The 65,561-nt window shown below is 35.7% G+C and overlaps 5 protein-coding genes and 2 non-coding genes across 8 annotated transcripts; 3 read left to right on the forward strand and 4 right to left on the reverse strand.

The window, feature by feature from the left end:
* Nucleotides 1–3,602: 3,602 nt before the first annotated feature.
* Nucleotides 3,603–6,877, reverse strand: MES15 (methyl esterase 15). The gene is made up of 5 exons (XM_089609990.1): nucleotides 6,284–6,877; nucleotides 4,810–5,037; nucleotides 4,490–4,633; nucleotides 4,125–4,256; nucleotides 3,603–4,029 (listed from the first exon to the last, which is right to left on the reverse strand). The coding sequence occupies exons 1-5, from the start codon at nucleotides 6,707–6,709 to the stop codon at nucleotides 3,751–3,753; spliced, it is 1,209 nt and encodes a 402-aa protein (XP_089466116.1). The 5' UTR covers nucleotides 6,710–6,877; the 3' UTR covers nucleotides 3,603–3,750.
* Nucleotides 6,878–8,863: 1,986 nt separating this feature from the next.
* LOC149402820 (RNA helicase family protein) lies at nucleotides 8,864–15,472 on the reverse strand. Of its 2 annotated transcripts, XM_089609796.1 has the most exons (14): nucleotides 15,316–15,472; nucleotides 15,120–15,220; nucleotides 14,979–15,025; nucleotides 14,811–14,891; nucleotides 14,472–14,688; nucleotides 13,720–14,137; nucleotides 13,221–13,424; nucleotides 12,413–12,573; nucleotides 11,738–11,923; nucleotides 11,357–11,585; nucleotides 11,075–11,274; nucleotides 10,865–10,999; nucleotides 10,548–10,753; nucleotides 8,864–9,555 (listed from the first exon to the last, which is right to left on the reverse strand). In XM_089609796.1, the coding sequence occupies exons 2-13, from the start codon at nucleotides 15,194–15,196 to the stop codon at nucleotides 10,570–10,572; spliced, it is 2,139 nt and encodes a 712-aa protein (XP_089465922.1). In that variant the 5' UTR covers nucleotides 15,197–15,220; nucleotides 15,316–15,472; the 3' UTR covers nucleotides 8,864–9,555; nucleotides 10,548–10,569. The 2 variants fall into 2 exon arrangements, with proteins under 2 accessions (XP_089465922.1, XP_089465923.1); XM_089609797.1 differs by lacking the exons at nucleotides 14,811–14,891; nucleotides 14,979–15,025; nucleotides 15,120–15,220; nucleotides 15,316–15,472 and having other exon boundaries at nucleotides 14,466–14,681.
* Nucleotides 15,473–17,092: 1,620 nt separating this feature from the next.
* Nucleotides 17,093–23,016, reverse strand: CDC48B (cell division cycle 48B). The gene is made up of 14 exons (XM_089608541.1): nucleotides 23,008–23,016; nucleotides 22,215–22,290; nucleotides 21,656–21,825; nucleotides 21,543–21,587; nucleotides 21,400–21,455; nucleotides 21,155–21,304; nucleotides 20,924–21,022; nucleotides 20,515–20,614; nucleotides 20,124–20,408; nucleotides 19,243–19,412; nucleotides 18,702–18,830; nucleotides 18,444–18,531; nucleotides 18,263–18,340; nucleotides 17,093–17,607 (listed from the first exon to the last, which is right to left on the reverse strand). Exons 1-14 carry the CDS (start codon nucleotides 23,014–23,016, stop codon nucleotides 17,299–17,301), a joined length of 1,764 nt encoding a protein of 587 aa, XP_089464667.1. The 3' UTR covers nucleotides 17,093–17,298.
* On the reverse strand, nucleotides 22,955–28,594 carry LOC149402822 (Asparagine synthase family protein). Its single transcript, XM_089609903.1, has 14 exons — nucleotides 28,224–28,594; nucleotides 27,839–28,124; nucleotides 27,613–27,758; nucleotides 27,353–27,488; nucleotides 26,857–27,135; nucleotides 26,266–26,351; nucleotides 25,805–25,913; nucleotides 25,621–25,726; nucleotides 25,207–25,300; nucleotides 24,191–24,387; nucleotides 23,951–24,050; nucleotides 23,756–23,872; nucleotides 23,553–23,609; nucleotides 22,955–23,428 (listed from the first exon to the last, which is right to left on the reverse strand). Exons 1-14 carry the CDS (start codon nucleotides 28,314–28,316, stop codon nucleotides 23,333–23,335), a joined length of 1,902 nt encoding a protein of 633 aa, XP_089466029.1. The 5' UTR covers nucleotides 28,317–28,594; the 3' UTR covers nucleotides 22,955–23,332.
* On the forward strand, nucleotides 28,464–28,535 carry TRNAT-CGU (transfer RNA threonine (anticodon CGU)). Its single transcript has one exon. It is a non-coding gene; the product is annotated as a tRNA-Thr (tRNA).
* Nucleotides 28,595–28,686: 92 nt separating the features above from the next.
* Nucleotides 28,687–28,758, forward strand: TRNAT-CGU (transfer RNA threonine (anticodon CGU)). The gene has a single exon. It is a non-coding gene; the product is annotated as a tRNA-Thr (tRNA).
* An 8,087-nt stretch (nucleotides 28,759–36,845) lies between these two features.
* On the forward strand, nucleotides 36,846–40,397 carry LOC149402825 (Nuclear transport factor 2 (NTF2) family protein with RNA binding (RRM-RBD-RNP motifs) domain-containing protein). The gene is made up of 9 exons (XM_089609737.1): nucleotides 36,846–36,920; nucleotides 37,526–37,710; nucleotides 37,991–38,222; nucleotides 38,359–38,948; nucleotides 39,049–39,289; nucleotides 39,427–39,548; nucleotides 39,643–39,708; nucleotides 39,873–39,924; nucleotides 40,029–40,397. The coding sequence occupies exons 2-9, from the start codon at nucleotides 37,528–37,530 to the stop codon at nucleotides 40,172–40,174; spliced, it is 1,632 nt and encodes a 543-aa protein (XP_089465863.1). The 5' UTR covers nucleotides 36,846–36,920; nucleotides 37,526–37,527; the 3' UTR covers nucleotides 40,175–40,397.
* Nucleotides 40,398–65,561: the final 25,164 nt, after the last annotated feature.

Raw genomic sequence — 65,561 nt, forward strand, 5'->3', positions numbered from 1 at the left:
CCATCCTGTTTCAATGCAAGAATGGCGATCAACGACTAATATCCGAGGTATATTACATTCCAAAACTGAAAATTAATATCATAAGTCTCGGTCAGATGATAGAATAAGACAATACGATCACTTTAGCCGGCGTGTTCTTGAAGATGTTCGACCGAAATGGTGTCCTGTTGATGAAGGTGGAGAAATCGCCAAATCGGTTATACAAGATTTCCCTCAAGACGAGTCAGCCTGTTTCTCTATTAACATCGCTAGCAGATCCAGCTTGGTTATGGCATGCGAGACTTGGGCACGTAAACTTTTATGCACTCAAGATGATGAGGGAGAAGGAGATGGCCGAGGGGCTGCCCAGGATCACACACCCCAACCAAGTGTATGAAAGTTGCTTGGTCTCAAAGCAAACAAGGCTTCCATTTCCTGCCCAAGCCAACTTCCGAGCCGAGCATCCTCTATAGCTTGTGCACGCAGATCTGTGTGGTCCGATCACCCCGCCATCACTCGCTGGTAACAAGTATTTCCTCTTACTTGTTGATGATTATAGTCGTTGGATGTGGGTGTACATGCTCAGAGAAAAAGGAGAAGCCTTTGAAGCATTTAAGAAGTTCAAGAAGCTCGTGGAAAACAAGTCGAATTACAAGTTGAAGACTTTGCGAACTGATCGAGGTGGCGAGTTCACATCCCAAAAGTTCGGGGAGTTCTGCATAGAAGAGGGAGTCGAGCGTCACCTCACGGGCACCGTACACACCTCAACAAAACAGTGTGGTAGAGAGGAGAAATCGCACCGTGATGGCAACTACGAGAAGTTTGCTCAAGAGCATGCAAGTCCCGGAGAACCTCTGGGGAGAGGCGGTATGACATGCAGTTTATCTCTTGAACCGTTTGCCGACAAAGGTGCTAGGAGATTGTACCCCTTACCAAGCATGGACCGGCAAGCGACCTCATTTGGAGCACTTGAGAGTGTTCGGGTGTACCGCACCTGTGAAGATTGCGGGACCACATCTCAAGAAGCTCAATGATCGAAGTCAAGCAATGGTGTACCTCGGTGTCGAAGACGGAAGCAAGGCGCACAGGTTTCTTGATCCAGCTCGTGGAAAAATCCATGTGAGTAGAGACGCCGTGTTCGAGGAGGAGAAGAAGTGGGAGTGGTGCAACGACAACGATAAGCTCGTACAAAATTCCGTGGAGTTCGGAATCCTACGAGATGACGACGTAGTGGATTCGGAAAACGGAGTAACTCCACCAGCGAGTCCGAACTCTCCTCGACAATAAGAGAGCTCGGACGGGTCCACAAGCGAAGATGTCCCCAAGAAACTCCGTTCCCTCGCCAATGTCTATGTAGAGGCACCACTAAGAGAGATGGATCTCAACGAATTATTGTTGCTCACCGCCGACGAGCCAACAACATATCACGAGGCAGCAACCGAGGAGGCCTGGAACGAGGCCATGAAGAAAGAGCTCGAGTCCATCGAGAAGAACAAGACATGGGAGCTCACCGACTTGCCTGCCGGTCATAAGACCATCGGATTGAAGTGGGTGTTCAAGTTGAAAAGAGACAGCAAATGCAATATCCTCAAGCACAAGGCAAGACTGGTGGCGAAAGGGTACGTGCAGAAGCAAGGAGTTGACTTCGAGGAAACCTTTGCACCAGTGGCGAGACTCGACACCATCAGGCTAATTCTTGCCCTCGCAGCTCATCGTGGATGGAAGATTCATCACTTGGACGTCAAATCGGCGTTCCTCAATGGTGATATCGAAGAAGAAGTCTACGTCTCCCAACCTGAAGGCTTCATCATCAAGAATAAGGAGCACAAGGTGTACAAACTGTCCAAAGCGCTCTACGGACTGCGCCAAGCACCAAGGGCGTGGAACACTTACCTCAACAAGAAACAAGAGAACGATGAGTCTCAGCTTCGTGAAGTGTGCTCAAGAGCAGGTTGTGTGCACGAGGAACCATGAAGCAGAGGTGCTCATCGTTGGTGTATACGTCGACGACTTGATCGTGACGGGATCAAGCATTGAGGGCGTTGAGGGGTTCAAGAAGCAGATGATGAAGGAGTTCGAGATTAGTGATCTCGGGTTGCTCTCATACTACCTCGGTATCGAGGTGGACCAGAAGGAAGACCGTATCACGGTGAAGCAAACGACTTATGCGAAGAAGGTGTTGAAGCAGTTTGCGATGGCGGATTGCAACCCGAGCAAATATCCAATGGAAGCAAAATTACAGCTCGGAAAGGATGCGGAAGGAATCTTTGTGAATCCCACTGAGTATAGGCGTATCATCGGGTGTCTCAGGTACTTGACCCACACTCGACCTGATATCTCATATGCAGTTGGCATCGTGAGTCGTTACATGGAGCAGCCTACTACTCTACACCAACAGGCAGTGAAGAGTTCGTAAGCACCGGAGAGCAATGTGCAGACATTCTCACCAAGGCTCTAGCAAGAGTCAAATTCGTGGAGATGAGAGAGCTGCTCGGCGTAATAAACCTCGAACCAAAACAAGTTTAGGGGGAGATTGTGAGTTTAAACTTTATTTGCTCTCATTAATTGGTAGAATTTTTAGTGGCTTCGGTTACATAGACGTATTAGAGCAATTACAAGGTGTTATTAGGTCTTTATGTTGGCTGTTTTTTTCTTTGAGTTTATTGTCTTTTATTGTCCATTATGGGCATTAGTGATTTGTTTAAAGCCTACGGTTTTGGGCTGATTCATCTTCTCTTGTTTTCCTATAAATAGAGTTGTTTGGAAAGGTTTGTAATCATCACTTACATTTGTATTTGTATTTTCCTCTTCAACGTAATATAGAAAATTGCCCCAAAAGTCATTGTTTCCAGATTTCTACTTCCTTATTTCATAGTTGTTCCTACAAAGATCCTTAATTGAGACCAACACATATGTCCTTCTCCATTGAACCAGAGCTCCAACGATACCGGAAAGAAATTCCTATACTCGCTACTCGTCCGATGCCGGAAATAAATTATTCGACTCACTGCTCGTCCAAGAAGACGAAATCGGCACCGTGAGTGAAGAAGAGAGTGGCTGAGATGGTTCTGGACCTGGTGGCGATGACAGGAGACTCTTTGTTGGTCGAGAATTTTGGTTCATGTTCTGTTTGTTTTCGATTTTTTTTTTTTTTTACTTTTTTTTTCCTTTATAATGTTTATTACTTATTTTATGCCTTTCTTTCCTTGGTTTTTTTTTATTATTATTAAACATTTTATTTAAAATCATATCATAATAGGATTTTGACATATGTAACTCTGCTAATAATTAACGGCAAAGTAGTAACAGTGGAAGTTTATTTTGAAGATTGTTGAGGTCACCGACAATTAATTTTGGGTCATTTGTTACATGATTAGCATGATTAGTGACACTTTTTTGTGTGTGATTACTGGATATTAGCATAAGAAACACGAACACATTTAATACTCATTTCTCCCCTTTTAAAAACTTGATTAGGAGACAATTAGCTTGATGTCAATGTTTACCTGCTAAAAGATATAATTGTAAATCACTAGATAAGTAAAATTCTTATACATTGTTAGCATGTATTAATTAAATTTTGAACTCTCAATACTTTTTAAGTAAAATAACATTCATAGATATATTAAAAAGAGATGTATTTCACTTTTTCAAATTCTATACACAATTATTGATACAAATAAATCCTACTAAAAATTTAAGCTCTTTAGCTTAACAAAGATGTTTGATGTGCGTCTTCACACTTGAAAAATGGAGTCTTTCTTTATTGTTTTACTTGGATGAAATTTGTGCAATCTCTAAAAAAATCTTGTGCAAAGCTTGAGGCCTTGAGAAAAAAGGCGAGTGGTCCGAGCCCTTAAGTCGAAAGACACGCTCGGGAGGGTCCGATTCGATCATTGTGTCCTGTAGCGCTGCATTCACCGCTCGATCATCTTGGGTTACCACGTAGAAGCGACGAACCGAGCCGTAGTTTGAGTCCGATAGAGAGAGCTTTTCCATAACCGGCGCAAAAGGCATAGACCTCATTGATAGTGACGCCAATGCAACATCCTACACACACACACACACACACACACAAAAAGAGTTAAAAAAAAAAAAATTAAAATTATAGGTCTAGAACTCAATAGTGAAAATAACGACGATACCTTTGAAGGGCTTTGGTTAAAGAAGAGATCTTTGACCATTTCTTTTTTATGATCAATGGCTGTTGGAGGTTGATCTTTTCCATTGGCATACACAAATGTCTGTGCTTGATGCATCATATCATTTTTCCCTATCTGCAATATCCCTTTGTTATTCATTTATTTTTGCTAAAAGAAAGTTTTCTTACATCTATGATTAGGTACTAAACCAAAAAGATCAACCAAAGAATTATTTGTTTTGGGGAAGGGCTTTCATGTCATTATTATCAACCAATTGCTGATTAGTTGTCCATAATTTAATTCGTCCCCCGTTTTTTTTTTTTTTCATTAGTAGTTGAATATGAAATAATTGCAGCGAATAATCGAACCTGTCTCGAAAACAAATCGAGCGTGCTCTGCCCGGTGGCCAACATTGGTGCGGCCACAAAAATGGCTCTTGAGATTCTTGATGGAAATAATTCCATGACATATGATATACAAGCACCCCCAAAATCATGTCCAACCAAAATAACCTGCAAAATAATTAAAGAAGACAGATTTTTTTTTTAGCTGAATTTATGAGATATTATTTACCTAACAAATTCCAAGCTTTTGTTAATTAAGCAAATTACTTGCATTTTGTTGGTTATGAATACAAAATTCAATTAAAAATCCATAATCTGATTGATTATATATTTATCATCTTAACCTTATTTCCATGGTCTAATTTGTCGAAGATATCAGTCAGTGGCTTCACATATTGTGCGAGATTTTTGACGGAATTTGAATCAGAGACAGTCAAGTCAACCGCGTCGACTTTGAAGCCGGCTTCTTCCAATAGTGTCATTGACTTGTACCAACACCAAGCTCCAAATCCACCTCCATGAACTAGCACAAAATGATTTGTTTCTAGTCCCTCAATCTTGCTCTTCATACCCTATATTTAATCAATTTGTAAAACAAAATTAATGAGTAAGATCATATTGTACTAATGTAACATTTCCAATTCAAGCTGTATCATTAAAAGGAGAAAAGAAAATTGAAATAAGCTTAAAGGAATAGCATTTTCTTTACTTTTTTTCTTTTCTCCTTGATCTCTTTTTGGGGAATTAAGTCTTGTTTTGAAAAATATAGTTGAATGTTGATTATTGAATCCAACATATTTTTATTTAATGTGGACTGAATCCTCTTATTATAATGTATTTATAGCAATGATATCTCTATAGCTTTAATGCACGCGCTTGGATATATTTTATATTGTCATACTGATGAAAAAAATTAATAAGAATAATAATGAGATCATAACAAATGTTTTTTTTTTCGCATAGAAAACCAAAAAGAAGTGGTTTCTCAGTTAGAATAGTTCAGTTCTTATATTAAAAATAAATAAATAAAAATCGGGGCTACAGCTTACAATACAGCCAATACAACTAATATATGTGTATATATATATATATATATGAAGAAATTGAGAGTAGTTGGGTTGAAGTATACATTTCGCGACGATTCAAAGGAAGATATATAAATACACGCGCACACACTCTAACAATATAATCATAGATATATAAATAAATATATAAATGGATCATATATAAATACACACACACATATATTATTTATGTATCAAACTAGATTTATGAAACAGCTATTGAATAAAAAACCAGAACGTCACATGACTCAAACTCTAACAATATAATCATAGATATATAAATACACACACACACACACACATATATATATATATATATATATATATATATATATATGTATATGTATATGTATTTATTACTACCAATTCTTTCAATTTACAATTTTTCAGCTTTCAAAAAAAAAAAAAAAAAAACAAATTAATCAATGCAAAAAAAACACACACACACACACACGCACACATTATCAAACAAGTAACTAGAATTTCGATTAAAAAAAATAACTAAAATAATTCTATACTTTCTTTTTCATTAATTTATAATTACAAATTGTATCTTACATGTTTAAGAATAAAAGTTCTGATTGTAATCTGTGTTTATATATCCGATATAAATCATAATAAACTAATAAGGTCAGATTGTAAATATTCAAATAAAATTATTTATAAAATCTCCGATAAAACATAATTATAATAATATAAAGAAAGAAAGAGAGAAAAAAAAAAAAAAAAAAAAAAAAAAAAAAAAAAGGAGTACCTGAGAATCGACGAGCTCTTGAGGCCGAACGACACTTTCCGATCCGAACCTCGGCCGAGTGCTGGAACTCCTCGTGAATCCCGGAATCTTCGCCGGCGCCGGAGACGGATAGACGACGGAGGCCGATCGGCTCATCACAAACGCCGCCGCGTCGCCGCCGGTCCTCTGGTACTCCCGGAACATCATCGCCGCGGCCATAGCCTGGTTTCGCAGAGCAAGCTCGTCGTCGTTTTCGTGCCTCTGATCTCTCTGTTTCTTCTTCTTCTTCGTCGCCGTCGTCGACGATCGCGGCGGAGAAGAGGAAGAAGAGTCGATCGACGATCGAGACTTGTTGTTCGTCTTCGAGAGCAGTCTCGGAAGATCGCTAATGCTGTTCTTGTTGAATTGCTTGTGAGAAGAAGAGAAACAGCCCTGAGAGTTTCCCATGTATTTCTGTGAAAGGTTTTGTCCTTTTTTTTCTTTTTCTTTTATTTTCTTCGTCTGAAGAAGAATTTAAGAGTTTTGGTATTGGTTAAATTACTAAACTGACTATATATAGACAGAGAGCTCGGCTCTATGAATGAAATGAACAAATCTCTATTGAATAGTATATGTCTACTATTTAAATTGAGAGTTTATGTGTCAAAGAGGATATTATTAATAGATGCCTATTAGTATGTGCTGGTGCGGATATGTATAATGATGATTATAAAGTGTTGTTGTAAATTGTGTTGTAGTTAAAGCGATTATTAACTTCAATTTAGGCTTGTAACATTGTTGTTGCTATGTGGTGAAATGGATTTCTATGGGGTATTAGTTGGAAAATAGTATTATGATGTGATTGAGTTTGAATTGTGTTATATGATATTCAAATTTAAGAGTTTTACATGTGTGATTATATAGATTAGTATTTTAAAAGAATTGCGTCATTTAACCTATGTTATTTTTTTCATGATATTGATTATTGTGTCCAACAAAATGTCAATGAGACTTTTATTATGTTGAAATCACCCGAATTATGGTGTCAAATATATATATATATATATATATATATATATATATATATATATATATATATATATATATATAATTTCAGAGTTTCATGAAAAGCAATGCCCGCAGAGTTAGAACTTGTAGGCAAGAGAGAAATTTGATTAATATTTTTTTTTTTAATTTCCAAGGGGCGTGTAAGAAAAATAAATTCAGGAGGGTAAATATGAAAGCATTATATAATTTAGGCTAAAATGTAAAATTTTGGGGTAAAAGTTATAAATTTATAAGGGGTGTGTAAGAACAAAAAATATTCAGGAGGGGCAAAAATAAAAATAAAAGTTAAATAATTTAGAGCTAAAAATATAGAATATTAGGATAAATATTTATTTTTAAAAAATTTAGAGGTGAGAATTTAATTTTTAAAATTTCAGGGAATATTGGTCTAATCTGGACCTAAGCCTCCGTCATTGACTGTAAAGTCCCTTTTAAGCTTCTTTCTTTTTTTTTTCTTTTCTTTTTTTGAAGGGGTTTTAAGCTTTGTTTAGAAAGGTGATTTTTTGTTGTTTTATTTTTGTAGTTATTAAGCGTTATATTCATTTTTATGAATAGATACAGAAAAAATAAGATTTTTTTATGCACATTCATTTTTAGTGTAATAAATTGAATAATGAGTAGTAGATAAATAAAATTTAATTTGATGTCTATATTATTTACGAGTCTAATTAATGTTTCTAGAGGTTTAGGTCGAAAATTGTATGAGACTATGAGTGGCCAAATCAGGAAGTAATTAATATCCACACATTGCAACAGTTGTGTATTAATTATATGATTTATGAGAGTCGGCAATGTCTCCAATTTAATGGGCCATCATAGCACATTTTTTTAGATTTCCTAATTATGAGAGTTAGGTTTGGTGGGCATGAAAAGTAAGACTTTCAAGGAATTAAATATACGCAGCCGTTTCGGAATCTCTTCTTTAAGGAAAAAAGAATTAACAAATCCGCTTAAATTAATTGCATTTAATAGGTGAAGTACATATATTAGTTAAAGCCATATTAGTTCAGACTTCAGAGTTAAGACGATACAAGGGACCGGTAGATTTATATATTTCGGTTGAAGAAGAGATTTCTATCTCATTAGAAGACGATTTATTTTGTAGTTAGGCTTTTTGTTTCTTTTTAATATTTTTTTTGTTTTATCCATTAAGTTCAGGAACTTTAGTTTTCAAACAAATTATTGGTTTATCTAGTTTTAAAAAGACGGAATTACTTGCACTTTGGACTAGTAGTAGTCACTAAATTATTCATTTTTGTGCTATGTTTCTTTAACATTTCGAGTTTTAGACATTTAACCCATGCCCTTTAGTTGTCAATAAATATATTAAAATTAATGATAGAGACGAGTACGAATGTATATTTACTCTCAGTACACCTTATCTATTTATAAACATTTGCCAAGAAATTAGGTTAAATTGAAATATAAGTTCATAGGTCACTGTTTGATCATTTTTAAAAAAAATTATGAATTACCGATGCAAAGAAGGCCAATTATGAGCTCAATGGTTTTAAAAATAAAAATAAAAATAAAAAATAAAAAACAAAACAAAACTAAAAGCTAAAATGTGATGACAACCACTTTTCTAAAAAAAAAAGCTTACAATGAAACACGAAGTTCGACAGAGTCCATGTGCAACTAGACTGCCTTTCTTAAAGAAAAACAAACTCAAAGAAATGTCGTGATTTTATTTTATTTATTTATCATATTGATTTAATCAGAAAACTTCGTAGATGCTGCTCCGAGTACTACACGATCCTAGAAGAGCCACATGTTTACGAGTCTTCTCTTTTACTCACGCTGACACAAGTCAACGCACAAAAGTCAAAGAGCTGGTGAAGCATAGCAATTTTCTTTCCTCACCTAGAATCAGAAAGAACCTGTCACAATTTGACATAAATGTTTGACACACTGTTCGAATCTAATAAATCCAAATTGCTCTTCCCTTTAAGTTAATTATCAAAATTGTGTGTATTTGTAGTACGGTCTTAATCCTCACATGTTTCAGTATCTCCCTAAGTAAGAATAACTTTCCACTCGATTTGCTCTTCTGTTGGAAGAGCTATAAATTAGTTACATCACAGCTTTGCTTTGTGAATTAAATCAAAGGCTCAAAATTGAATCGCACTGAAGAAATAAACCCGTCATTTGTCTAGTCCACCCAAAGAACTAGAGCTTGAAGTTGTTTGTTGTTGAAGCAATGGATTCAGACAGCTTTGATCTGAAAATCTCACGGGCTCCAAATCCTGCATTGAAATTCTTACTCCTATGAGTTTGGATGGACACAGTTTTTCTTTCTTTTTTAGACGCAATAATTATGGTCAGGTCAGGCACAAATCTTACAAGGGAAAAGGTCAACTATGATACCCCACTCAAGGTCGAAAGTCAAACTACTCCAATTAACCATTTACTACATAAGAGTCTCTTATTTTTACGCATCCCTCTGTCAATAATTACTTTTCACTTTCTTAAAGTACTTTTTTAGTTTTTTTAGAATACCCAAACACCCTTGCCTTTTACTCACCTCACCTCACCTCACCTCTAATATTATAACGCAAAATAAACCAAGATATTAAAGCTAAATTATAGGTGAATTTTTTAATCATTTTTATTTAATATATATTAATAAAAACTAAAGTTATTTTGGCATTTTAAGAAATGTTCATAAATAAATAAACAAAAACAAAATTGACTTAAGGGATGATTTTAAAGAATACCCTTACTAAAGGTCAAAAGTCAAACTACTCCAATTAACCATTTACTGCATAAAAGTCTCTTATTTTTACGCATACCTCGGTCAACAATTACTTTTCACTTTCTTTAAATCCATTTTTTTAGAATACCCAAATACCCTTTGCCGTTTGCTCACACCTATAATATTACTCTTACGTTTGATAAACCAAGTACTTTAAAGCTAAATTACAAGGTGAAATTTTTTATTTAAGACATTATTAAAGAATCAGGTTATTTTGGCATTTTAAGTAATACTTATAAATAAATATATAAATTGACTATAGGGATGATTTTAAAGAATGTGAAATCACAGTAAATATTTATGTAATAAATGAATAAACAGAAGGGAGGTTTGTGATATGATGTCAAATGAAGAGGATGATTGTGACATTAATTCAAAACTAAAGGTACATAATTAATATTTTATTTTCTTACCCAATAATTACCAACAGTCCAGATAACAAGGCAGAGAATGTACACAAGAATGAATGAATGAAACAGTCACCTGAGTCAGCATCTAAGAACTTTCAACCCTGCACGGTGTAAAACTGAGGAGCCAGCTCAGTCAACCACAAGTGGTCGATTCTGGTAAGATTGCGTATGTACTTGTGATTGGTTTGGATAAGCTCGTTGTAAATTATGCACTCAGGTTTCGACCGGAACAGTACAGAAGATGGGTGAATCTGCACAACCTGGCCATTTGCCAAAGCCCTGCACATTTTGTTGGTATGATGTTACAGAAATCAATTTACACGAGAACATAATTATATATATATATATATATATATATACACACACACACACACACACAAAAATCAATACCTGTATGTTCCCTCGGGTTGCCTGAGAGCTGCGTTTAGGAAAAACGAAGCGGAAAGGCATCGTCGAAATTGAAGCATGTCGTCCCCGCAAGAGGCGATATTAAGACCCATTTGTTGGACGTGTCCTCGGATTTGGCTGCATATAAAAATAGTACTAAAAGGTCAAGACAACGGAAACAATCATCAAATAAAGGAGTTTGCAGAAACATACCGGTGAATATCACAAGCATGCCTCAAGGAGCGACTATTGATGAAATTTTCTTTGCACCATTTTCTCTGCATCTTGTCAGCTTTCTCTCTACCGATGCTCGAGTTTCTCTTCTCCATAAATTCGTTACATGCTCGGAACACGTTGATTAGAGTGAGGTGATCTCCGTCGGGACTTGAAAAGGATTTCATCGCGGTCCTTGCCTGTAAATAGACGATAGAGTTGTCTCAAGTATCGCCAGAACAGTGAAAAAAACATCACATGTGACCACACACACACACACACCTCTTCTAATTTCTCGCGAGGCGCAAAAAATATAGATTCCACCGAGAGCATTGCAACAGCTATCAACATTTCTTCCAAGCACTTGAACTCGCTAGCTAAAATAAGAGCCTTGGCATAAGCAGGGTCCAAAGGAAGGCGCGCCATTTGTTGACCAACGTTTGAGAGTTTACATTCATCTGTTAAAGCGCCGAGCAAGAACAACTGTTCCAACGATTTAATGATAGCGGACCTGCTTATGTGCAAGAAATATGCAAGTATCATATAACACCTTTCTGAGACAAGACAACAAATATTAAGTAGAGATAAAATTCATATATTTTCACAACCACACTCTCTTCATTTTCATAGAACTGCACATACTAACAACAAAAAAACCGTCACCTGGAAGGCTTTTCTAAAAAGTCAAAACCAATGATATCATCAACACCCAGAGCCTTGAGTTGCAAAATGACATTAGAAAGGTTGCAACGTTTGATCTCCGGCTTTGTCGAGTCGTCAAGCTTATCAAACTCGTTCTCTGGGTAGAGTCGGAAGCATTTTCCGGGTCCTTGCCGTCCTGCACGTCCACTGCAGAAAAATTTTATTGGTCATCCAAACTACTAGCAAGAATGTGTGTTAATGGGCTCGTGCTTTTGTAACAAACTAATTCAGATCTGCATATAACCTTCAATGTTTAAATTATACTACTAAGACCTTGATCAAACAAAATCCTTGACACAACAAACTTTTAAAATGTACTTTACCCTCTATTAAATAAAAGGTATATGTGGCTAGTCCAAGAATAGCTATGGAGAAAATGTAGACATAAAAAACAGTTTTTCAGAATCTTCTACTGATTCCAAGAAGAAAATCTTCTGCTAAAGTAGTAAGAGTGAGTATTTCATTCACTAGGCACAAGCTTAATATATGGACAAGGATTGCAATCACTATGCAGACTAACTGCACAAATTAAGCAATGTTCATGCATAAAATGAACTTCTAATTAATATCATAGTTACTAACATGTTGCTCAAAATTAAAAATGTAGTTTTATCAAAGCATATCGTGTGTCCTTACCTTCTTTGAAGTGCCTGTGCCTTAGAAATCGGTACCACAACCAGAGATTCCAATCCATTCTTCGGATCATAAGAGCGCGCTTTAACAAACCCAGGATCTATTACATACTTGATTCCAGGAATTGTCACTGATGTCTCAGCAATATTTGTTGCCAGTATAACCTGCAGAATTTTTTTAAACGAGTAACTGAATTATTCCAGGGATATGGATACATCTAACAGAATACGTATAAAATTTCATTTCAAGCATGTTATATGTCTCAGCAATATTTGTTACCCCTATACATAGAATATTTTTAAACCGAGTAACTGATTTATTCCAGGGTTATGGATAAGTTATACATCTAACAGAACATGTATAAAATTCCATTTCAAGCACAATCATTTTGCTTAAGCTCACGTGTGAATGTATCTCAATCACAGAAAGAGAAATGCCGCAACAACAGTACTTGTAGAAAAGCTCACACAGAGACATACATATAGGTGATACACTGATACGAACCGGGTTAATTAAGAACACAATTAGATACTTCTGTTGAGAATTTAATCGATGCTTAGACCAAAAGGCCTACAACTCGAGACGTAGGCCAATCAGTACCTCTAAAGTACTTACTCCTAAAATAACTAAACTAATCAACTCCTTCGATTCTCTCGTGAACTCCCATGACCCATCCCACTGCTTATTTATAGTAAAATATTAGATAAAATCTGATTAATTAAATAAATTACCGATTCGCCCTCATGATTATATGATGAGTCTAACAAACACATACATAATGATAATTACATTTAGATACATTATGAAGTACCTTGCGAAACCCTGTTGGCGTGGGTGCAAAAGCTCGCATTTGCTGCTCTGATGGAAGAGAAGAGTATATAGGAACTGTTAATAATTTTCTATCGTTCTCGGGCAATTGTTTAATTCTCTCTTTGATAAGTCTTTCAATCGATTCAATCTCTTCTTGACCCGTCAAAAATGCAAGTATATCACCAGGACTCTCCTCCGTATGAATCTATCAACCACATACAAGAAGACGAGACATATTTAGAATCAACGTCTACTTCAGACAAGAAATCGTTGTTTGAAACACTACTATAGAAAAGAAGGGAAAAAAATGTATAGTTTCATTGCTAGAGGAAGTTAATCATAAACTTCAGTGAAGAAACAAACACAAAGCATGGATAAAAGTTGGTTATAAATTCGCACAGAATCAGCTCAGCAATAAAACCTAGATAACCCTTGATGCTTGAGCAAGATAACAAGAACTTCAAAACAAAAGGTTTAGTTGATATATGCTTAAGAAGAACCTGGAATATAGTGAGTAAAGTTGCGTCTAAATAATCTGTTTCAGGATGACGAGTATAGAGTATATCCACAGGAAACTGTCGCCCTTGAACGTGAACAGCTTTTGCGCCACCAAAGTAATCAGAGAAGACACGTGCATCCAAACTAGCAGACATGATTATCAACTTCAAAGGAGGGGATTTACTTCCTTGACATTGCTTGAGAAAACTCGTGCTCTGGCCGCCATTTTCTTTTTCCAACGACACCTCATTCTTCCTCTTCTTCCCTTCAGTACTTCCATGACCATTCGCCACTTTTGACCGAGCAATTTGAACGTTTTTCAATAAGCCCAATAGCACATCTGTGTGCACAGTTCTCTCGTGCGCTTCGTCTACGATTATAACTGCATACTTACTAAGATATGGATCCAACAATGCTTCCCTAGAAGGATACACGAAATCAAATATAAGCTCACAGCCTAAATTGGAGAAGTAAGAGATGCGTAACCATACAACTTTAAAGGGCCATATTACTACATAAATAATATCACAAATTCACAACTTCCATAATGCTAAAATGACTATGTTATGTCTATCAAGGTTTCCCCACAAACAAGGTACATCTCGCGCCCATGGAAGGAGAAGCTCATTGCAGAATAGTTGTTCAATCGCAGTAATTATCCACGTACCACAATATCTTCCAAGTAACTTCTAATACGGGCAACAGAACTAAGTGTATATATCGAAAAGGCAAATGAAGTTGTTCATACATTTACCTCAGAAGCAGTCCATCAGTCATGTACTTGATCCTAGTCGACCCAGAAGTCGAATCGTCAAATCTGATGGAATAGCCAACCCTTTGACCCAACTCCACACCACATTCTTCGGCCACGCGCTTAGCGACAGTGACAGCGGCGACACGCCTTGGCTGAGTCACCCCAATCACTTTCCCTTCTCGGCAAAACCCGGCATTTAATAGAAACTGCGGTAGTTCTATAAATAGAAAATAATCGAAAACGGAATTTCGATACACGATCAGTAAAGTGCTCGATAAGAGAACTGAATTAACAGAGATTCAAAAAGTACATATATATATACAGATATAAGAAACATACGAGTAGTTTTTCCGCTTCCAGTTTCACCAACAATAATCATAATATCGTTCTTTCGGACCTCCTCAACAAGTCGTCTCTCAACTAACAGAGAATCATATAGCACATGTAAGCATATTATAAAGTTCGGAGAAAGAGAGGGACGAAAGTCTAAATTATTGTTGACAATACCAGAGGCGATTGGAAGAGATTTCCTATGCTGAGCGATTTTCTGTTTCCTGAGTTAAGAGTAATCAATTTATAATATTAATTACAAACATATTCCAAACTTCAAATCAACACTGAGCAACAAAACAGAAATTTGTGCTCGACCTGGTAAAGGAATCTAGCTGGCGATTTTCATTGGAGAGCTTAGTCTTCGCGGCGTCGCTGAGACCTCCTTGAGCCATTGAAGCTCAACAATCGATGCAACACTGAAAATTCGGAGCTCTCGTGAGCTTTACTGAGAAAATATTTACACCAGAACAAAACCTAGACTTCTCCACTAAAAAGAACAACTAAAACCTGCCTTGAAAAAGCTGCGACGGCGTTCGTTAGAGAAGCTCCGACTTTTGACGGCAAAGCGAACCACGCGGCGGATTGAGAGCGGCGTCGTAGTGGTTTCTTGAGTAAAATAATTGAGTTAACTACCAAACACAACCTTATTATTATTTCAAAAACAAAAATCTGTCTACGGAAAGTTACACAATTTTTATTTTATAGAAGAGAAATTTAAATGTTTACGTGCACCGTCCGTAGCGTAATACCTCGTGGTTTTTATATATGAAAACTAATAATTCACCTTTGATAAACTACATCTAATTATAAAATTGTATAATACCTAATATTTTAGACTTTTAATTATATATGTAATTAAAGTACTTGGAATTTTTTAGTTTGAGTTATCAGTTTTTGTAAGTAATAATACCTAATAATTTATATTTTTCATATTTACTTTCAATTGATATATATATGTTAATATATCTCTATTTTACTAGGTTTCTAACTATATAATTGTCGTGGATGTCTTCATTTTTTTTTTTTTTTTTACAGTAACCAAATACATATAATAGTGACTAGTATATATATATATATATAAGTTATTTTACACGTACTAAAAGTGTACTAGACTGTATGAACACGTAAATGCGAAAGCCAAAAAATTGAGTTATCTCTCGTCATAATTATGTTTTCCCGACGTGACATCGATTACACATACCATCAGTGAGCACACCCCCAACCAGCCGAATTCATTTTTTGTCGATAAGGTCTCATATTTGGAATATTCATTTGCCACAATTTCTTCCACCAGCCACTGAAGTTCGATGTATGCAATTGGTATTTACCGTGTTCTTTGTCAAAAGCCACTTTATATGCCGATATCACATAAAAATTTCTCGTTGGTGTCGTGATCCCAAACCAGTCGGCAAGGCTTGAAATTAGGCTAAGAGGCATTTTTCTATCACCACCACATCATTCTCGAGAAAAAAAATTACTGAAGAAGAGTGGAATCCCATCGTCCCCAGTCCATGATGAAGTCCCCCATTTTCCAATTCTCATCCAACACTTGAAAGGCCAATATTGATCAAAATGAATATGGTCACAGAATCCACGGGTCTAAAATAGGGTGGATATTATACAGTTACTCACCTTTCGTTTTATGCCTTATAGTATAATCTATCTCACCCAAAGGAGATTTTGTAAAAAATACGAATAATTTGACTTTTTCTTGGCCTCCATAAGTGATGAGTCCTGATAATATTTTCCTTTTAGTATACGCCAAAGACGATTCGTTTTAAAGAAGGCTCCAACATTGTTTAGCGAGCAACGCTTTATTAAATATCCAAAAGTCCCGATAACCCAAGCCGCCTTGATCCTTCGATTCACACAAAAAATTCCAATTGAGCCAATGAATCCGCATCTTATCTTCATCTCCTATCTACCAAAAACGGCTAATTAGTTTCCTAGTCTCATCACAGAGAGAAAACGGGATCCGGAAAATACTCATCATGTAGGTCGGGGATGGCTTGAGCGACCACCTTGACTAAATTTTCCCGTCCCCCACCGAGAATAATGACGATCTCCAATTTTGAAGCTTTGTCTTTAATCTCATTGAAAGCCTTCCTCCAATTCCTTCCTACTAAGGTCAGCAAACTAAGATAATATTTCTCATGGGTTTGGAGAGACCCAACTTCACGTCAACGAGCACACAAAGGCTGTACGAAATCGCTGATTTACTAAGATTAATAACCTGACCGGAGGCACCTCGATTAAATTAACTACGTAAAATTAGACGTGTTCAAAATTAGCATCAATACTAAAAAGAATAATAGAATATATGAACCAAATATGTTAAAACTACCAAACCACTCCCAATCACCCTGATCAGAAAATAATAGAGCCAAGCAATAGCACAAAAATAATAATAATAATAATAATAAAGATATATATATTTTTAAAAATATTATAATCTTGTGCTTAGAAAAATACTTGCTCTTGATTACATTCGATTTCATATTCGAGCCGGGCCATTGGCGAAGGACAAATGCGGCTCGATGTCAGCTTGGGTGAGCATGGGCTTCCTCATTGATTTCAAGACAGTTTGGTAATGACGGTGACACAACAGGCTTGCGGATTTATCTTCCCTTAGAGCCACAAAGCCGGCTTCCTCGCAAAGGTTCTCGAGCTCGGCTCCGGTGTACAGCTCCGTCTTCTCTGCGATCCAACTAAGATCAACATCGTCCGCAAGAGTCCTACCACGTGTGTGCACGCGCAGGATCTCAAGCCGGGATTCGAAATCTGGCGGCGGGACATACAGAATCTATGGAATTTTCCCATCACAGTTAGTATCAACATATATCTATAGGTTTCAATATACATATAAAATTAAAAAATTAAAAATTAAAAATTAAAAATTAAAAAAAAAAAAAACCTCAAGGTAACAAGAAACAATAGTAATTTGTTGACTTACCAAGCCATTTATTCTGGATAAATTAGTATATTTACTTATTGATTACTTCAAATTAAAAACCGTCATTTTTTATAATAAAAAAATGAACACCTAGTTGTTATTTATTTATTTATTCTAGAAGATACTCGGTTTTTTAAAGTTTGGATTTAATCAATTTATATATATACGTTTTAAAAACTACAATGTAAGAAACATGGCACTAAAAGAAACAAATGTTATCAGCGGACTTACCCAGCCATTTATTCTGAATAAATTAGTTCATTTGATTACTTTTAACCAGAACGGGCATTTTCTTATGGAACCATGGGACACATGGAAAAATCCCCATCAATAAAAAATTGATTTAGGAGTAAGAAAGCCAAAACACTTGAAATAATTAGTTACTTCTGTTTCTGGTTTTTAGTAGAGCAAATGGCCATTTTGTTATAATTAAGCACCTACTCTTAAAAAAAAATAGTAATAATAATAATCAGAGTGGTCTTCTGAGATAGAACAAAGCTCTTACCTTGTCAAACCGCCCCGGTCGCATTAGCGCCGCATCGATTGCATGAGGACGATTTGTAGCAGCTAATACGATGATTCCCTGAAAGACAGAAGATGAGTTTGTGCATTTATATGCCATCATCTTTGTATGTATATATGTGAATTTGTGTAACTGATTTTCACGTATAATGAATGCTTTTTACCTTGGTCTGTTCCAAACCATCCATTTCAGTCAGCAAAGTAGATAGAAGCCTCTCCCCAACAGTAGAAGCGTTGCTAGAACTCCCACCTCTAGTACCATTGATGGCAAATTTTAGAACGAAATTACAATTGTGTACATTTTTTACTTTACCAATTCTTATATGGGGCATCGAATTTCGAGATATATTTCCTCGTTTTCTACTACAAACATTGATTCATTAAAAGGAAATAGCAATTCGATGGTATATGACAATACTAACCGTTTTGCAGCGATAACATCAGCCTCGTCAAAGAATATAATGCTCGGAGCCGCGAGGCGAGCCCTCCGAAAGGTATTGCGAAGCTTAGCTTCGCCTTCCCCAACATACTTCGAGAATAATTCTGCACCACTAAATCCATATATGTATATAGTTAATAAGTTATTTTAAAGAAACATAAAAGTTGATAGCTATCAAGTCTAAAGTGATATGTTCTGTCTCTTGTGGCCAAAATCAATCCTAATGCTCGCCTGAGATAGAGATGAGCACTTCAAGGTTAATCCTTTTCTAAAGGAGGGTTAATTTTTAACGGTTAAAAAAAGGCTTATCCGGTATTTAAACAAAACAAAAAATGGCTTTTTAGGGAATTTTCATCATTGAAATTATAAAAAATAAGGTTAAACGATTCGAGAAAGGGATTTCGTCAAGGTTTGACCTTTATAAAAATTAGAAGGTCGATGTTAATCGAGGTAAACCGAAATCCCATTTCTAGCCTGAGACAATGTAGATACACAAATAACTATATTTCGAAGGTCACACAAACCATAAGGAAAAGAAAGAGGCCTGGGAAGCATTGGCAGCGGCTTTGGCAAGAGTGGTTTTTGAGCATCCTGGCGGACCATGCAAGAGAATTCCACGCGCGGGAGATATTCCCAGCCTCTTGAAAGAATCAGCACGTTTAATCGGCCATTCCACAACTTGTTGTAGTTTTTTCTGTCAACAGAACAGAACCGTAAACATAATAGTTTTTTTTTTTGGTTGACATGTAAATAATATGTTATCATCATGGTTTTAAAAGGCGTAAATGGTAATCGAGGCGATTTCTGTTTTTGAGGCAAGGCGTAAGCCTCATGGCGTATTGAGGCGTAAGCCTCAAAAGATAGGCATAAATTAATTTTTTTGTATGAATCTGTTATCATCCCGAAATAAATTTAGACTGATAATGCTTAGTTTTAACCTTCATATACTATTTAACAATGAAAACCCAAAAAAAACCCTGATCTACGTTTTAGACCAGTTTTAGACTAATCTATATCAGATAACGAAAACCCTGAAATACTAGTTTTAGACTTACGATTCAGGTTGTGTTAAAAAAAAACTCTAATTTACGTTTTATTAATCTTTTACTTAAAAAAAAAAAAAAAAACACCCAAAAAAAAAAAAAACACCCAAAAAAAAAGGCCCAGAAAAAGCCCAAACTTTTAAATTGGGCCAAAAAAAAAAACTGCCCTATTTCATGCGTTTCTGGGCGAAAATTTTCAAAGCGTACGCACAAGGCGCATGCCTAAAAACCAAAAGGCACAAGTTGACCTTTTTTTCCCAGGCTTAAGCCTTGAGGCTTTTTCCGACCGCCTCGCCTCAAGGCGCGCCTTGAAAACGCCTTTTAAAACTATGGTTATCATACATACATTACAAAAAACACACCTTCAAATCTCTTAGTCCTCCGATATCCTCCCACGTCACATTTGGGATTTCGACAGTCACTCCTCTTGTTATACTTGAACCAACCACGGACATGGCTTGCTTCCAATCTTCCGTTTTTATGGTTAGGTCATTGTGGTTCTTATTTTCTTTAGAAGACATTTTGTACGCAGACTTCAAAGCCTCAACGCACAAGGCTTCCAAGTCAGCCCCGGAATACCCATTACAAGATCTTGCTATTGTTTGCAAATCAACGCCACAATCCATAGGCATCTTTTTCGTGTAGAGCTAAAGAAAATTGATACGATTATTTAGACTCGATTCAATATAAAATCATTAAATAAGCTTAGACGTAGGTGATATTTGGAAGTTGATAAAAGAAAACAAGTCTCACCTTGAGAATTTGAATTCGCTCTTCTTCGTCAGGCGTGGTGACTTCTATTTCCTTACTAAAGCGACCATGCCTTCTTAAAGCAGGCTCGATGATATCCACTCTTTGTATGTGAATAAAGTATAATTAGTACTTCACACAAAAAAATACAATCACCGAATACTGTTCCTTGTGTAGAAATGAATAGGATGTGCTTTTCAATTCATTGCCAAAGCTATCTGCTAAAACAATTGAAGTACAGCATAGCCTAAGATATCCAACTAACAGGTAAAAACGTAAAAACTTTCTAAGTTCCATTTTTTTTAATACAATGAACTCTTAAATCCATTTGTGATGCCCACTTAAGACCTTTTTTGTAATTTTTTCCATGAGTAGAAATGTAAAAGGCGAAACCAAGATTTTTTTTTATTACCTATTTGTAGAAGCAACAACAAAAACATGTGGCGCCGGGGACTTATTTTCATCCATCAGCTTAAGCAACTGAGAAGTTACGCGAACGCTATTGTCTTGTCTGCAAGTGGGTTTGAAAAACCGCATCATTGTAACTTTAAGACACTATATCCACAAAGCCGAATTAGATCATACAAAACAAAAGCAGCAACAACAATTGTGAAAATAGCAACATCGTTGCAGCGTCACATACTTCGAATCACGACGAGGGCACAGAACGTCTATCTCGTCGATGAACACGATCGAAGGCCTTCCTTTTCTGGCCTGGGACACGGCTTCTGCAAAAGCCTCCCTCAGAAACTTCTCACTTTCTCCTACGTAAGCTTTGCTGACTAAGTGAGGACTGAAAATAAAATTGAAATACAAAAAACAACAATAACCAAACTATAAACTACAAACCATCAACCCAATGGCCACAACTGAAAAATAAAGGAATACCTAACGAGAGTCAAATGAGCGTTACATTCCTTAACCACCGCACGGACCAAGCTTGTCTAACATCAAATAAAAACGGAAAATTTCAATAATTAACTAAAGATAAAAACAAAAAAGCAGACTCCGAATGAGCAGAGTTAAATTACCTTTCCAGTCCCGGGGGGGCCGTAGAGAATCAAACCACGAGACCACTGAAAAAAAAAATCGAATCAAAACTGAAAATAGAGAACTGAGAGTGAAATTTGGAAACCAAGTGTACCTTGAGGCCTAGGCAACGACTTTCACGGGAATATAGAATAGGGTAAGTGATGAGCTCCCGGAGAGTCTGAAGAGCTCGGGCGTTCCCGGCTATGGCCTCTTCGGCTCTCCATTGATTGGTCACAGAATTGTTGGATATGATGATACTGCTATTACTTGATTCCGGACCACCTTCCATGAGTGCGTTTAATTAGATTCCTTGGGAATCCTATTATTCAATACACACTCTCACTAATGTTTAAGTGAGAATCACGATAAGCACAAACATTATTCCAAACTATAAATCAACAACAACTAAAAAAAAAAAAAAAAAAAAAGAGAATTAAAGTACGTTTATATTTCCTTTTCTTTTTCTTTTTTTTTTCCTTTCCTTTTCTTCAGATTTTTGTGAACGTGGAATTCGTGGCATCGCTAAGCACTCCTTGAGCCATGGAAGCTCAGGAATCGATGCAACACTAAAAAGTTGGAGCTCTCTTCTCGTGATCTTTAATGAGAAAACATATGTACAAAGAAAAAAGAACCTAAACTCACTTTCTCCACCAAATAACGAGAGAACCTACCTTGAAAAAGCCGACGACTTTGGACGGCGGAGAAAACCACGCGGCGGCGGAGCGAAGCTGCGTGTTTACTCGGCGCCTATACTGTTTTTTTAATTTCAAAGGAGAAATTTGAAGTTATTTACATCATATGTTTATTTTAGGTTTTTGGCGCAATGGTCTCTCAAGTCTCAAGCGTTTCAGTCCCTAATACTGATTTTAGAGTACTTTTTTTTTACTCCCTATTTTATTGATTTGATAGTATTTTAATGAAATTCAATACATAAACATGCTTACAAACTCAAATATATTGTTAATTTCATTATATTTTTAGATTAAACAAGTTTGTCGCGATTCTTTTTCAGAGTCAAGTATTTGAAAGCTAAATGTTTGGCTTGTTTGTTATATTTATGTGATTGCTTTTAAATATTTATGGGATTGCTTTTAAAATTTTGGGATAATTAAATCACTATTTCAATAGTTCCTTCTCTTTTTAAAAAATAATCAAAATTTTATTTTATTAAGAGAATAGATCATCGGGTCGAAGTAAATTAAATTAACCGTTTTAATTTATTTAATTTACTTCAGTCTGATCGAAGTAAATTAAATTAACGATTTTAATTAATTTAACTTATTTCGAACTGGTGAACTATTTTTTTAATAAAATAAAATTTTAACTAAAATTTAAAAAAAAAATAAGAAATTGACCGGTTGCATTTCTAAATTTGTTATGCCATTAAAATGACTAATCCAACATATATTGAATTTCTTTAGGGGATTTTCTTGTACTACTTTTTTCTTTTCTTTTCTGGATTACCCTTTTCATTCCCCCATTACGTGTCAGTGTCTTGTTTTTGATCCATGATTGTGAAGCATGAACCATAAAATGAAGCCTACGAACCAAACCATAGCATTTCATTTCATTTTATGAAGAAAATGAAACACGAATTGAATACGAAACAAATGACCTAGTAAAAATGCTCAAATTTCCAGTTCCCCGAAGTTCATACAAGCAAGCTCAGCTGAATAAACTCAGCTGCAAAACTTCAATGGGTAAACCAGCCTAGGAAAAAGAAAAGAGTTTGATCATTCGGCAAAAACCGACACTGCGAAGGATGTGATGGTTTAGCATAAGCCTGCCATCATCTGAACACGACACTTCCCGCGGACGCTTGATTGGCGGCTCGGTTACTTCCGAAATTCTTTCGGTTCGATTCTCTCGCGATCCTCGAGCCAAACTAAAACAGCCAAGGAAATTCGATTGAATCAGTTCAATGTAACAAACAAACAAAAAAGTCTTCAAAACAAGGATTGCTTTCACTGTTGCTAAAGAATTCGTGATCTTTAGAAATAAATACTAACCTGTATAGCCCGTTTAGGCAAAGACGCGGCTTCGCATATACCAAGCAGTTGCGCAACCTTTTGAAAACACGATAAAGAAATATGTTTTATTTTTAATTAATTGAATATATAATGAGAAATTATATATAAATATCTGGAGTTAATATCATATTAAGACGATTCACGTCAGCGATGCCAAGCCTTTATACAGAAATCTGACATACCTCTCTCAAAATCTTCTTATCGCCCACTCCACTAGGTTGACCGAGATCTGCAACTTCCCATAGAGGGAAATCAAGCAGAACTTTTATAACATCTTCATCCAAGAAAGGAAATCTCGCCTGATTATAACAAGGTCAATGCATGAGAGACAATATATACCAAGTAATTATTTTCTTTTCTTTTTTTTTCTTATTTACCTCCTTTCCATTGTCAGCAATGCATCTATCGTCTCTCCCGAGGTTCCTCTTCCAAATTCTCTGAATGTCCAACTTCATTTCCTCGTGTAGACCAAGCCAACTGATCAATATCACAACACCAAGAACAAGTGCCCAAAAGTGTCATTCGAAGAAACCATATATAAAGTAACCCTTACTGGTACACCATATCTCTCAGAGACAATAATGAAAGAGCGAACCCGCTCCGTTGCAGATCTTTACCTTGCGTTTCTAAATTTTGTTCTGTGCCTTCCGTAGCCAGCGCATTGCTCATCAGCGCCTGACCCGACAAGGAGAATCCGAGACTCTGACTTGTAACGAACTCGTACATGATTTCCAGCACTAGAATCTTCGCGTTCCTCACTAACCCATCCATCACCGCCAGAGGCTAGCCATAAGGCAATTCCTATGTTGATGTCCTGAAGCACCAGTTTGTGAATAAATGTGATTCCATTGACCAAGAAACTTGCTGTAAAAGTTACGATTATGTAATTTAACTGTGAACTCTCACTTGAGAGGGAAAATATTATTCATATCCTCTATGTTTTATTGAAATGCTCAATCATAATTTGCCTTTTAAAGTCGATCACAATCCTCCCTTCTATTTTCTCTTTGTTGTAAAATTAACCTTATGTTTTATTTGTTAAAAAATAAAACCTTTAATCGACATTTCGCATGTTAATTATATATATACACAAGCAATATGACACATGCATTGTTGCGGAATAATTAATATATTCTAGTCTGGAGGAAGAAACGTATAGAGACATGTCCATAAATATTTAAGTTTGAAAGAAATGTATTTAAAGGTTTTTGAAGACATTTTTATCTTTCTGATGAATAAATAAAAAAAATCGGTACGAATGAACACTACTTGTGTTTAGGGTCCAATCTCTAATTTTTTCTTTTAAAAAAAAAAACACTTTTCATGAGTAGAGATCATTCTTCTACTTTATATATATAATATAATACGTTCTTAATTTTATCAACGATCAGAACTTCCATTTGGTAAAATAATAAGATAGATCAACCAAAATGTCGATTAAGAGAAAACGTTTTAACAATTAATAAACCATAATGTTAGTTTAACAATACACTTAAAACTGGGGGAGGATTGCGGTCGACTTTAAAATGCAGAGTATTAACGAAGCATTTCCATTGTCACGAGAAGATTTGAGCAGAAATGGATACGAAATCTACTTAATAATGATGTGTGCTTACAGAGTGAGAATGCTTACCATGTAAGTGTTTGCAGGACTTATGAGAGACGTAACATGCTTTGCTTCAAAGGTCAAAGTTGACAAACTAGAATCAATCTCGACAAGCTTCCACCTGAAATTTCAGTTCTCAAGTTCGTAAGGAACCGAATTATGGTGGTTAAGTGGATGCAGTTATTGTCACTTGGCACAAACCCAAGAGATTGAACACAAATAACTCATTATTGTTAGAGAAGAAAAGTATGTTAACATGTTATGTAAGACTTGAGCATACCCATATACAGATAACCAGGTCCAACAGAAACTCCTCACATGAGCACACTCGTATTTATGAAAACAAGACAAACAAAAATTTTCGTAGCCGTTTTAAGACCGTGCATTAAATTTTAAGAGGATATAACAAACTGAGTGAAACTAAAGAAGTTCATCATGTACTTTCTAGAAGGTGCGATTCCAGTTAGTTCTTTTATCCCTGCCTTAGCAGAGACTCTATCAGGAGCCAATTCTCCATCAAAGCTCACATTAAGCAAATCGATCCCATCTGTCAAAAAATCAATTCATATAAAGTCAGGACAGAAGATATACGGAAAACATCATAAGCCGTTATAGAAATACTTACATCTGCTATCTAAACACTCATTCAACAACGCTGCAAGTATCATGGAATCCAATCCACCAGAAAAAAGAATAGCCACAGGATTTAGCTCCTTCATTGCATCTGTATCTCCCTATGTTCAATTTATTCTTATGTCAGACACAAATTCAATAGCTTCCCAGCTTCACATAAAGGGAAAACATAGCTTGTTTTAGTCGCATTTAAAATGCCTCTGATGGTAAATGTACAAGATTGTAGCAGTTGAGAGAGCGTCAAACAGATGAAATCAATTTAGTCACAACCATTGTCAATTCATTTTCTCTTTTTTTCTCTTAAAAAATTTCTGATCGTCCATTGGTAGTTGGATGATATAATAAAGCTTTTGATATAGACTTAGGACTAACAACGTCTAACTATTCTATATTCAACCCCTAATCATCTACTTAAAACCTCCTATATTCATTAGATCCTAACATATTCCAAACCTGAAAGATTGTGTACAGAGAAGAGCGTCGCCTAACAGATTCCCTTAAAGAATTTAGCACGATTTCTGCTGGACCCAACAATGACCCTGCACAATAAAAACAAAAAAATAATATTACAAAACTAGTAAATGAAGAGAAGTTACAATGAAGATCAGACGACCAAGGTTATCTCTATGTAGAGCTTTGGGAGAGAATTTATCGTGGTATATGTCTGAGGTTTTCATTTTTAGTTTCGAAGTTTGAGCACTTCCTTGTCCGATCTCTACCGAGATTGGTCAAGTACGATTGAGTTTGTACTTCATTTTAGCTTTTCAATAGTTTTCTTTCCATCTTTTAATTTTTTTTTAGTTTTTTTCTTTGGTAGAAAAAAAATACAAAAATGAAGATCGGAATGCCCTTCTCTAATGAAAAGTTTATACTCTTTTTTTTTAAAACAGTAACTTTTCTATTAATAATGGCAAAAGCCAGATTTACATATTAAAAAAAAAAAAAAGTAAAATAAAATAAAATTATACTCTTAACCTTCATAAATGTAGATGTATTATAAGATGCCATTTTTCAGCCGCAATATGGCGTAATGACACCACTGACCTGATTCAGACACCGCAACATCTGGGTAAGCTGATTGGAAGCGGTGTTGCACCGAAACACTCTTACAGCGGGAAATTTGTAGCTCTTCAGGGTTCGGTTCAACAGAAGTTCTCTCCCATTTTATGAGTTCATCTACCAATGAATCAGTCCATTCATGTTTTCTAACTTCAGAAGCCAGAAACCCGTCATTGTCCAGAGCCTCTATGGTTATGCTGTATATACCACACGGAAGTTCTTCCCAGAATCCCGGGCATGTATTTCCATTTTCAGCTTCAGAATCTGCCGTAATTGATATTAATTTTAGTACGAAGGAAATACATTTTCAAGCAAAATTAACCAACACACGGTTTTTAAAGATACAAATCAATACAATGCAACTAGTGTGCATATAACAAACTCAAGGTAGACAAATAAAACTTCAGAAAGCACAAAAGTTAAAGCAAAAAAAGTGAATTACTAAACAATGAACGAACTTTCTAAGTAAGACTAAAAGTACCGAAGCTCTGCTCGAAACGAGAAGCGGGCGACACAGAGGAAAGAAGAAACCGAGGGTCCTCGGCTGTTGGCCAGTGAATGAGGAGACTTCGCCGGCCAAACGCATCTCGACCGAACCACAGAGTTCTCGAACTATCCTATAACTCAAAACCAGGGTCAATTGAATTTTATAAAATTATAATGATAATAACAAGAAAAATGTTTCATCTGATAATTTTAAAAACAAAAAAAAAAGAAGAAACTTACCACTTATAGAGTTACCTGCCAATAGATTACAGCCCAAGGTCCTCTAACCCTAGAAAGAATTTTGACAACGGAATCTTCTACAGAGCATTTCTCTAACTCTCTCATTAGAGTCTCAGTGTCATTCTCATCCTTGCCAATGCTAATTCCTCCATAAATTTCGCCTTTGTGTCCGTACAAATACCCCAGCTAAATATTAGGCAAAGCTAAAAAAATATTATAGAAAAAGAAAATCAGCAATTACCGTTGAAAACCATGATGTTCTTGGACTTATCAACCAATGGCTGAACGATAGTGCTTGTTCCTCTGAGCTGCAAAACCGCGCCGATGAAGTGAAGCTCCGCGGGGAAACTCCGCACGCAATGTGCTCGACCATTTTCCGAAGTTAAGCAATGATTTTCGCTATGCACGGACTTGAGACCTTCGATGAAAGACGAGACTTCGTTAAGGAAGAGTTTTTTGGTGCCTAAGCTATCAGGACCTCTTCTACGCAAAGCGGACTCGAGATCGTCGACACTGAACCCTAAACTCTGCCAATATGTGTTCGCATAAATTCTTGTATAAGAAACGAATATACAAGGGAAAAAAAAATATGAAATCAAATTGAATGAGATAGAGAGAAACTGAACTTGGACAGAATAGCCAGGCTGAGACTGGGAATGGCAGATGAAAGACGATCGTTGGATGCGAACTCCATTGACGATGATAGCTATTCCACACATTGTGGTTCAACTGAAAAGAGCGTTTCGTTTCTGCGATTCAATATTCAAAAATCAGGAGAAAAAACAAAAAAGAAAAAAAAATCGCTCATGCAAAGAACAAAGAAATGCTGTATCGATATTTATCTTGAAAATTTGCAGACATCAAGCGCTTCCGTAGCATAGTGGTAGTGCGTTCGCTTCGTAAGCGAAAGGTCGTGAGTTCGATCCTCACCGGGAGCTAATTTTTATTTTTCAATCTTTTGTCATCTTTCGTAGCATAGCAGATGAGAAACGAACTCCATTGATGATGACACCGATTTCACGCATGAGAAAAAAGTGGTTCAATCAATACAAATAAATAATTTATTATGAAATTTTGCAGACGTCAAGTGCTTCCGTAGCATAGTGGTAGTGCGTTCGCTTCGTAAGCGAAAGGTCGTGAGTTCGATCCTCACCGGGAGCTTATTCTTTTTTTTTTATTTATAATTTTCCTAGGAAGTTGTTGTTATACATATAATTTTAATCTTTTGTTTGAATATTTTCAAGATATTCTTATCAATTATTAAAAAGTAACTTTACTCATATTTGATGTTTTTTCTCTTACTCAATATTATATGTTTAATAAAGTATAGCTTTATGTTATTAATAGACAAAATTATTTGTATTTTATAAATATCGAACCAAAAAGTAAAATATGTATGTGCGTCGAGAGATAGAGCAGGGTAATTTTATAAGAATGTTTAATTGAGAAATAAACATATCTCAATATTTTTGAAATTGATATATGTCGATTTCATATCTCAATAATATATGAGATATGAAAATTATCTCATATTTTACATAACCTACAATTACTTTGAAAAACTTATTGTTCGATTTTATGTTTGCACACTTTCCTTTTGTTGGGTAATACAAAAGAGTTATAAATAAAATTTTAGCCTCGAAACACCATACTATTCTGCTTTAAAACATTATATTGTATTTTGAAAATACCGGAACAAAAAAAAAGTTTGTATGTGCGTGGAGAGATAGATAAGGGCCATCAACATATATCAATATTTAAAATTGATATATATATATATATATATATATATATATATATATATATATATTTCATACCTCAATAATATATAAGCTATGAAACCAACCTATCTCATATTTTAATTAAATTATGATTACGTAGGAGAAAAAAAATTATTTTCGACTTTATGTTTGCACACTTTTCTCTTATTGAGTATTTTGAAAGAAATTAGAAACAAAACTTGGACCTCGAAATATCATACTATTGTGTTTTAAAAAGTGAAAGGGAAAATGACAAATATATATCATATGTTTAAGTGAAACGTCGAGTTTAACCTTTAATTTTCAAAAATTTCGATTTTGAACCATTTGTTTAATTAAAATGACGAAATTATATCATAAAATAGATAATTATGCCACAAATATTATTTATATTGACTTTTCATTATCGTTGACTCTGATATTTATCATTTTACCCTTATTCATTCGCACCTATAGTCCTATATGTAATTTGTTATAAAAAAAATAAATAAAAAACAATGATCTCTGAAATATGAAATATCGTAGAGAACACAGACAAATGAAAGGATAAAAATTAACATTAAAAAATCATCAAAATTACTTATTCGAGCGTGAAATTTGAGAATTAAAGTCGCAGTTTTAGAGATATGAATTTTATTAGTCTATTTTGATTTAGTTCGATTTCAAAATTGGAGATTGGGATTTTTTATTTTATTTTTAAATAAATTATATATGGGACTACAAAGCGCCAATGAATAAAGGGTAAAATGAAGTTCACATATAAATATCAGAGTCAACATTAATGAAAAACAAATAAAAGGATGATTCGTAGCACATATATATATTTGATGATATAATTTCGTCATTTTAATTAAACAAAGTTACAAACTCGGTATTTTTGAAAACCAAAAGTTAAACTCAACATTTCGCTTAAACACAATGTATTTACACGTGTCATTTTCCCAAAGTGAAATTACATTTAGTATCGTGTTTTTATCTTTCTTTTTTTTTTGCAAAAACGTACGTTTGACATTATGAAAACAGCGGATTTTAAATGTAAATGGTCATTCTTTTGCCTTACTTCGTTTATTTTTTAATTGCTCTTAGGTTTTGCTCCGACCATGCCTTTTTTTGTCGCGCTAGTTGTCATTATCCTATAAACTTAATGTATACACTATACGGTTAACATACAGTATAGATATATAATTTAATCAGTAGTATATATGAATATATAAAAATCTCTATCATATATATTTATTTAATTGCATACTGGTTATTGTACTACTGATTGTGTGATATTGTATACAATACACTGTTAATGTGATTATTGTATACTGTTAGCATCGGAGAGGACCGTCGAAATTACGACGATTGCAGAGATATTGTATACAATATATTGATAATGTGATTAGTATATACTATTAGCGTTTGAGCCACCGCGACGGAGGAGATGGCCTCCTCTCACGGGCGTTCGAGCTCCAACGTGGCACCGCGAAGTTTGGCTTGTTTATGCATCTCGTAGATCTAGTTTGTATATTGAGTGCATTGAACAATAATATGTTGGTCCTAAAAAAATTAAATCAATCATTTTCTTAAGGTTTAAAAAAATCTGTTGTTTTCGTAAAGTAGCAATTAAAATCTATTGTTTCCGTAATTCTTCCTTTTAAAAATTAGCTCGCGAAACTTTTAAATTTAGCCATAATGCTTGTTGGCTTTTTGAGATACCTTTATGTATTGATCAGATTGTAATGGCCGATTTGGCAGATTCTTGTTAATCAAAGTGTTCTTAGTTTAAAAAAATGTATATTGTATTTTAAAAATATCGAAACAAAAAGTAAAATAGGTGTGTGCGTCAAGAGATATAGGAGAGAAATTTTATAAGAATGTATAAATATATTATTTAATTGGAAAATCAACATAACATGTCAACATATCTTAATATTTTTTAATTGATATATGTTGATTTTACATCTTAAATATATATGAGAAATGAATGTTGTCAATGGTGCCCACAAGAAGAGTTGTAGTATTTACTTATGTACATTTGATGTCATATAGTCTTAAGAAGACTCTTGCTTGTAATTGCTTATTCATTAATAAAAAGTTGAAACGTTCATTCATTCTTCCTTGTATGTTTGAAGCTTTATGGTAAAACATTAGTCTTTAGTCCATAAACAAACTTAACAACTTACGAAGAGACAAATGTAGATTTACATTAACAAACTCTTCGTAGTTTGCTTAAAACGATATATTCGCAATCTAAGGGTCAAAGGATTATTGACATCAGTACGATTGTTAGGAGAATCTACGATGTCTGGTTATGGGACATTGAGAGTTTGAGACTCTATAGTTCTTCTAAGTATCTTCCGAAGGTACTGAATTGACCAGTGCACTTCTAAAGACAACATAAGAACAAACCATTTTACCTCTTATGTCTCGAGGTCACTACGTATGAATTACATCATGCTTACCTCAATCCTGAAATGAGACATGTCATTTCATAGCTTACGTATTCTCATTTGAGAAAGTCAGAGTTCGGATTCACTATGTGATTCTTAACAAGACCTATTGGTGAAGTACTAAGCTATGAAGATGTCATGAGTAACTTTGTGAAGTTCTCATAGATATGGAATTCATGTACAAGATTGCTGAAATGCAATGTATATCACCTCATGCTTTGTTCCTTGGAATGTGAATAAATGAACTGGCCAGTGTCCAAATTGAGTCCTGACTCTTTTGGATGAAACAATGTGACTTGTTAGCTCCTCGTCAATACATTGTTTCTAACTTATTCACAAGCGACAAAGGAGTTGAGGAAATAACAGCTAGAATGGTAAAATGGTAATTTTGTAAATCCCGACTAGCTGATGATATTCATGAAGGGTAAACATAGACAATATTCAGTGGATCCGCTCATCATAATTTGGTAGAATTCTTGAGTAGAAAATAAATTCATTTGAACCGAGAGATTTTCAGTGTCAACTTTTTAGTGGAGTCAGTTGGCATTAAGCTAAACTTTGAAAAGGTTTGTCAACTTTTGAGTCCAAGTATTTAGCTCAAGCTTTGTTCATTTGGATCCATGAGGTCACTGTCACAAATCATATCGAGTAGGAATAGTTAAACTAAAAGCTAAGTTTTAACAAGAACGAGACAAGTTTTACGAAAATTGTCAAAAGGGTATTTTTGTCTTTTTGGACATAGGACGAAATGAATGTCAGTAAATTTTTTGACATTGTCATATGATGACAAATGAAATAAATTTTACTCGGCCATATTAGTGTAATTGGGCCTTGAGGATTAATTTCATTTCATAGAATTTTACTTGAAAATTCTTAATGGGCTTTTTTTATATTGTCATGAACAAATAAAGAAACATCTAGAAGTATGTTCTAGAAGGCCAATTTCGTGCATACCATAGAGAGAAAGAGGGGTTTATTTTGTGCATTGATGTATTAAGATACTTGCCAAAAGAAAAAGAGGAAACAAATTTCTTGCATGAGGAAAGGGAATTTCGGCCACCAAGCAAGAGAGAACAAATGAGGAAACAAATCCATGTGGCATGAAGTATATGTTACACGCCCAAAATGAAAAATGGAAACAATGGATTTGCTCATGAATATGTGATATTCAATAGAGAAGAGGAAACTACCGTTTGAAAGTAAAACCTCTCCTATAAATAGAGCCATCATTCCTCTCATTCTATTCATTCCACATAAGTTAGAGATTGAGAGCTTCTCTCTCTGGACCTTGTGGTGGCCGATCCTCTCTCTCTCTCTCTCTAGTTATTTTTCGTTTTTGTTTTGGCACCTAGGTCCACATTTGACCTAGTGGTTTTAGCTCTTCGACTTTGAGACTTGTTCTTGAGTCGTCGTGTTTAAAAAGTGCCCACACACTAATTCCTTTCTTTCTCGAGTGATTCTTGTGATAGAAACCATCGTGGTTGCTCGTGTTGCCGAGGAAAGAAGAGAGACGTGCTGCGAGGGGAGACGAACGTTGCAACCTTCCAAAAGCTTCTCAACGTTCAAGCTTCTAAAAAGGTTAGTAAATTTATAATGCTCATAATAGTTTTTATTTACGTGTACTTGCTCTTTGTCTAGGTTAGTAAAATCGTTTTACTTGTCAAAAGAAAATTTTTAAAATTCCGCCGCTTACTCGAAGCGTTAAACTTTTTCTTAAACCTTAGATCAATTCCAACAATGAAATCAACTTATTTCATATTTTTATTAAATTAGGATTACTTAAGAAATGTCTATTGTTCGACTTTATATTTGCAAGATTTCCTCTTATTAAGTTTTCCAAAAGGAATTAGAAACAAAATTCTGGTCTAGAAACATCATAATATTGTGTTTTAAAAATGAAAAATTATACACATAGCTATTTGAAACTAATTGATTAACAAAGTAGCCAAAGTTTCAAATTTTCAGCAAAATAGTCAAAATTACATTGTCAAATTTATTTTGACACAAAGATTAAATTTTTTGAAGATTATTTATTGACAATTTTTCACTTTAAAAAAATAATCTACGGGTCAAAAGAGTTTTTGAAACCAAATTATTACACATTTTGGCTGTATCACTTATTTTAGACAAAGTAACAAACCGTGGCTATTTTGCAAATCCATTAATTTAAATTAGCTATTTAGCTAGATCACCCTTTAAAAGTTTGGGTTTAGAATCAGAACTTTGTTAATGACATGGAACATGTGAGTGTAACGAGCAAAATTAGTTATGACAATATCTCAGGCATATAATTCTTCAAGTTTGATAAGCTAAATTTAAGTACAATTTTTTTTTAGAGTTTTTCGTAACTTCTTTATTTTGACCGGAAAAATTTATTGATATTATTAGAAAATTTCTAATCTGCCAAACCTGCACAGGTTGACGAGAGTATGATTACAGGCGGTGTCTGCATTTCCCAAATCATTGTATGTCAATTCTAGTGAGTGTTTACTTTGTAAGTTATAATAGAATTTTTCACTCAATCTCATACATTCTTAAGCAGCCGAGGAAGAAAAAGCAAATATTTTGTTACGAATTTTCAGTACGCAAGTGCACATAGTCGCAAAAGTAATATAATCGTAAAAATGAGTCGATCCCACGAGGACTAAACTTAATCAATAACTGCACTGTCTAGTGACGAATTGAACCCAAGAGGATGATGAAGATGATTATCACTAAATTGAACAAAATAAATAAACAAGCAAATAAATGTAGATTTTACGGTAACGATATGGCAAGGGAAATGGTTGCACAAGTCTATCTTATGGTCGGGATTCATGGAAATAACTTTTGATTCACACACTCCTACTTTGCTAATCATGCTCAAGTTAATAGTATCACTAAATCTCTCTCGAGCATCCAATAACTTAAGCATATGCCAAAATATTATATATCGATCTCAACCCCTAGAAATACGGCTAGCATTAATAACAAGAACGCCACGATTCCGTAACAGTCTAGCTATCTATAGTGATTAAGAATGTAATACAGTAAATTAATTCAAGCGCACAATCAACCTAATCTTTCTCTTTCCCAAACATCAAGTCAATCCTAATATCATGAACAAGGTAGCTAATCACATTCAAGCATTATACATGGAATTAATTTAAACAAAGCAAGATAGAGTGAATAAATACTTCAATTGCATAGTAACGAATCCATAACCATATTCAAAGTTTTTACACCACAACCCTTAAGGGGATTAGTTCATGATGAAATAAAAAATAAATGAAAACGATGAAAAACGAGAATTCATGAATATTGTATACAATATCTCCGCCGCCGCCGTAAGTTCGACGCTAACAATATACAATAATCACATGATCAATATATAAATGTATACAGTATCACATAATCAGTATACTATATACAATAACCAGTATGTGATTAAATATATATATATATATATATATATATATGCTACAGATTAAATTATATATTTATATATGTTAAACGTATACAATATACATTAAGTTTATTGGACAAGGACAATCAATGTGACAAAAGAAGTCATGGACAGATCAAAACCTAAAAGAAACTAGTAAATACACGAAGTAAGGGCAAAAATGACCATTCGCATTTAAAATATGTTGTTTTCGTAATGTAAAACGTTCACTCGTCGTTTTTATAAAAGAAAAAAAAAAAGAAAGAAAAAAACACGCTACTAAATGTAATTTCCATTTTTTCTATTAATGACTTGAAACCAAGGTTTGAAATCTCAGGGTTCCCGCTCGGGAACCTAAAATGGAATAAGACCGACACCGGTTGGTACAGAACCCGTTTTTTCTGTGTAAACCGTCGAGTTCTGGTCGGGAAGTGGACCGGTTCTCGGCTCGCAAATTCCAGCCCGATCTAATTAAAACAAAAAGTTAGCCAAATAAGTCACCGAATGTCTATGAATTGCCAGATAGCCAACCTTTTGTAAATTATTTGTAAATAGTCACTTCAACTTATTTACGGCATTAAAAGAACAACAATACCCAAAAAAATCTTTGTAAATTAGTTTTTTTTTTTTTTTTTTTTTGTCTTTTTGAGTGTCGTAAATAAAGTGAGTTGGCTATTTATGAAAAATTAACAAAATTTTGGCTATTATACAAAACGCTATAAGTCAAATGGTTATGTAGTTAAAAGACCCTAATTAAAATCCAAAAAACCACAAGATTAGGCAAAACTCGACCCAGAAATTGAAAAAAAAAAACATCGGGAAAAGGCTCTGCATTTTCCGTCGCCTAGCTGTTGACTCCTCTCGCCATACCGAGAGTTCTCGCCGATTTCTGTAGTTTTCCAGCTATCTGCAATTGACCGACAATTTTTTTTTTCCCGGTTAATTATACACTTTAGTTCTCGCCGGTTAATTGACATAGGCAATTAACATATATGAGATGTTACATATACATAAATATATATATATATATATATATATATATATATATATATGTATGTATTTGATTTTGTGTCGGTACTCAATAACTTATTTTATGTCGAGACTCAATACTCAATAGAGGAAAACCAAATAATTGTTTTTATTAAAATCTGAAACAATAATTGTGTTTTTATTAAGTAATTTTACACACTAGTACATTTGTGATCAATTAAATTTGATTATGATAATATGTAAACATAATATATTAGATGTTAATAACTTTTATTTTATCTTAACATTATATAAAAAAAATCTCATATATATAAATACATGTTTATAAATATTTGTTCATTAGATACTCACTAGATAAGTCTGATATTTGTCGGTAAAGGTAAGTTCATCGATACAGTTTGCTCTTACTCTTACTGGATACCCCGATAAAATATAGACATCTCTCGGTAACTTTCCAAAATCTAAGTCCCGGTATGAAAACGGTAAGCTGTATTTTGATTCTTGCTTAAACATACTTTGTTTTATAAATAAAGGTCCAAAGAAAATACGACTTTTGTAATTGGGCCCTTAAAAAAAACATGCCTTCCGGGCCCAAATGATTGCTTATAAAAAGCTGCCCTATTAAACTCTCCCGCTATCCAAGACTTGCGTTTGTTCACACTCTCTCTCTCACTCTGATAATTTTCGGATTCTCTTGAATTCGAATTTGAGGTATGGATCAAGCTTTTCTTTATCTATGCCCTCGTTCTTTTCTTTACTCGTAGGTTATTTGCTAGTGTAGTTGACTACAATTAGGTATGGTGCTCTTTAAAACCTGATTTTTTTTTAATGAAGATAAATTTGAATCATTATGCCTTTTTTTTTTTAGCAGTGGAGTGTTTATATGGTAATTATCATCGAATTTGATTCGGAAACCTCTGCAAATCAGAATCTTTTTTACCTGTTATTTTAGTAAAGTTAATATGAAGTGATCAGACTATCTGAATCTGTTTATTATTTGAGTCACTCTGTTTATTATTTGAGCAGCGGGGTTTAGGAGGCTTTAATGCTTCTCTTAGATAATCGCCTTGACTTTTATCCGGAAAAGTCTGCGAATCGGAATCTTTTATCACTTGTTATTCGAAAGAGTTGATATTAATTATTAAGACTTTCTAAATTTGGATAGTATCATCCTCAATAAATGCATACAAATTAATGTAATGACTGCTCTTTTATTATCCCTTTTAAAAAAAAAAAAAAAACTATAGCTGTAGTTTTTTCATCCTAGTTTAATTAAGAATGACATTTTTCTGGTTGTGAACTTTGTGTCGATGCAGAGATGGCTAGCCAAAGCGAGGAGAGACATCTCCCAAGCGCCCAATTTGTGGGTGATTCACTTGTTGAGCGCTACTACCAGACTCTGTGCAAATTTCCCGATAAAGCACACATGTTTTACAATGATTTAAGCATGCTCAGCCGTCCCAGGCCCGATGGAGTCATGACATCCGTGAAGACTATGCAGGTGCGTTCGGTTGAAGATTTTTTTTTTTTTTTTGGCGATTTTCGTAATATGTTTTCAAGTTTCTCTGGGTCTTAAGTGATTATGGAATCGCCATGGCGCTTCAGCTTTGCTCGAAGAATTTGTAATTCGTTTTGAACTGATGTCTGTTTTTTTTTTTTTTTTTTTTTGTGGAAAGTGTTTTCGATGTTATTTACATAATCTTTGGGTGACATTCAAAGCAATTATTTATATATATATATATATATATATATATATATATATATTTTGTTCTTTTGAACAGGGAATTAAGGAGCTGATTGTGTCGTTGAACTTCCAAAACAATCCTCAAATAGAAGTTTCGACGGTTGATTCTCAGTATTCCCATCAGGGCGGAGTGACCGTCTTGGTCACCGGGTTCTGTGTCGAAAAAAACGACAAGAAGAAGTTTGTTCAATCTTTCTTTCTGGCCCCTCAGGCGAGAAATTTCTACGTTGTCTTGAATGACATCTTTCGGTTTGTCGATGACGTGGCGGGTATGTTCACCTATGATACGAACCTTGCTAGTATTAATGGAAATAATAATTGATATTATAAATTCACCTTTCTGCAATTCATTCGTCGTCAGTGTATTCTCGGGCTAATTTCATGTTTGTTTTTTTTAAACTGCAGAGCTGGCCGATAACCCGAACGAAAAGCCCGTTGTAACAGAGGCCGTGGGTTCCACTAACACCGAGAGCCCAGTTGCTCAGCCCATTGTCGCCGAGAAGCCAATTCTCGAGAACGGGCACGTCACAGTTGAAGCCGAGGTCGCGGATTCCACCGAGACCGAGAGCCAAGTTTCTGAGCCTATTGTCACCGAGAAGCCAATTCTCGAGAACGGCCACGTCGCAGTTGAAGCCGAGGTCGCTGATTCCGCCGAGACCAAGAGCCCAGTTTCTGAGCCTATTGTCGCCGAGAAGCCAATTCTCGAGAACGGCCACGTCGCAGTTGAAGCGGAGGTCTCCGATTCCACCGAGAGCGAGAGCCCAGTTTATCAGTCTATTGTCACCGAGAAGCCAATTCTCGAAAACGGGCACATCGCAGTTGAAGCGGAGGTCTCCGATTTCACCGAGACCGAGAGCCCAGAGGACGGCCACAGCAAGGAAAACGGTCACATGGAAGAGAACGGTCTTACCGTTCAGAACGATGCCCAAGTCAACTCCGCCGTTTCCCCTCTCGCGAACTCTGGTCCCCCTCCCAAAATGTCCTTTGCATCAATGGTCAGTTGTCTAAAGCTTCCTGTGTCACCGATGACATTATAAATTCTGAGTCCGAGTACTTGCTTAATTTCGTTGCATCTTTTTGTTTTTTGCTTCTTAGGCGAGTGCTTTGAACGAAAACGCTGCCCCGTTTCAAGTGAGAGCTCGTCCTCCGGCGGCCAAACGCCCCGAGCAGCCTCGTCGTGTCCGAGCCCAAACGGGTCGGAAGCCCAAAGCCGAGCAGCATCGTCTCCGAGCCCCAGCGGCTCCGAAGCCTAAAGCGCCCGTTCTAAGTCTCGCGCCCGTTCTAAGTCTCACTCCCGTTGCCAATGTTGCCCCAAAAAAGAAGGCTGAACCTGCTGGTTTGTTTATCCTTTTTTTTTTAAATTATTTATATATATATATATATATATATATATATATATATATATATATATATATATATATATATATAAAATCAAATGATTAGTTAAAAGGATTTTGTTTATCCTTTTTGCAGCCAAGGCTCATGCCATATTTGTTGGAAATCTTCCAATGACCGTCACCGTTGATGAAGTTGAGAAGCTTTTCGAGGAATTCGGCCCCATCAAGGAGGACGGGATTCAAGTCAAAAGTAGCAAGGTTTGTTTTCTTAAAGAGTAAATACATGGGAAAAAAAATTGTCCTTCAAATTTTTTTTTTTTGGCTGAACAGTTTGCCTGCTTTGTTTTCACAGCTACAACCAGCTTGCTTTGCTTTCGTTGAATTTGAATCTGCTGGTGCAGTGCAAAGCGCTATAGAGGTATTATTTCGATTTGCTCCGACTTGCAAGTTTTCCTTTTTTTTTTTTTCGATTCGCTTATTGCTTAAGGATTTATCTGTATGATTGATGAAACCAGCTCTGGATTTATTTTCCAATGGAAGTTTTAGTCTATTTTTCCTAACATGCTATAATGTCTCACTCAGGCATCGCCGATCGAATTCCGCGGTCACAAATTGTCCATCGAAGAGAGAGGAGGCAAGTATTTATTCAAATAATCTCTCTCCCAATTCTCTCAAACCAAAGAAAGATACTTTTCATCTGTGCCAAGCAATTGTGTGAAAAAAATTGAACTCTTGCAGTGAAAAAAACCTCGCCGGGCAACCACAGCTCAGTCAACGGCGAAGATAACCAAAAGCCCAACTCAGATATAGAAGTCAAAGAAGTGATGCCCCAGAAGCAGAAGTCAAAACGGCCTAAAATGAAACCATTATTATTTTTCTCTTAATTATTGTCATTATTCATTTATTCTTTAGGATATAGACACCTATATTAACATTTAGCTGCCATTTATCAAAACTCAACAAAAAAAAAAAAAAAACTTTTAGACCATCCACGCTCCATCTATATTTTTATCTCTATTTTACATATTTACATAAGTGAACAGTATTTTTTATCTGCACTCTATCTTTATTTTACATCTTCTTCAAATAATATTATAAGTATATCTTCTCCCACTATAATTTTTTATAAGTGAGTTTTTACCCATTATTATTTTTATATATTACAAATTTTACCAACACCATTAATTTTGTTCATTTAGTCCAAATACATAGATATTATTAATAATATATCCGAAAATTAAAAAAAAATTATTCATTAATTGCACAAATATGACAATATATTAATTGACAATATATTATTGCGCCTTTAAATTTTTATTTATGTCTTGATTTTTTTTTTGTCTATGTATTATTGTGACTCAAGTTTTTTAATTATGTAATTTTTAAATGTCTTGATGTTTTTTTAATTGTCTATGTAAAATATTGTGATTTCCATCGTAGTAATTTTATTTTCTTTTTTCAAGTATGAATTGTTTTTTAATTAATAATTTGTAGAATACACTAATTTATAAATAAATACATAATACATATAAGTATTAAATTGTAGTTATAAATTAAATTTTGGGCTAATAATATAATTTTTAAAATTTTTGGGCAAATATAGAGATGGAATAGCATCTCTATATTTGGGGATACACTATTGCATTCATCTCCATAAATGAAGAATGGAGATATATTTGAAGATGCATTGCATCTCTATCTCCATCTCTATCTTCATTATACATATGCATTGTGGATGGTCTTAATGAAATTTGTCACGAATTTAACGAATTTCATGACAATTTTCGCTACGTATTTCGTGACACATCTGTCACGAAATTTTCCAATCTTCTTATAAAGAATTTTTAGAAAAATAGAAAGACACGTTTCCTGCATAGATCTTCATTAATTTTCAATAAGCACTGATAAATAAAAAAAACTAACAATCATTAACACATATTTCTTAGAAGACAACAAGTGGAGTTCTCATATTTGTTCAACAATGACGATACGACAACAAAATCTTTTAAATAACCAAGCCCCAAAGTAAAAATTCCACAAACTGTTCCGCAACACAAACTATAAAAATTAGATCAAATCACCAAAAAAAAAAAACCTTCAATTTAAAAGCTCTTCCTAGTTGTGCTCCTTCTTCGTTTCTCAATCATAGAGGTCGATAGCTCTTCTTAGTTCTTCTTCTTCCTCGACCACTGCACATGATCAGGATGATCGCCACTACTACAACAACGGTGAAAATGGGCCACGGTCTTCCTGGGATTAAGATCGGACCTCTGCAAGTCTGTGACTCTTCGTCGTACTCTACCGCTGGGACGAGGCACGATGAGCCTCCGTCCATTGACTGAGGCGGCTCACTCTTCTCCGCGAAGTTGTACCAATCTAGAACGACGGGAAGGCGTCCATGGCTGAAAAATATACCATTTAGATAAGACTAAAAATTCCACTGTCTTTGACTGAAATCTTGTACTTTGCTCTCTTAATTACTTCACTATTTCCATCTTCGAAACAAAACCAACCTAAGCGATTTAAATTATACAGAGATCGATCGCTAAAAAATAATCTATAAAACATAACCAAAATCTCACACCTCATCTGGCGGAAGCGTCAACTATTCTCTTTGAAATCTCGATGGCGAGCCAGATTGAAAGTGAAAGCTTCGTGATCCAATCGGACTGTCTCGAGGTGGTATATGCGGTGAGAGCGGTGTCATACCCCCGACGGAGCTTGGTACTATCTTGAAGGATATTGAAGTCATGTCTTCGGTGTTAGCTTAGTTTAATATTGTCTTTTATCCCTAGAGTTAGTAACCCGGTTGTTCATAATTTAGCGCGTTTTTCTTTTCGTTTTAGAGATGATGTTAGATGGTCGGAAATGGTGCTTCCGTGCGCTATGCAAGAAGTTATCGTCGATCAACATTCTTGTAATCTCAACATCTAATTAAGGTTTTCCTCCGTTGTTCAAGTGAGAACTTTTATTTATTTTTTTGTGATACTGCCGCGTTTCCTTAAAAAAAATCACATTTCATACGAAAATGTATTGATTATGACATTTTTTTATTGCTCCAATATTGATTATGTCGTCTCATTATCAATTGATTAAGAATAAATTTCACTTTTTCCCCCTGAACTATGACGTCGGTAACAATTTGCCCCTGCTATTCTGATTTGTGTCAACTGTTTACCTTGAACTTGTGTTTTTTATCAGAAGTAATCATTCCGTTAATTTTTGCACCGGTCTGTTAGTCATCACCGGAATAGTCACAGACGACGTCGTTATGCCTCTCCGCCGAGCCAAGGCGTCGAACAACTCGCCTGCGAACTAACTCGACTTGTTCATCCCGATGCACTGAGCGAAGCGAGATCTGGGAATGGCTCCATCGGCGCCAGTGAGGCGATCGAACCTCAGACCAGCCTTCGTTTCCGACATTGTTTATGTCCATGAATTTGAGTCCCATGAGAGCCCTGGCGGCGCCGGACTTGGTCCGATCGAGCCTCTTGGCTTCCCATCTTCTTGAGTACGGCGAGACCTACCTTAGCTTGAACGAGAGCTGCGAGCCCAGCGACGGCCTCTTCTCAGATTTTGCGATGTCCTGAGCATTGACTCTGACAGTGCTCTCTCAAGCAACCGTCTCTCCAAACACAATCACCAGCGATTGTGATAATTAGAAATGTAAACTTAGAAAATAAAACATTAACACAAGGAATAAATTTAAAACAGGAGTAGATCTTCTTATTAATGAAGCAGGGAATCCACAAAAACGGTATGTTCCATAGAAGAAGGCAGATCAATTCGAGTCCAACAACACCTCTGTTAAATAAAAAGATGAACCCTAATTTCATATTTAAATTTGGGGGAAATGGTCCAATCCTGGAGAGATGAAGCATGAAGATAGCTTCATCTTCAGCTGTATGAATGTGTTTTCTTGGTTTTTTTTTTTTTTTGGTTCAGTTAAGGTTTCCATTTTTGGTGGTGAAGGTAAAGGTTTATTTATTAATTTAAGTAAAAAGACATGGACTGAGAGCGCCAAGTCATAGTACAGCACATACATAATCAATCAATGAAGGAAAAATGGAAAAAAAAAGAAAAGAAAAAAAGAGGTGAGAGAGCGCCAAGTCATGGAAGCGGAAGGACACATCACCGGCGGCGTCCCTAACGAGCCCCGGAAGAGGCGCCACCTGGCCGGTGTTGGGGTGGTGTTGTGTCACTTCGGGTTATTATTAATTTTTAATTTTTTATAATGGAAGTACTGTCCACGTCATCAAAAAACTGTCCACGTCATCAAAAAACTAACAGACCAGTGCAAAAATTAACGGAATGATTACTTCTGATAAAAAACACAAGTTCAAGGTAATCAGTTGACACAAATCAGAATAGCAGGGGCAAATTGTTACCGACGTCATAGTTCAGGGGGAAAAGTGAAATTTATTCATTGATTAATCCCTATTTCAGTAATGTCAGCTTTATGAAGCTGACACGTCATGTGTCTTGTAAATGGGAAAACAAACTGGATGGTCCAATCTTCTACTGTTTCAAACAATTTTAGAAGTTAGGCAACACATTTGATAGCCATGCATGTGTTTTAAATTATTTTCTTGTTCCTATTATACTGCATCTTTATTCAAAGCATAAAACTTTACGCTAGTCTTCGACCTTCTTCTATAGAGATGTATGGAATCACAAGGGCATTCAATACAGAAAACGACATCTAGCGATGCCATATACTATTTTAATGACATTCTTTTTTAGTGACATTGATCGCAATATTTGGGCAATTGTGTTCATACAAAAGTTTATGGTTCAAGTTCCGACATGTGTACATAATATCATATTGCAGAACAGAGAGAAGGGAATAAGGACATGAAAGCCAGTTTGGCTATTTTTATCATCCTATATCAAATACTATAACGTTTATGGATACTATTTTGAGCCATATTTGTCAATTTTTTTATTTTTTTATTTTTTTCAATAAGAGCATCGTTTTTATGAAAAAAAATGAGCTATAATACATTCTCATAAAATGTGGAGAATCATTCTTATAACAAGTTAATAATAACATGTGTAAAAATATATAAGAAAAAAAGCTACTCCAACACTGCTAAAATAATATATTTATACTTTGTATAAGATTATCTCCAACTCACTCTATACTAAAGTGGGAAGTGACAAAATGAGGTTGGTTATGCTCAAATCCAACTACATTTCTGATACGAACCACGTCGACAAGTGTGACGAAACCCGGGTTCACATAGTCTCCAAGATCATTTTCTAGAATCAGATTCTTGAGTGTGGAAAACCGCGACCCATAGCTTATAAAGAAGCAAGAACTTTGGTATAAGGAAGAGGCCACAAACGGTAGTGGAAGCCCGTTTGATAAGTCATTGTTGAACACTACGGAAGACTCCGATAAGTTCGAGATGGTTCTTGAAGAAACCAAAAGAGACACACTCTTATTTTCTTTAATTCATCCTTGTATATATTTCATTATCAGCTCATACCACCTTTATATAGGCTTTATACATCATATTACAATATGAAAAAAAAAACCGTAATGACAATAACTACCAATAAAAATAAGAAGAAATTGTATATTTGCCCCCTGATTTATTGTCTTACTGCAAAATGCCCCCTATCTTTTTAAAACTATTTGTTAACCCCTTGTTATATAAAAAAGTAGTAGTTTGGTCCTTTCGTCAAAAAAGATGCCCAATCGTCAGTTAAATAATCACGTGGAACGCACGTGTTCTAGTAAATAAGGGTAAAATCGTTATTTTGTTAGTCGGCTGAGGGAGTGTATTTAATTGTTTGTTTATTCATCTAAGTTAAATAAGTTGAGGTGTAAAAATAAATTAAATAAAGAAAAACAGTAATTAAGTAAAAAAAAAAACGGTCGGATGTAAAAATCCCAAATTGCATCGAGTAAAACCCTAGAACTGAAAAACCAGTAATGGCGAAAGGTAAATCTCCCGGGAAGTCGTCACCGGCGCGAAGGTCTGTGGCATCTTCTCGCTCGAAGTCGAAAGGGAAAGAAAGTGCGAATAAGAAATCGACCGCACTGCCCAAGAAATCGACCGCACTGCCCAAGAAATCACCGGCTCGAAAACCAAAACAGAAGCAAAAATCGCTTGTTCCGACGAAGGAGTCTCCACCGAGTGAGAACGAATGTACAGGTATGAACACTTTTGTGTCTTTTAAGTGTTATTTAAAGTCGATAATATAGTTGGGGACCACAATGCTTTTGTCGAATGGGTCCAGGGTATGAAAAGAAGTTTTTTATTTGTTTTTTTTATGGTTTTAGTGTGTGCGATGGTTTTTTTCCCCTTTTAATATACAGTGGGTCCTTAGTGTCGGTAGATTAAATTTATGCTTAGTCTTGGTTGGTTGGTTGGCTATATTTAATTGGAAGCCGGGTTTGTGTTGTTGTTCTTTTATGTGGTTTTGTTTTTCTATTCATGTACGAGATTTGTTAGTTCTTTGAAGCAGTGATATCCCTTTGCACTAATAACGGCTCTTTGTTCGACTGTCGTTATTTTTTTTTGCAGTTGAAACATTGAACTGCTTTGTCTTGAACGTTCACCATGGAGGTACGCTCTTGTTTGCAACGACTGATCGTGATTGGAGCTATGAAGGTGGAGTTGTAGAGCGCATCGAGAGTGTAGACGTAGATAGGATTTCGATGGTTTGTTTGGACAAGCTATTGACGGTGATGCTTCGATACACTACGGGGCCGCTATACTTCATGAAGTCTACCTTGTGTGACAAACTAGAGTGCATATGCTCTGATGAGTTGCTCTTAGAACTGTTGTCAGAGACTCTCAAAACGAAATGGGAAGTGCACATTTATTGTGATCACCCCGATGGTTCTCACCCAACTGGACCGGCAACGGTGGAGCAGGACGATCAGCAAGTACAATCCGACCACTTTGATGTTCAAGTTGATGCAGTGGACGTGATTCACATGGAGGAGCTGATCCAACTAGAGCAATATCACAATGAAGCTGCTGAGCCACATGAAGCTGCTGAGCCACGTGAAGCTGGTGAGCCACATGATGCTGGTGAGCCACGTGAAGCTGATGAGCCACGTGAAGCTGATGAGCCACGTGAAGCTGCTGAGCCACATGAACTTGAAGAATTTGAAGGCTTTGACGATTTTGAAGATGCCGAGGGTGACGTTGAAGATGCCGAGGGTGACGTTGAAGATGTTGGTTTTGAAGCAAGTGAAGACGACGTAGAAGTTGATGGTGATGCTGTTGACCTTGGCCTGGCGTACATAGGTAAAGGAATGAACGACGTTAGTGATGAAGATGATGACTCGAATGACAGTGACTTCGACATGGATGCGTACATCGGAATTGAAGATTCATCGTCTGAAGATGAGGTCAGACCACCCGGTGAAAGCTCTAGTGGTCCGAGGAATTTCAAAAAGAAACTCCCCAACTTCGTGGAGTTTAAAGAATCTGAATTAAAAAACCCGGTCTTCAAGCTGGGTATGACATTCCAAACCGGCAAGCTCTTCAAGGACGCCATAAGGGAGTACTCAATACGCAGTGGTAAAGCCATTCATTTTAAGAAGAACGACTACAACAGAGTCCGTGCAGAGTGCGAGCATCCGAGCTGCAATTGGACGTGTTTTGCTTCATTGTCGACGCGAACAGGTATGTTCATAGTATGCTTGAGAATAGGCCCGGCTGAAGTGGGCCAATTGCCCAAGGCCCAAAGACTATATAATAATTAATTTTTTTTTATAAGCATTTCTACTTAGAATTATTGCTTTCTCTCAGTAGTAATTATCAAAACAGTAGTAATTATTGCTTTCTCTTAGTAGTAATTATCAAATAAAACAGTAGTAATTAATTAATTATCAAAACAGTAGTAATTATTGCTTTCTCTTAGTAGTAATTATCAAATAAAACAGTAGTAATTAATTAATTATTTATGTCACAAATAAAAAAGTAGTATAAGCTGCTATATTAATGTTTTCTATTTGGATTTGGATTTGAAGAATGTTAGTTAGTTAGTCGCTGACCTGCTATTGGTTAAAACAGGTTTTTTCCAAATCAAGACGTACATGAGTGAACATACATGCCCACGGGTTAATGTGAACAGGTTTGCGACATCAAAATGGATGTCACGTACGTACATGCAACAATTCAAAGACTGCGATTCATGGTCAGCAAGGGATGTGATGAACCAACTGCAGAGAGACTTTTTAGTTGAGTGTAGTCGGGATAAAGCGTACCGGGCAAAAAAGCTTGCTCTGATGGAAATTGAAGGGAGCTACAAACAGCAATATGCCAAGCTATGGGACTACGGGGCAGAGTTAGTGGCTACAAATCCCGGTTCAACTGTCAAGTTTCAGACTGAAAATGGTGAGAACGATATCCCGGTTTTTAAAAGGATGTACGTGTGTTTCAAAGGCTGCAAAGAAGGATTTAAATATTGTAGGCCTGTTATTGGGGTTTATGGCTGCCACATAAAGGGTCATCATACCGGTCAACTATTGACGGCCATCGGAATTGATGCAAACAACGGCATGTTTCCGATCGCGTATGCTGTTGTCGAGTCTGAATGCAAATCTTCTTGGGCCTGGTTCTTGGACTTTCTCAAAGATGACTTGAACATTGTGAATGGCCACCAATGGACATTTATATCTGATAAGCAAAAAGGGCTACAAGAAGCTTTATCAGGGATGTGGGAAGAAGGCTCTGTTCAAGCGGAGAACAGACATTGTGCACGGCATTTGCAGAAAAACTTCACAAAGGTAATTTTCTTAGATATGTGATTTGAACGTGAACTTAGAACCAGTGAATTTTCTATTTGTATTTGAATATACTGACTGATTCTATTGCATCCTAGGTACATAAAGGGTTGTTTATGAAAACAAAGATGATGCACGCGGCGTTGTCGTATTCCACGGCTCGTTTCGAAGCCGAAATGGGTTTAATCAAAGACGAGGAACCTGAGGCCTTTGAGTGGCTTATGAGCAAAGGAATTGACCACTGGGCTAGAAGTCGTTTCAGAACCGGTCCTAAGTGCGAGATCTCACTCAACAACTTGTGTAAGAGTTTCAACGGCACGCTAGCAATTCTGTTGGCTAGAGAGAAGCCAATACTCTCTATGCTTGAGCGCATTAGAATGTATATACTTCGCAGGTTCACCAAGCAACGACTTGCCGGTGAGAAGTGGAAGTCAGAGGTTGGACCACGCATTTTCAAGGTTATTGAAGCCAACAAGGTACTAAGTGCAGAAAATATTGCGCATTGGGCGGGTGATTTGGATTATCAAGTGTCTAACATGTATGGAAGCATGTATAAAGTGGATCTTGGTCACCAAACATGCTCGTGTGGACGCTGGGATTTGTCTGGTACACTAATGCTGTAAACCCGGTCTTCCATTTATATTCCTACTATTTCCTTATCAAGCTTAACGATTGAATTTGTTGCAGGTATACCATGCTCACACGCCATTAGCTGCATATGGCAAAGGCATGAAGAACCATTGAATTATGTCTCCCATTGGTACAAAAAGGAGTGTTACCGAGAGACATACAAGCACAAGATTTTTCCAATCAATCCTCCAGAACAGTGGCCCAAAACAACATCCACACCCATGGAGATGCCAGAAGACAGGGTCAAACCAGGTAGACCCAAAAAATTAAGGAGGGTTGAGCACGATGAGGTTATTCCTCCCGGTGGAACGAAGATGAGAAGACGCTACGTCGCAACAGCATGCTCAAAATGTGGCAAAGACGGTCACAACGCACGTACGTGTTTCAGACGCCAGCAAGAGGAACAGGTACATTCAATACTCTGATATTGAGTTACAAAGATTGACTGCTACTTACTACCCACATTGTAAATGCAAAATAGAGACAAGCGCGGACCTCACAACCATCACAACCGACACAACCAACACGGAGTCGAGGCAGAAGAAACAATGATGACGGACCTCCACTACCATCTCAGCCGACACAACCAACACGGAGTCGAGGCAGAAGAAACAATGATGACGGACCTCCACTACCATCTCAGCCGACACAACCAACACCCAGTCAACCAAGTCAAAGGATTGGCATCAGGGTAAGCAAATTAGGACCATTTCATTTCACCTCGATTTTATATGGTCAAATATGTATTTGGTGGCAAATTCTTCTTCCTCATTGTTTTTGGAGATTTCAGATGAGCCCTCGACTTAGGAATCTCAGGACGGTCAACACCAACAATGAAGTTCAACGCGGGCGTAAAAGATTGTTCACCGAGTAATTTGTAGTGTTTATGAATATGTAAAGCCCTAACCCACTTTTGGAACATTTTAGAACCGTGTAAAATAGCTTTGTAAAGCTAAGTAAGGGTTCATATTTTGGAACATTGGAATTCATCCTTAATTTACCTAGTTGTTTCAGTTTGATGTATGTAAAAGCTGTAAAATGCTTCAAATCCACTCTTTTGTGACATTGAAACATTGTGATCCACTTTTTTGTGACATTACAAGTTATGTCTTTTTCTATATGTTATTTCATTTTATCTCTTTTTTTATGTGATGTTACTCTTATTAAATCCACTCAATTTAATTAGAACACTGAGTGGATACTTGCATACATATATCAAAATACATATATATCTCTTTTTCTAAATGAACACATATTCAAAATACATCTGCCATAGAATACTTGCATACATATATCATTACACTGTAATTTACATAACGTACCTAGTAAAAAACAGACCACATTTTACTTGTCATATTACTTGAATAACAACAGACACAAAATCAATACAATTACACATAACAAGAACTTGATTTGAAAAGCTTCACTAGCTAATCCGACCAAATTCTCTCTAGTATGAACGAAGGTAGTTGGACTCTCAGCTTCTGATTCCCCATTTTCGTTCATTTTGTTCATCATTTCTGTAATTGTATCTGTCGATAGGGTACAACTAGGAGGGTCAATCCATCTAAAATATCCGCAACCTGGGTCATTTTTATGCTGAGAAACCAAACAATTCCCCCACAATCAAACACACAAATTATCCACGTTACCCAAACACACAAATTTAAGAAGAAAAAAAAAACAACACTAACCTTATACAGAGCACAACCAAAAAAACGTCTTGTTGGGTTACGACCTGTCCTTGACGTCCTCTCCACAGTCTTCAATTCGCACGAACACGTCGGCGGCTCGCGCGTGGATGTTTCGCCAACAACGACGTCGGATTTCTTGCGATTAGACGTGCTATGGCTTCTCTCCATACCGACGACACCTAAATTAGACGTGCAGAAGTTATGAATTTGAATTTTAATCGGAGACGCTAACCCTAGCTCAATCGATTTGGGGGTTCTCTTCGAATGGAATAAAAATGAGAACTGAAAATAAAATGAAAATCAAAGCAATTTACTTGAAGGACATTCTCGTAAATTCATTTACCTCTTGTACCATGTGACTACCACGTCACCATTTAACTGACGGAGTGGGCTTATAATACACGGAAGGCCCATCAATTTTGTCGATCGTGATATTGAGGTCCAATAACCTCGATTTTATATCATAAGTCATCTTCTGTCAGTGAGGCAATAAATCAGGGGGCAAATATACAATTTCTTCTAAAAATAATTTAAAACAACAACATTTATTCCTGATCATGGTTACTAAAATGGACGTAACTTCTTCCTTAAAGCTTTGTTCTAAAACTCCTACCATTAAAATATAGACTTCAAGAGCTTTAATTTGATATATTATAAACTCTATTTAATAACTTTTTTCTCCTTCAAATGACGCATTAATGTTTGCTGATCAGTTTTCTATGTTTTGAATTTGGCTTCTCTTGTTTCTTCATTCCTTGGATCCTATCATATTTTTTTTGTTCTTTTTTTTAGTTTATAATTTCAATTGATCAACAAGAACTTGATTGAGACTTAATGGTACAAATGTAACAGGTTGCTCTTCAAGAGTAAAAGAGTACTGATTGGTGAAACCATCATGTGAGACTTTCCTATCAAATTGTCATGGCCTCCCCATAAGCACATGATAAGCTTGCATACCGCATCACAAAGCACATGATCTTCATACTTGCCAATCGAAAATGCCACAATAACTTGCTTTGTCACCTTGATGTTTCCACTATCATTAAGCCATTGAAGACGGTAGGGTCATGGATGCTTCAAGATAGGCAGTGCCAATTTCTCCACAAGATCAATGCTCGCGACATTAGTGTAATTTCCTACATCAATAATCAAACTACACACCTTCTGGTTCACGAAGCATCGAGTATGAAACAAGTTCTCGTGCTGATTATTTTCTTCTTTCTTCACTTGCGCACTAAGAGCTTTCCTCGTGACTAATAATTCTCCATCGACTGGGTATTCACCATCGCTGCAATCCTTAAGCGGTGGCATGTCCTCATCACTTCATCTTCCTCATCCTCCAAATCAAGCTGCTCTTGTGCGTTTATCACCATAATCCTCTTGTTTGAGCACTCGCTAGCTATATTGTTGGTGATTAATGCACCTTAAATAACCAATTAAATGAGGAAAAGAATAATTACGCTAACAAGAGCTAATTATTAACATGGTTATTAAACAAGATCTAGATTACTTAATTAAATAATCATAAGAAACTTCATCAAGCAACCATATCAGATAAAAGACGAGTTTAAGAAAACTTACAGTTTTTGGCTCACAAACCGAAAGCTTTCACAATCCGTCTTCGTTTTGAACGTACAAGCCTCCACACAATCAGATCTGAAACTCCTCCTTCAAGGACTCGATTTATGACACCAAAGTCTTCCGAAACGTAATCTTCGAGGAAGATAAGACAAAAGAGTGGGCTTCGTTATATCTCACTAGATCTGGAAAACGAGGTGTTTCCGATCTTTTTCTCTTATTTCTAATAATGAAATTGAAGCAATTCCGAGGGGAAGGAGTAGAGGAATTAGGTCGGCACACTCAAGGGAGAGAGGCCACGAAATTCCTTTGCAATTAGGTTAAATTTTGATTCACATCAGCCCTCTATTTATAGCAGTTTAAAATGTATCTTTATAGAATATTCCAGAATATTCTAAAATATATTATTTCCTTTTATTGTGTTCACATTAGTGGGTTAAATCTCAACCCTTGGATCTCAACAAGTGAATCCTATTTTTCCTCTCATCCATCAGATCAATATCTAGGATTTTATTTTATATAACAGTATAAAAAAATATTTTCTGTTGAGAAAATCTAGGAAATTATATTCTCCTAGATATTCTCTTAAATATCCTCCTAATATTTAGCCTAAATATTAGGAGAGAATATAGGAAAATATATCTCCTATTTATTCTCCTATATTTTAGGAACAGAAAAACAGAAAAAAAAATACTGGTTACCACACCGGTGCAAAAAACGTCCAACACCGTAGGGGGGTAGGCGATTTTTTTTTCAAGGCCCAATAGATTTAAGCCCATTAAACACTTATTTACTTGTCCAACAATAAATAATAAGTTTATTTACTTGATCTAACAATAAATAAACAGCTTTACTATAAATATTTATTTAATTCCCAAAATATTATTTTTGGAATTTAATGTTGTCAATCACTATTACAGCAAGTGAGATTATAATAATAATACATACTATTATATTAACGTTCTTATCCGCCTTTATCGAAGCCGAATCGGGGATGATGGACCTAGTAGTAGAAGCTTAACAAATCCGATCAAAAAGTAGAAAAAAGTCATTTCTCTTTTTCGATCGATTCGTCTAATCTTAGTCAATACTCCACCGTTTAAGCTACGACTGAACTCTCCTTTAATACTAGAATTATATTTACTCATCGTAACGAGTGTCCACTGATTTAGTCAGTACATGATCATGACCCTCCAAGTTCTGCCCGTATCGAGATAGGTCAATTTGTTCCGTTATACCTTTCTCGTTAAGCCCTAAGCATCGTTGCTTCCCCAGCGAAAGATTCAACCGAACGTAAGCCAACTTCGGAAGTGTGCACAATCAATCGGTTCTGGAATCAACCCTTAGGTGAGAGAACATTAACTTTCTTTCAGGAAGGCTGGATTCTTTATCTGTAAACTACTTTCTTCTACAATCATGTCCCGAGTTCCAAAAACATTCATTTATTCAACCTTCATTGGCCTATAATGTGATGAATCAAAGAACCTGGTAACACGACCTAGAAGTCCATGATCACTTCAGGATTAAGATCAAGCATCACTGTGACCATCATTTGTGACCCTGGCTAGTGTGTCGTAATGGTTCTTAAACGACACATTTACAGGCAAGGTCTGTACGGGTCGTACACTTACCACAAGTGCAGAATGCTCCCATTAAGTGATCAACCTTCACTTGTGTTCCACATATATAACTTTAGATAAGGCTTTCCAGGCACATATCAGTCATCAACCAAGTTTTAGTTCACCGTCCGATCTCGGAAGTCCAGCATGCGATTCCATCGGAGACTATGGATGATAGTTGTTATTGATTATGAATGTTATCAGACATCAACCCACCAATCATATGATGCTAATAAAGTAACTTCTTATCTTATTTAGTAATCATCATCTTTTAGTGGGCAAAATTCCTAACAATCTTCCACTTTGACCAGAGAAGATAAGTTACCATGAGCCAATTTGTTCGTAGCCATCGTAAAGATAGTTTTAGAAGTTTTGACCCAGGATTGAGATTCCCATGGATTCTCAATTTTATCATACTCCACAAGTTATGTCGATTCGACTTATATCCCAAGTATATATTCATGGTCCATGCTAACATGCAAGTATTCTCGACTTACCTCTTAAGCTCAAGTCATTTTGTTCTTAGTAAATCAATTTACTTTAGAAATTCTAACACTTTGCATGTTTCAGACTATACACCAGACTTCATATCTAAAGATATGAAGTTACTCTATTCGTTGGTGTACATCTGTTGGTGCCTTCAACAATTTGCACCGTTGCATGCTCAGATCTCATCACCACTAACCATAGTGTGATTAAATATGTTTCAATAAGAACTTTATTGACTTCTTCCATTACTTAGTTATTTATTGTGTATCCTTGTTAGTCAAGTCATATTCTGTTGGAATTGATCTAGGGTTTAAGAAAAAGATTAAACGCTTCGGGAAGCGGCGGAATTTTAAAAATTTCTTTTCAAGTAAAAACAGTTTTTACTAACCTAGACAAAGAAGCAAGTACATGTAATTAAAAATCAATATGAGCTAAGAGTTTACTAACCTTTCTTGAAGCTTGAACTTTGAAGAAGCTTTTGGAAAGTTTGCAACGCTCGTCTACCCTCGCAGCACGTCTCTCTTCCTTTCCTCGGCACCTCGAGCAACCACGAAAGTTTCTATCACTAAATCACTCGAAATAAAGGAATTAGTGAGTGGGCACTTTTAAACACTACGACTTAAGAACAAGCCTTGAAGTCGCAGAGCTAAACACTAGGTCGAGTGAGGACCTAGGTGCCAAGACAAGAATAATCGAAAATGAACTAGAGAGAGAAAGAGAGGAGTTTCGGCCACCACAAGGTCTAGAGAGAGAAGCTCTCAATCTCTAACTTATGTGGAATGAGAAAAATGAGAAGAATGAGGCTCCTATTTATAGGAGAGGTCTCACCTTCAATAAGGTAGTTTCCTCTTCTATAGAATATCACATATTCATGAGCCAATTTCCTCTTTTTCTCTATGATGCACTCGGCCAAGGTGGGCTTCATTAAGCCTTGGATTTGTTTCCTTTTTTGTTCCTTGCCTTGCTTCTTTCTCAACTTGGGCGCCTACCTCTTATTTCCCTTAGAGGAAATTTGTTTCCTCTTTTTCTTTTGGCAAGTATCTTCATACATTTATGCACAAAATATTCTCTCTATCTCTTGGGTATGTTGGGCGCCTATAGCCTTCTAGAAAAGGCTTCTAGAAGCTTTTCCATTTGTTCATGACAACATGAAAAAGGCCCATTAAGAATTTTCAATAAAATTCTTATGAAATGAAATTAATTCACGAGGCCCAATGATCAAGTCATGGCCGAGTGACATTAAGTCATCAAATGAACTTGTCAAAAAATTTATTGACATTCATTTCATCTTTTGTCTCAAAAGACAAAAATACCCTTTTGACTATTTTCGTTCTCGTTTTGACTTAGCTTCCAGTTTAACTATTCCTATCGATGTGATTCGTGACAGTGACCTCATGGACCCAAATGAACAAAGCTTGAGCTAAACACTTGGACTCAAAAGTTCACAAACCTTTTCCAAGTTTAGCTTAATGTCAACTGACTCCACTAAAGAGCTGACACTGAAAATCTCTCGGTTCAAATGAATTTATTTTCTACTCAAGAATTCACCTAATTATAATGAGCGGATCCACTGAATATTATCTATGTTTACCCTTCATGAATTTCATCAGCTAGTCGGGATTTACTAAATTACCATTTTACCCTTCTAGCTGTTATTTCCTCAACTCCTTTGTCGCTTGTGAATAAGTTAGAAACAATGTATTGACGAGGAGCTAACAAGACACATTGTTTCATCCAAAAGAGTCAGGACTCAATTTGGACACTGGCCAGTTCATTTATTCACACTCCAAGGAACAAAGCATGAGGTGACATACATTGCATTTTAGCAATCTTGTACATGAATTCCATATCTATGAGAACTTCACAAAGTTGCTCATGACATTCTCACAACTTAGTACTTCACCAATAGGCCCTGTTCGGAATCACATAGTGAGTCCGAACTCTGACTTTCTCAAATGAGAATACTAAGGTGTGAAATGACATGTCTCATTTCAGGATTAAGGTAAGCATGATGCAATTCATACATAGTGACTTCGAGACATAAGAGGTAAATGGTTTGTTCTTATCTTGTCTCTAGAAGTGCACTGGTCAATTCAGTACCTTCGGAAGATACCTAGAAGAACTATAGAGTCTCCAACTCTCAATGCCTCATAACCAGACATCATAGATTCTTCTAACAATCGTACTGAGGTCAATAGTCCTTTGACCCTAAGATTGCGAATATATCGTTTTAAGCAAACTACGAAGAGTTTGTTCATGCAAATCTACATTTGTCTCTTCGTAAGTTGTTAAGTTTGTTTATGGACTAAAGACTATTGTTTTATCATAAAGCTTCAGACAAGGAAGATTGAATGAACGTTTCAACTTTTTATTAATGAATAAGCAATTACAAGCAAGAGTCTTCGTAAGACTATATTGCATCAAATGTACACAAATAGACACTACTACTCTTCTTGTGGGCACCATTGACAACATATTCAATATACATGACTTTAAGGATTTACAATTAAATAATTAAGTATCTCACTATTTCCAGAATATTACAGTGTTTTAAAATACTCGTTAGTATTCTCGGAAATTTGACGTTGTCAAAAGGGCTAATTTATAGTCTACTTATTGAAAATGTCCTTAGCCTCAACTTTGAGCTCATACTTTATCACAATAAGTATGTTTGAGACATTTATGGAACGAGCTTGTCGTTTCTAAACCTCAAGTTTCAGAAATTGTTTTAGCTCTGTCAATCGTGTCATCATTAAGTCTATTACACAAAGGTAATAACTTTCTCAATAACACGTGTAATAATAACACATATCGATCATTCCAAGAATATCGATTATAACAAGAATCGAAGAGTCATCATGATTATTTGTTCATTTTTAAAGATCTACCTTTTAATAAAAGGTAGAGTAGTATCTAACTACTTAGATCCAAAGTCAACAGAACATGTTCCTCAAATGACAGTTTATCTTATTTTAAATAAGATCTCAAATGAACTGGTTCGTGGTATCAGAGAGAAGAGCAACATCATTGCCGATGTCTCTTCTCAAGGGCTCAATCCCTTAATACCAACCCGCTTGTTCAAACACATTCATTGTTCAATTTATAGATCTCTCAAATCCTTCAAGCTAATAGCTTGATAGGTTGATCTACTAAATAAGGGTTTATTGACTTAAAACAAGTTAGCTTGATCTTCATTATTAAAGATCAATAATTTCATTTAATGAAAGATTCTGTTGATGATTAAAGACAAGGATCCATTAATGGATGCTTTCTACTTAATGGCAAGTAATGCATACTTCCATTTATTGTACGATTTAATAGCTTACTAGACTCATTTAAGAATCTCATCATAAATGATGCATAAAATCCTATGAAGGATTAAACTATTTTAAATTCGTTCAATAGCGGCAAAATTCTAATTAAAGATGCTCCCACTTATTAATTGATTATTTATGATAAGTCAATAATTAATTACACTTCCATTCATATTATTGTCATGATAGCAATATTAATCCATATCAAAGGATTCCATCATAAATGATGGTAACAGTCCTGTGAAGGACATTGCTTTCATTATATTGTTCAATAATGGTGAGATTCTTATAAAGATGCTCCCATTTAATTCAATGAACAGTCATGACTAGAATCCTTTAAAGGATGCTCTCATTCAATAATATGATTCTAGTGACTAGGATCCAATAAAGGATGATCTCACTTAATCAATTCTAGTGACTAGGTTCCATTCAAGGAAGCTCCCACTTAGTTATTGAACTAGAGTGTCTAGGTTCTTATAAAAATCCTCCCACTCAATCAATGTATCATCAACACTAACTTTAAATTTGTGTTATCTTATTATCTCTTAATCACACAAATCATTTGTCGATATGAGATAATTATTTAGCCACTACTAGAGTTCTAAATAGTTCTTATTATTTCATAAAACATATTTATAATAGCAATTTTAATAAGGGTTATTAAGTTAAATAGCCACACGGTTATAGTGAATTGGGATATAGCTCACCTTTCGTTAATTTCTTGTAAATAACCAAGTTAACTTATTAACAGATTAGTAAAAGACTTATTTAATCCAGCCAAACATGTAAAAATGGTAGTTAATAGGCTGTCACGTATGCAAGTTGGCTATTTACAAAGTATTTACCAAAGATTTGCTAATTTACAATTCATATAGTTTAGGTGGCTTACGTAGCCAATTTTTTCTTTTAATAAAGTAATAAAATCTAATTAAAATTCTAACAGAGATTATTAACTCGGATAATATAATATTGCGTACCTATATAGTTAATGAACGGAAACACGGTCCTTCATATTCTATATTTAATTAAGGCTTAAGCATTTATGCATATTCAAATATCATAAAGGCAATGTAAGGCAATTCATATATGAGTAGAGAAATATTTGATGACACATTCATATGTTCATAAATAATGTAATAAAACATAAAGAAATAAAATATTCATCCTAATGGGAATAGTCATAAAAGACTACAGTCCAGAAAACCTGGGATTATTTATGACACAACTCTTATATTAAAAAATAAATCCAAAAATGAAAGTAATAAAACTAGCGGGAAATTTTAGATCTTGAGCTGGAGCATGAGCTTCTCAATAATTCGGGCTTGAATCCGACATTGCTCAGCAAGCTCACCAACACCATCGTGTTCCGCTAGATCTATTCTGCAACAAGAATAGAAGTATGCTCATGAATAATTATCCTAAAAAACAATTTTAGGATATCATGAATTTTTCGCTACATTACCAGCATTCTTCTTGTTCTTTTCAAGCTCGGCTATGTACAAATGACAGTTCCTCTTCCAATGGCCTTCAGTGTTACACTGGTGGCATTTGCCCACCATTTCACGCTTCTTCTCTTTTCCTTTTCCACTTCTCTTGAAGTTTCTCCTCCTTGTTAGCGGGAGCTTTCCCCTTCGAAGTACTAGGATGTATCTTTGATGACCCAGCTCCAGAAGACATGTTCTTCTTGGATTTTAACAAAGAACTTTTGTCAGCATACAGAGCTGACCATTTGTTCTTTCCTTGACGAGTGATAGACTCGAAAGTCTGTAGCTCATTCAATAGCTGAGGCAGTCCATACGTCAACTTATTCATGATACAGCTCGACGTGAACTATATGAAATCACTCGAAAGGGAATTCAGGATAATTCCCACCTGAGTGACCTCATCCATCAAAGCCCCATAGAGTTCAGCTTCTGTGAAGTAATTAGTCATTTTCATGACATGATCCCTCATAGGAGTTCCTGCAAACATTTTCTGCAGTGAGTCAATGATCTCCACAGCAGTCTCCTTACCTTCCAAATTTGTTCGCAACGCATCAGATATGCTTGCGAGCATGTAGGCTATGGCTTTGTTGTTGGCCACAGTCCACCTGTCAAAATCATCCTTCTATGTGCGGGATGAATTTGATGTCGGAAAAGGAAGTCTCTCTTCAGTGAGGATAAAGCGAATGCTTTCACTCACCAGCACAATATTCAGGTTATACTTCCATTTTGGGAAGTTCTCACTAGTCAGGACTTCTTTCGACAACAGGGCCATAATAGAATTCGACATGATTACTAAAATATAAAAGCATATATATATATATATATATATATATATATATATATATATATATATATATTAACAATATGAAAAGAAACAAGCTATCAATAAGATTTAGGAAAATAAAAACATAATGCAACCAAGCACGGGATAAAATACTAAAGAAAAGAATCCAGTTTTTATATTTCACGGTAATCCACCAATAGCCACAGTCTGTCCCACTATGGTGGCGTAACGGAGTGCACCTAGTGAAAATCGAGAACCATCTCAAATTAGTGAACAATCGTGGTTCATGACACTTCATATTTATGTTCACTAACTATCAAATAATTAGAAATCTTTGACCACATGAGCAACCATCGGTTGGATTCACGCATGAGTCAACCCAACATTTCAGCAGAAAGAGTATCACCCGAATGCACTGACTTAGCCAGTACACGCAGAACTCAACTCCCCGACCTATCGCTAGAGACACAACCTTGTTATTGGAATCAGAAATGCCTGTCCTTAGGAGCAGATCACCATGTCTAAAAGACCGTCGATCAAGCAGGGATCTTTCATCCTTACGGTGTTATGGCAATGTTGGAGGTCTACGACTCAATATAATTTCAGTATTATTTTTATTTTATCTCCTAGCATTAACTTTAATCTATGTGATCCACTCGAATTATCTAATCATATTAAAAACTCGAGTGTTTCTAAACTACCCTTAAAAACAATTAAGTTTCGATATTTCTTAGTGATTAGGAGTATCGTGACATCTAGTCTTGATTATCCTAATAGCATTCTTTCACAGAAAAAGCTTCCAGCGAGGAAGGAAGACACCCCAAGCTTAGCCTCTTATCGGCTTGGTGACAAAGCTTCTCCGATCCGTTCAACTCAATTATTAAAAATTATCCTAATCACATTAGATAAGGTACATATAATAAATGAAAGTCCATGATAACACACAAAACAATTTTTCAGGATATATCATACATGGCAAAGCAATTAATTAAACAAGCATGACAAAGCATATATAGTTTTGATTCGGATTGATCGTATCCTAATTGATTCTTATAAATCTAACTTGATGAACTCAATCACATTAGTTCATGGATTCTTGTTGAGCACATTCTATCTCAAGTGAAAAATAAATCAATGTCAAAGATTACTTATTTTTCTATAGTTGTCAAAAAATAATTTGATGATTAAGGCCCTATACAATTTGCCTTTGAAAAAATAAATCGATGTCCTTGATAATTTATTATTCATGTTTTAAATAAATTATTAGGGCCTAGCCCATATAATTAATTTAAATAAAACATCAAAAAATTAATTTTTTTTAATAAAAATCGGTTTGAGCCTTTTGGGCCCAACCGGGCTAACGGGCTTTGACCCGGTCGAATCCTTGAGCCCACTTGTCAAGTTAGGGCTCAACAAGTTAGCTCGAATCAAGAGCCAAGGGGGCAAAAAAACCGAGACTCTTATCTAAGGGGTAGGCGGAATTTTGTGACAAGGATGCCACAAAATTCATCTTCTTCGTCAAAGGTGGATCTCTGGAACTCCGATGGGGCTGTGCTTCAGACCGTCATCTCATCTCACAGTGGGTAGTCAGCCCTCCGAATTACAGGTAAAATTACAAAAATCCTATACCCTTTGAATTTCGGATTTAACAACAATTCTAGAAAAGCGAGAATAAAAAAACTACGATCAACCACGAATCACAATTCACATATCATATCCTACTGAATTGAATGAATAACATATCATAATATAAATTCATAAAAACCATATTAAAATTAATTACTAGAACCAATCGATTAATTAAGTAATCAACTAGCTCTGATACCACTTGTTGGTGATTAATGCACCATAAATAATCAATTAAATGCGGAAAAGAATAATTACGCTAACAAGAGCTAATTATTAACATGGTGATTAAACGAGATCTAGATTACTTAATTAATTAATCACAAGAAACTTCATCAAGCAACCATATCAGATAAAAGACGAGTTTAAGAAAACTTACAGTTTTTGGCTCACGAACCGTAAGCTTTCACAATCCGTCTTCGTCTTGAACGTACAAGCCTCCACACAATCAGATCTCAAACTCTTCCTTCAAGGACTCGATTTATGACACCAAAGTCTTCCGAAATGTAATCTTCGAGGAAGATAAGACAAAAGAGTGAGCTTCGTTATATCTCACTAGATCTGGAAAACGGGGTGTTTCCGATCTTTTTCTCTTATTTTTAAGAATGAAATTGAAGCAATTCCGAGGGGAAGGAGTAGAGGAATTAGGTCGGAACACTCAAGGGAGATAGGCCACGAAATTCCTTGGCAATTAGGTTAAATTTTGATTCACATCAGCCCTCTATTTATAGCAGTTTAAAAGGTATCTTTATAGAATATTCTAGAATATTCTAAAATATATTATTTCCTTTTATTGTGTTCACACTAGTGGATTAAATCTCAGCCCTTGGATCTCAACAAGTGAATCCTATTTTTCCTCTCATCCATCAGATCAATATCTAGGATTTTATTTTATACAACAGTATAAAAAATATTTTCTGTTGAGAAAATCTAGGAAATTATATTCTCATAAATATCCTCCTAATATTTAGCCTAAATATTAGGAGAGAATATATGAAAATATATCTCCTATTTATTCTCCTATATTTTAGGAACAGAAAAACAGAAAAATACTGGTTACCACACCAGTGCAAAAAAACGTCCAACACCGTAGGGGGGTAGGCGATTTTTTTTTTCAAGGCCCAATATATTTAAGCCCATTAAACACTTATTTACTTGTCCAACAATAAATAATAAGTTTATTTACTTGATCTAACAATAAATAAACAGCTTTACTATAAATATTTATTTAATTCCCAAAATATCATTTTTGGAATTTAATGTTGTCAATCACTATTACAGCAAGTGAGATTATAATAATAATACATACTATTATATTAACGTTCTTATCCGCCTTTATCGAAGCCGAATCGGGGATGATGGACCTAATAGTAGAAGCTTAACAAATCCGATCAAAAAGACGAAAAAAGTCATTTCTCTTTTTCGATCGATTCGTCTAATCTTAGTCAATACTCCACCGTGTAAGCTAAGAATGAACTTTCATTTTATACTAGAATTATATTTACTCATCGTAACGAGTGTCCACTGATTTAGCGTGATCATGACCCTCCTTGTTTTGCCCGTATCGAGATAGGTCATTTGTTCCGTTATACCTTTCTCGTTCCATATAAGCCCTAAACATCGTTGCTTCCCCAACGAAAGATTCAACCCTTAGGTGAGAGAACATTAACCTTCTTTCAAGAAGGCTGATTTCCGTATCTGTAAACTACTTTCTTCTATAATCATGTTCAGAGTTCCCAAAACATCCATTTATTCAACCTTCATTGGCCTCTAATGTGATGAATCAAAGAACCCGGTAACACGACCTAGAAGTCCATGATCACTTCAGGATTAAGATCAAGCGTCACTGTGACCATCATTTGTGACCCTGGCTAGTGTGTCGTAACAGTACTTAAACGACACATCTACAAGCAAGGTCTGTCCGGGTCGTACACTTACCACAAGTGCAGAATGCTCCCACTAAGTGATCAACCTTCACTTGTATTCCACATATATGAATTTAGATAAGGCTTTTCAGGAACATATCATTCATCGACCAAGTTTTAGGTCACCGCCCGATCTCGGATGTCCAGCATGCGATTCAGTTTGATACGGAGACTGTGGATGAAAGTTGTTATTGATTCTGAATGTTATCAGACATCAACCCACCAATCATATGATGCTAATAAAGTAACTTCTTATCTTAATTAGTAATCATCATCTTCTAGTGGGCAATATTCCTAACATATATGTCCCGATCCTTTACATTTGAAACACTTTATATCATGTGTTTTAGTTGAAATAGACTCTTTGTTACCTTGAGTAGCCTCTGGTGGTTGTTTGACGTCCTTCGAAGGATCAAATTTAGGCTTATTTGCTTTAAATTCATCTCATCTATGGGCTGCACTCCACGAATATGTTGAATACATACTTGTTCCTCTCCTACCATGTTCATTAGCTTTAGCTACTGCTCCGCTTTGAGGCTTGGTGCACCATATCGGTCAACTCCACGTGATGTTGCATCTCCACGACATCCGATATCTCACGATTTAGCCCATGCAAGAACTTGGCCATCGTTGCTTCTCTGTCCTCCACCACGTTTGCTCTCATCATTGCCACATCCATCTCCTTGAAATACTCATCTACACTCTTTATTCCTTGAGTTAGACGCCGCAATTTGTTGTACAACTCCCGATGGTAATAACTTGGAATGAATCGCCTCCTCATCATGGCTTTCATCTCCTCCCATGTCTCCACTGTTAGCTTCACCTTCTTCATCTCCGAGTAGTATTGACACTCGAACACCATCTCTATCTTTTGCTCCCACTCCAAATAGAATTCAGGTTCATTTCTCCCTTAAAAAGATGTTATTGTCACTTTTATACTCCCTAAATCATCATCCCTTAAAGGTCTTCCCATCCCAGCTTCTCTATTCTCATTACCACGCCCAAACCCGGCCCCGTTGTGTTGACGCTCTTCTACACCATCTACACCAGCCTCGTCTTCAACACCTTCCAATACATCACCCTCTTCTTCATCTCTTTGTGCTCGTCTGTTGATAGCATTTGATGCATGTCCCAATGTCATCCCTTCTATTCCATCAATCCTCACATTTAGTTGGTCAAACTTCTCCGTCATCAACGCCACTCCGACAAGTGTGACGAAACTCGTGGTTCACATAGTCTCCGATATCCTTTTCTAGAATTAGATTTTTTAGGGCGGAAAACCGCCACCCATAACTTATAAAGAAGAAAGAGCCTCGGTATAGGGAAGACTCCACAAACGTTAGTGGAACATATGTTTTATAAATCATTGTTGAACGACAACGAAAACTCCGATAAGTTCGAGACGGTTCTTGAAGAACCCAAAAGAGATACACTCTTATTTTCTTTAATTCATCATTGTATATATTTCATTATCAGCTCATACAACCTTTATATAGGCTCTTTACATCAGATTACAATATGAAAAAAAAGTAATGACAATAACTACCAATGAAAACAATTTATAATAACAACATTTATTCTTGACCATGGTTACTAAAATGGATGTAACTTCTTCCTTAAAGCTCAAAATGTTCCGAAAATTTCACCATTAAAAACTAAATTTCAAAGGCTTTAATTTGATATATTATAAACTGAATTTCATAACCGTTTTCCTCTTCAAATGGTGCATTAATTTTGGCTGATCAGTTTTCTGTGTTTTGAAGTTGCTCTTTGAAATGTCTTTATTTCTTCATTCCTTGATCCTATCACAATCTCTCTCTTTCTCTCTCTCTCTCTCTCTCTTCTCTCTCTCTCTCTCTCTCTCTCTCTCTCTCGGAGAGGATTTGTGCTCAAATCTTGCACATTGTTGCTGTTTTTTTTTCCGGAGAATTAAACCTAACACCATACCCTAAACTATATATTTCCAAGTGATGCCAAATCCCAAATACCTGTAATGAGACCCACCAAAATACCTTAAAAACAACTTCTAGGGAGAGTTAAATCCTAGGTACGAATGTTGAAAATAAATATCCTAAGTGATGCCAAATTACAAAGATCTGCCTGTAGCCCGACATCAATAACTTGGAAAAAAATTGGACGCATCTTCCTGACCATGGTTACAAAATTGGACGTATGTTCTTCCTTAAAGCTCTAAATGTTCTGAAACTTGTACCATCAAAATCTAGACTTCAAAGGCTTCAACTTGATATATTATAAGCTCAATTTCATAACTGTTTTCTCCTTCAAATGACGCATTAATGTTTGCTGATAAGTTTTTTATGTTTTGAATTTGGCTTCTCTTGAAATGGAAGTTGCTCTTTGAAATGTCTTTGTTTC

Source organism: Urtica dioica, chromosome 3 (genome assembly GCF_054948205.1).
Source record: "Urtica dioica subsp. dioica isolate 48M chromosome 3, U.dioica_male_clone48M_v1_H2, whole genome shotgun sequence".
In the NCBI taxonomy this organism is placed as follows: domain Eukaryota; kingdom Viridiplantae; phylum Streptophyta; class Magnoliopsida; order Rosales; family Urticaceae; genus Urtica; species Urtica dioica.

Coding starts and splice junctions, on each gene's coding strand:
- LOC149402820 (XM_089609796.1), bottom strand. CDS start 15,196: ATGGCTCAAGGAGGTCTCAGCGACGCCGCGAAGACTAAGCTCTCCAAT. Junction 14,689..14,810: donor TGGAAGCGGAAAAACTACTC/GTATGTTTCTTA, acceptor TTCTATTTATAG/AACTACCGCAGTTTCTATTA. Junction 13,425..13,719: donor CTTTACTCACTATATTCCAG/GTTCTTCTTAAG, acceptor TGTGGTTGATAG/ATTCATACGGAGGAGAGTCC.
- LOC149402825 (XM_089609737.1), top strand. CDS start 37,528: ATGGCTAGCCAAAGCGAGGAGAGACATCTCCCAAGCGCCCAATTTGTG. Junction 38,223..38,358: donor GTTTGTCGATGACGTGGCGG/GTATGTTCACCT, acceptor TTTAAACTGCAG/AGCTGGCCGATAACCCGAAC. Junction 39,925..40,028: donor GTCCATCGAAGAGAGAGGAG/GCAAGTATTTAT, acceptor GAACTCTTGCAG/TGAAAAAAACCTCGCCGGGC.
- CDC48B (XM_089608541.1), bottom strand. Junction 18,831..19,242: donor GCCTCTTTCTTTTCCTTATG/GTTTGTGTGACC, acceptor ATATGGATTTAG/TGGTGCAGAATTATTCTCGA. Junction 18,341..18,443: donor ATGGTTTGGAACAGACCAAG/GTAAAAAGCATT, acceptor TCTGTCTTTCAG/GGAATCATCGTATTAGCTGC.
- MES15 (XM_089609990.1), bottom strand. CDS start 6,709: ATGGGAAACTCTCAGGGCTGTTTCTCTTCTTCTCACAAGCAATTCAAC. Junction 5,038..6,283: donor AAGAGCTCGTCGATTCTCAG/GTACTCCTTTTT, acceptor GATTAAATATAG/GGTATGAAGAGCAAGATTGA. Junction 4,030..4,124: donor TTAACCAAAGCCCTTCAAAG/GTATCGTCGTTA, acceptor GTGTGTGTGTAG/GATGTTGCATTGGCGTCACT.
- LOC149402822 (XM_089609903.1), bottom strand. CDS start 28,316: ATGTGTGGAATAGCTATCATCGTCAATGGAGTTCGCATCCAACGATCG. Junction 28,125..28,223: donor AGCCTGGCTATTCTGTCCAA/GTTCAGTTTCTC, acceptor ACATATTGGCAG/AGTTTAGGGTTCAGTGTCGA. Junction 27,759..27,838: donor GAACATCATGGTTTTCAACG/GTAATTGCTGAT, acceptor ACGGACACAAAG/GCGAAATTTATGGAGGAATT.